The sequence below is a fragment of the Carica papaya genome, chromosome 9 (genome assembly GCF_054855325.1).
Source record: "Carica papaya isolate Zhongbai chromosome 9, ASM5485532v1, whole genome shotgun sequence".
Taxonomy (NCBI): domain Eukaryota; kingdom Viridiplantae; phylum Streptophyta; class Magnoliopsida; order Brassicales; family Caricaceae; genus Carica; species Carica papaya.
The window spans coordinates 10,321,701-10,393,789 of NC_142317.1; the positions used below are offsets into that span (position 1 = coordinate 10,321,701).

Consider the following 72,089-nt stretch of genomic DNA (forward strand, 5'->3'; position numbering starts at 1 on the left):
GAACAGTTGTACCTCTATATGAAGCATTATGTGGAAAACAGTTAAAGAGAGCATTCATATTTCTTATATTAGCATAAACTAAGATTAATGAGTTATTTTTAAATCTAAGACAACTAGAAGAAAGTTCATTTTGCCTTTTGATTCTCTAAGTACATAAATTTCTATCGATTTAACAGGCAAAACAATTGTGAATAATACAAGTTTTGGGCAGTCAAGAACCTCCAAAGTGTATGGTAACCATAACTGGAAATACTCCGAAAGCACTCTCCTTTGGGTTAAACTGCTTGCAGGAGTAAATAAATATCTTTTTACAGAGAAACAAAGGGCAGATACTTAGAAGACAGAACCCAATCCATTCAAGCACTTCTTCAACTAACATCGGTTGCCCCAAAGAAAGCATCATGCACAATTAAAAAGACATGAGCTAACTTTCAAAGGGTTTTATTCACCTTTTTTACAAGATTTCATAAGCTATATAAGCTCTCCAATAGCATATAAAGTGATATTGTTTTCGTAAATAAGATACTGAAATGCTTAGGTAACACAAGCTTGTAAGTATTTCCGTGTTTAGTAAAGATGTGATTTATAAGCTATCAATTATATCCAAGCGACAGAAAAAGACCCTTTAAAAAGAGAAAAGAGACAGATTGTCTATAATACTACTTTAAAAACTATTAACAATTAGTTTTAGTCTTTTATTTGATCAACAACAACCTATTTTTTCCATGCATTAACAGCTTTCTAAAACATTGTTTCAAGAGCTTATAAGTTGTATTTATCAAACAAATTTGAAATGATATGGGAGAATTTATAAGCTCATGTTAACAAAAAATAAGCTGAGCCAAATATGCTCTTATTACCTGCTCCAGTTTTGTTGCATAGTTCCTTCTGATTGTAGAAACAGCCTGAAGAACTTCAGAGGTTTTGGCCAGTGAGCAACCATTATCCCCTAGCTCAGTGTCCTTTGTTTTTGCCATAGCCTGCAAATTGCAAGAAATATCAACAGCAGCAAATTTTTAATGCTAAGACAGAGCATCTACCAAGGCTTTTAAATATTGATAAAACAGAGTATGCACCAAGCCTTTTAAATGTAGGGAAACAAAAAATGCAAATTCCCAAAGATTAAATTACGAACTTGCTCAAGTTCCATCTTGATTTTTTCGACAGCATATCTAACTTCTTTCCGCATTGCTTCATACAAACCACCGTTAATATTATCTCCAGCAGGGTGCTCGGACTAAAGGGAAACAAACAGGAACAAAAACTCAATAAGAGGATGTATCAAGAATCAAGATGATGTTGATTGCATAACAGTCATTCTTATTGCAAGACAATCAAACCTTCTTCTGCGTGTAAACAGCTCGAATTGTTTTCTCAATCCCATTTTTACTGGCATTTATATCCTTCACTTCATCATCAGTCAGGGATGAAGACTGGCTCTGGAGGATATGGATACAGTGAAGAAACAAACTTTCATTATTAAAAATGATCTTAAAAGAGATATAAGCCAAAAATCTAATCCATCCACCAACTTCCTCCATTTTAATTAGAAGTACTAGTTTCATCAACTAAATATCTATAAATAATAGTTCTAAAGAAGCTATCTAAAAGAATGATAATGCTTACAGAGTAGCCATCATGGCATTTTAAGTCCTTTTGGCTGAAAGACCTTCGTAATGCTGGTCTATGATTTGAAGCTGCTCTCGAATATGATAAGGACATTTGACTGTTTCCAATAATGGAACTCCTCCGATTACCATAGTTGGTCAGATTCTGTGAATGAACTAGATCACTCTGCCATTTCCAAGAACATTCAATGCATATGCATTAATTGCCAACATTAGGAAGTGCAACAAAGTACAACTCAGGAAACCATCAATTGCTCGAGAAAATTTCCAACCTAGTTATCCCTTAATTTCAAAGTAGAAATATCTGATGTTAAAATATGCCAAACATAAAATAGAAGGAAAATTTTGAATATCCGGTCTTTTTAACAGGCACCATATGTGCATTCATTACTTATTTTTGAAATATAAATTTGTATTCATAATTCAACTGATCTCTCAATCTAATTTGGCCCAAAAGAAGCAAGATGAACAATGGAACAGTACATGTAAGACCAGATACAAAATAGCATGCAAAATGATCCTAATTAAAGTAAAATGTCCTTAGCAAGCAGTAAAAGAGACAAGAGTTTAGAACACCTGGAAGCTACAGGGAAAATGAACTCTAGAAGATTCAAACAAGATTTGTCGTTCATTAGACTGATCAAGTCATTAGAAAAGAATTATTTTTTTTAAAAAAAAAAGTTATTAGGAAAGAAGTCTCCGAATAAAATGGATACAACATCATCATTAGCACTTAAGTGTCTCCGCTAAACCAAAGCCTATCTTGTACTCACATGCAATTGGGTATATACAATCAATAATATGATACTTGCCTACAACGTAGCGCGCTTTCTGATTGAAAACATATCTACTTTTATAATAGTAAAATTTAGAGTGAAATACCCATTAGCCAGCTAATCAATGCAAAGACTGTGAATCAATGGACAGAATAACTAACAAATATTTCTTAACTGAATGATACCATACTCATAGGAAAGCTAGTATCACCCAAAAAAAAAAAAGGAAAACAACAAAACCAAGATGCTTCACCTCAGAATCGCTAATCTGACATCGCGCCACAGAAACCGATCGTCGCCTCCTCGAATTACTACTTTCGGAATGTACCTTCCCACCACCACTATCATTACCAAGACCCCCTCTCGAGCCTTGCCTAGAAACTGACCGCCCCCTCCTCTGCGACGCAGTCACACCACCTTCAATACCGCCGGGGCTGACACTGGACTTCCTGAAAGCCTCGCGGCCCCGGTCTCCGCCGCCAGAGAACGAGTCAAATAGCTCAATAGCGAGGTCATCGAGGCTGATCTCCGGGAATCCTGACCCCCTCATCGTGTTTACGAACCTTCCCCTCGGCGCCGGTGTCTCGTCTGAGAAGCCATCTGCATCCTGCCCGGGTAACGGGCGGGAGAAGCGGCTCAGGCTCCGAGAACGGCGGTGAGTGGAGTTGCGATTGGAGGACGACGAATCACCAACGCAAGTAGACGACTTCCCGATTGTCGTTCTCCTTGTCGTCGATCTAAAAGCCGATGTTGCCATTTCAAACTTGACTGAAGGATGAAAGTAGCTCTACTGGTATAAATTTCTCATTTCCTCAATTAGGGATTTAGATATTGGAGATGGCGCATTTAATTGGAATCGGATAACATTAATTGGTTGTGTTGGAGAGAGAGAGAGAGAGAAGGTTTAAGAAAAGAAAAAACACAGGAGAGCTTCTTGCACTCGACAGAGCAGAGACAGAGAGGTCAAATTTTGAAGTTGAAGACGAAGATTGGCGGAGTGATCGAAAATTTACGAAATTTGAAAAAAAAAAAAAACAACGCAAAAATGGAAGTAGTTTTGATAAAATACGAAGGGTAATAACGGGAAACGACAAAAAGATTAAATAAATATTTTAAATAGTTAAAAAAATTTACTTTATGAACATTAAATTACATTTCGAGGTATATTAATTAGATGCAAGAAATAATTGATTGATAATCATTCAGGTAGTATTTGTTAGTTGAATTGTAAATTTTACCGTTTTGAATTTTAAATTGCATTGCCAACAAATCTAATGGAAACTCCGTTCATTTTTCATTATAAATATCAAAATTCAGAAAAAAAAATTTATGTTCACAATTAAAGGCTGGATTCGTAAGCTTTATTATTGGCTTTTTTTTCGGGTGACAAATAGAAGTATAAAAAGAAAAATATCAATATTAAATATAATTCAAATTTATTTTATGATCATGACAATTAAAATTTTATTTATTATGATTGCAATTGCTAATTGATTTAATTAAAATTAACAATAAAATGGGTTTAATTATAATTCATTTTTGTACATTATTAAGTACAACTTACTTTTATTATTTATTTATAAATAGTTTTAAGTACATTATTAAGGTGTTTAATTATATAGTAATGATCGATAAATAATTATTTATTAAATAGAATTAAATATTTAACTTATTAATATATGAGTGAAATTATGATTATCAAATAAGTTAAGTATTTAAGAGATTATTATGTATATAAGCGAAAACATCATTCTATAACTGTAGCAGCCCCGAAAATTTAAAATGGAAATTATATTATAAATATCAAATGCGGAAGCGAAGTCAAAATTTGAATAACATCCCTTACACTAAAACCAAAAACGTGCTCACAAAATATAAAAGATTAAACTACCTAAATGAGAAACTTGAAAGTAAAAAAAACTACGAATGTGACTAGGGAGTCTTTAGGCGTCCCCTTCGTCGTCCTCCTACGGAACCGGCTCGGGAACGATGTCATCTTGATATGAAATGATTAAATAAGGAATGAGCTACACTAGTCCAGTAAAAACATCACGATATCTCACCGTCACGGAGGTAAAGGTGGGTAGAAAACACAAAAAGACCAATGGAGCATAATTTACAACAAATCCTTTTATTAATAATAAAATCTTTACCATTCACTTACCTCGGTGAAATTCATAAAACAATGTACGAAAGCAATAACATCATCATCATCATGAAAACATATATATGAACTGTATAACATAATACCTATCAAACTTTTCGTAATTCAATCATTACACAACATATTTTCCTGATTCACCAGCCTACTAGTATCCATGGGGATCCATAGGGGTCCCGCTACCCGTTAATCCTTAACACTTGAAATCCATTCCAGGGCCGTCCCCATACCCCGTCCGGTATGGGCGCCAAACCATAGACCTCATTACCCCGTCCGGTATGAGGGTGAAACGGGCCGTCTCCATACCCCGTTCGGTATGAGCGCCAAACCATAGACCTCATTACCCCGTCCGGTATGAGGGTGAAACGGGTCGTCCCCATACCCCGTCCGGTATGGGCGCCAAAACATAGACCTCATTACCCCGTCCGGTATGAGGGTGAAACGGGCCGTCCCCATACCCCGTCCGGTATGGGCGCCAAAACACATAAGATCTCCATACCCCGTCCGGTATGAGAGACCACAATCCCGGTAGGGTTCCCTACGGACCCGGTCCGTCCACCATCTCCCAAGATATCTAGTCAAGCTGACCACATTATACCATTACCCATTTACATAATTTTTCATTATCTTTTTCCTCAGTCAGCATCATTAATCCACATACAAGCAAGCAAATAGTAATTTATGCTAAACAGACAACATACAGCATCAATATCCCGGTCATTTAATCCATATTCAATAAAACAGTAAAATATGCACACGAAACTATAAAATGAAAACATCGAATCTCATGCTGCATTTAAAACTGTAAAACAGGCCAAATAACAGTTAACCGACAAATACACTAGACTTGGGCTCCATTAGCGACCTTAAGCAATTTCACACATTCGTTGATTCATGAAATACCGTTTTATCATTTATTGAACTTTAAAACCGTGATAGGAAATAAGGTGAGGGGTCCTTACACGTTTCAGGGTCCGAACACGGCTTCACAGTGCGCCTACAGGCTGTCCCTAATTTTCCCTGAATTTTTTTCGGGGAACTGAAACGCACTACTGGTACCTGCACGTGTTCCAAAAAATCCCAAATTAGGCCCAGGGCCCCTTTCGGCCAATATCGCAACTCTGGCACGGCGGCTCCGCCGTGCTTCGGTGACGGCACCGCCACTGGCGGCGGCGATTCGCCTCGGGTTGGCTGTTTTCGGCCGTTTCTGGCCGAATTCGGCCACACTTGCATCGGTCCCTGCGAGAAAACAACCCTAGGGCCCTCGGGGGGCCAAAAAATTACGGAAAAACAGAGCTTACCAGCGGCGGCGCTCTCGGGTGCGGCGGCTCTCCAGCGAGGTTCGTGTTTTGGTGATTCGGCTCCGGTCAACCTGTAGAGAAAAGAATGGTGATCACGGTGATATAAAAATTGCATCAAACGGAGGCCGGGAAGGGCCTCATCGGAGGCAAAAATCGAGAAGGGGCGCGGCGGCGCCGCTGGGCTTCGGCCGTGTATTCCGGCCGTTTGGCCGTGATTTTGGCTCCAATTTGGCCATAGGAGGAATCAGCGTGGAAAAACGAGTCGGGGGTACGAAATTTACCTCGATCGGCGGTCGAAAATTTCCCCGGTGCGGCGGCGGGTGGCGGCGTCCGGCTTCTGGTTCGTCTTCTCCGGCGAGCGGCAGCGGGTTTGTGGTCTGGTGTGGGGGTTCTATTTATAACCCTTTGCCTTTTGATCTCAACCGTCCATTTTGTTTTAATCTGGGCCGTCCGTTTTTGATTGAATCTGGGCCGTCCGTGCGATTGCATCTGGGCCGTCCGATCGCACGCTTGATCTGGGCCGTCCGATCGCGCCTACGCAGATTGCCAACGTGGCCCGTTCCAGAACGACGTGGTCTTGCCACGTGGCAGGTCCCGGTTGGCCGGGACTGCTGACCGGGCCTGCTGACGTGACTGCCGACGTGGCTTTTTTTTTTTTTTTTTTTCGGCCCCTTTTCGGGCGCTACAATAACGATTAATTTTTTTTTTTTATAATTAAAGTAGTCACAACGAAACAAAATTTTAATTTAATCTTTTTTTTAAAACAAAATCTTAACGATAATAGGACCATTATTAATTTATCGAACTCATTTTATGTTGAGATAGAATATCCTATATTGTAAAGTCTTGAATATTCTACTAAAGTATTATGCGCATGTTCATCAACTTCACCATTATAAATCCCACACTCCTTCATTAGTCAGCCATTTTATGCTCTTTCATTATTAACTCACTTACCTAGTCAACAATGCAAGTTAAATTTCTACCCAATATGTTATATTAGTTGTAAAAGAAAACAATGAAGAAATATCATAGATTTTTTGTTGAAAGATAATTTAATTAATGTGAAATAAGTTTCTTTTAAAATTATATAGTAAGTTCTTCATACTATCTAAAAATTTTATAAATGAGTATTTTTTTTAATAAATTTTAATATCAAAATATATTTTTATATATTTTTAACATAAAACATATAGAAAGAATAAAATACTATAAGAATATAACTGATTTTAAAATATTATAAGTTACATTTTGAAGATATATATTTTTTCATAATTTTTTAATGCTAGATGTGTAATCTTTCTTTACATAAAAATCAAGTGTAATTATTCTCTTATTATATTTTTATAAAACCAAAGCAAATATAATCGTCAATAAAATAGGCAAGCTTTTAGACATCGATTTTGCTAATGAAATAATAAATCTATTGATTGCAACATGAGATAACTATTATAAGCATCAACACCTAATGGTCTAATGAACATAGTTCACAAATCTATTTCCCTTTCAAGTCTTCCTCCAAATAGGACTGTAAAGGTCCGGAACCTTAAAGAAAATGAATTTATAATTTAAATGTAGAAGCAAATAATAGAGTTAGAGTTTACATTCCTCATACAATAATTTAGAATGTCCAATAGAGATACGAGAATATCATTTCTAAAAGACAAACTGTAATTAAAGAAAAAACGAATAAATAAACATCCTAAGACAACCTTCAGTAGCAATTGAAGAGAGTTCGGGTGGGAACTACTCACAACCCTCTTATTGATTGAGATTTGGATCTTAGTCTTCTTAATCTGAAATATTTCATGAAATGGTTAGTTATACTAGTCCAGTAAGAATATCACACTAATCACAGATACGAAAGATTGAAGATTGGTAAAACTCAGAAAAATAACTAATGGAATCCTTACTTTAATTAAATACGTTTAACATAAAGACGTTTGTTTGATATATACCGTTATAAATTTTTCAAAAACAACTTATGAAGACCCATATCCATACTACTTTTTAATTTCACACATAAAAGAATAAATGACGATAATTTTCCTTTCTTACTTGCTTACTGGTGCCCTTGGTGGTCCATAAAGATGTCCCCCTACTCGTGAACCTCAATATCCAATTTTAACAATTAACCGGCTCCTCCATACCCCGTCCAGTAATGGGTGCCAAACATTTCATCGGTTCGATACTCCGTCCGGTATGAGGGTGAAATATATCTCCCAAATCTTTCCAGTATAAGACTTCCCAGCTCCGTCCGACTGAGGTGACGTTTAGGTAGGGTTCCTTATGTACCAGACTCGTTTGCCCTTTTCCTGGGTACCTAGTTAGTCTTTCACATAAAAATTTTCATCAAGTAAAATAACCAACAAACGCATATCAATATCACATATTATATTTACAGATCAATTAGACTACATTTATGCAAACGATGTAGCTTATCATAACAGGGGATCGAGAAACTAGATAACCGAATAAACTAGATAACCAATAAGATCTTTGAAACTATAAATTAAGAACATGCACAATACAATAATAAGTAAGTAGGACAGTACAGAAAAATAAACAAAAAATCAAGACAATTGTGAACTAACTGGTTCTGACTTCACTAATGACTTATAATTATTTTAAGAATTTTTTAAATTTTTATAAAACATAAAATTATACATCATTTAAGCCTCAATTTATTGTAACGGAGAATAGAGTGAGGTATCCTTACCCGGATTAGTATTTCGAGAAGTCGCGCTGTCTACCATGTCTCTATAACGGGTATCGAGTTTCCTGAATTTTTTCTGTGGAATCCAAAATATTTATCACGTACCTAAAAATACTCCAAAAATCTAAAATCGGTATTTAAAACTCTTTTCGGCCAATTTTAGGGTTCTTGCATGGCGGTGCCGCCGTACTCCGACATTGGCTCCGCCGCCCACAGTAGCGGTTCGCCTTGGCTTGACTTGTTTTGGCTAGTTTTACATGTATTTCTACAGAAAAATACGTTTGAGGGCCTCAGTTAGTCAAAAAATCACAAAAAATCGAACCTATCTGTGGGGGGCGGGTCTCTAGGTGCAGGGCTCCGTCGGTCCTCCTTCACGGTTGGGGTTCCTTCTTCGGCTAACCTGCATAAAAAAATGGTGAATACAATAATCAAAAAATTGCGTGAAACGGGAAGGGGGAAGGCACTCATCGGATGAATTTTTGGGTTTCGGCCGCGACAGCTTCGTTAGGCTTTGCTCGCAGTTTTCGGCTCACCCGCCGTCCCGCTTGCTTCAATTTGGCCATAGGGATGCTCGAAATCAAATTTCTACCTGGTAGGAGAAAATTTCACCTTTTTTTTGCAGTTAGCGGTGGCTCTAATGCGCCGGTGGTCGGCAGTCAGCTTTCTTCTCCGACGGGGGTTGGTGGCTAGGGTTTGGGTTTCCATGCGCCCCACATCAATCTGTATCATTCATCATGATTGATCTCATCCATCCGATCACGTCTAAGGAGAAACGAATTTGAACCGTTCATCGTGATTGATCTCGTCCATCCAATCGCGCCTAAGGAGGGAACGAATCTGAGTCGTTCATGTGCGCAAGATCAAACATGGGTCGTTAGATCGCTGGGCACGCGGATCGCTTGCGTGGCCTCCCACGTGGCGTCGACATCAGTATGTTTTGACACGTAGCGTGCTCCAGTTCGTCGGGGCTACTGACTAGGCCGTCTCACGTGATCATTTTTTTTTTGCACTTTAACCCCCTGTTTTTAATTTGTTTTTCAAAAATACCCCTCAAACTCGTATTTTCACTAATTTTTTCTAAAATTATTTTCAATTTCATCCTTAATTCATTTTTTCTCAAAATATCAATTAAAAAAAATAAATTAAATTAAATAATTTAATAATAAAAAATTATTATGGGCCGCTTTTCGAGTACAAGTATTAAAAAATTATCATAGGCCACTTTTCGAGTATAAGTATTACAATTCTCCCATCCTTAAGAAAATTTGGTCACTCAAATTTCTCATTCTCTCACTCAGTCGAACAGCTGGGGGGTACTGGGCCCTGAAATTTGATTCCAATTCCCAAGTAGCCTCTTCTTGCGCACGGTTCTGCCATAGGATCTTGATGAAGGGAATTTTTTAGTTGCGAAGTACTCTACTCTTTCAGCATACAATGCCTACCGGCACCTCCTTATAAGATAGATCCTCTTGGAGTGAAATGAGCTCGTAGGACAGGATGTGTGAGGGGTCCGAGTTGTATTTGCATAGCATAGATACGTGGAACACATTATGAACTCTGGATAACTTTGGAGGTAATGCTAGTCTGTAGGCGGTCGTACCAATCCAGTCTAAGATCTCAAATGGCTCGATGAATCGGGAATTTAATTTTTCCCCTCTTGTAAAAACTACTGATTCCCTTAAAATGAGTGACCTTAAGAAATACTCGATCACCTTTTTCAAATTTTAAATCCCTCATTTGGATGTCTGCATAACTCTTCTACTTGCTTTGAGTTGTTTGAATGTTCTTCCTGATCTTAACTACATTGGTTATAGTCTTCTCCACAAGATCTGTTCCGAATAATTTTCTATCACCCACCTCTTCCCATTAGATCAGCGACCTGTAAGGATGGCCATACAATGTCTCATACGGGGCCATGCCGATACTTGCTTGGTAGCTGTTATTGTAAGCGAACTCTATCAAAGGTAGATGATAATCCTAATATACCCTGAAGTCTATAACACAATCTAGGAGAATATCCTCTAGTGTATTAATCATCCTATTTGATTGTCCATCGGTTTGAATGTGGAATGCGGTATTAAAGGACAGTTTCATTCCCATGGCTTGCTGAAAACTAGATTAAAATCGAGAAGTGAACCTAGAGTCTCTGTCAAATATCACTGTCAATATAACTCCATATAACTTGACCATCTCTCGAATATATATTTTTGCTAACTTGTCCAAGGGGTCGATCATCTTGATAGTCAAGAAGTATGAAGACTTGCTGAGCTGGTCGACAATTACCCAAATGGCATCATGTCCTAAGCGTACCTTAGACAACCCTGTCATGAAATCTATTGTGATATGTTCTTACTTCCACTCTAGGATTGGTAAAGACTGAAGTAACCTGTTTGAGCGTTGATGCTCTGCCTTAACCTGTTAACATACTAGACGCTTGGAAATAAAGTCGGCTACCTCTCTTTTCATCATACTCTACCAAAAACTGGGCTTGTATACTTTGATATATTTTAGTACTTCCGGAATGCATGACGAACTTTGAGATAAGAGCCTCTATCATGATGTCCTTTTTCAGTTTACTGTCACCTGGAACACACACCATTTAATAAAATTTGAGCAACCTATCGGCAGAGACTCGAAATTCTGAATTTACTCCATATTCTGCATCCTTTTTGAGAGCTGCTAGATAGGAATTGGTGGATTGGGCTTCATTTATTCTCTACATAAATTCGGGTTGAGCAATCAGGTGGCCAAACATGTAACTCTCTTCAAGTATTGAAGTCATATCTGTTGTGCGGCCCCTATTACCCTACATTCAGAAATCATTAGGTGAACTAACATGCTTGCACTTTTTCTACTGAGCGCGTCGGCTATCACATTGCCCTTACCTGGATGATACAAAATATTACAATTATAGCCTTTAAGAAGCTTTATCTAATGCCTCTGATGTATGTTGAGATCCTTCTGAGTGAATATGTGCTTCAAACGCTTATGATCGGTATAAATATTAAAAGTCTCCCCATATAGGTAGTGACACCAGGTTTTTAAGGCGTGGATGATGGCAGCAAGTTCTAAGTCGTGGGTGAGATAGTTTTTCTCATGACTCTTTAACTACCTGGACCCATAGACTATGACCTTTTTATGTAGCATCAAGACATAACTCAACCCCAAGTATGAGGTATCACTATAAATTGTATATTTACCTATGCCACTTGGTAAAGCCAACACAGGTGCAGTAGTCAACCATGTCTTAAGTTCTATAAAACTTCTTTCGCAGTCCTCATTGCATTCAAACTTAAAGTTCTTCTTTGTGAGTCGGGTCAAAGGAGCAGCTAGGCTAGAAAATCATTCTACAAACCTATAGTAATAACCTGACATTCCCAAAAAGTTATGAATGTCCTTGACTAAGATCAATTTCTCCTAACCAAGCATTGCCTCAACTTTTTTGGGGTTCACTGATACTCCCTCATTTGATATGATGTGCCCTAGGAAGGTAATCTACTTGAGGTAGAATCCACACTTACTCAATTTTGCATACAACTTTTTCTCATTGAGAACCTGCAAAATCCGAGTCAGGTAGTGAACGTGTTCCTCTTTGCATTTTGAAAGACCAGGATATCATCGATAAACATAATGACGAACTGATCTAGGAATTATCTAAAAACCTTATTCATGAAGTCCATAAAAATGGCTGGTGCATTAGTTTGTACAAATAGCATGATCAAGAACTAATAGTGTCCGTACCTGGTTCTGAAGGTCGTCTTGAGAATATCCTCTGTTTTGATCTTTACCTGATAGTAACTCAAACGCAAGTCTATTTTGGGGAAGACCTGGGCACCCTGCAACTAGTCAAAAAGGTCATCGATCTGGGGGAGGGGTACCTGTTCTTGATTCGGACCCTGTTCAATCCCTTGCAGTCAATGCATAATCTTAACATCCTATTCCATTTTTTTTGTAAATGTGACTCCAGCACCCTAAGGAGACACACTATGTCAGATGAATCCACTATTCTGCAATTCATTGATCTGTTTTCTCAGTTCTTCCACCTCTATACGGCTCATACGGCAAGGGGCGACTGAGCTTAGCTAGGTGCCGGGTTGAAGATCTATGGCAAATTTAACTTTCCTATCCACCGGCAATCCTGAGACTTATCTGTGCATTTAAAACGCTCTTCCACAGATTTTAGAAATTCTGAGGCTATCTTAGTTTGAAAGAGGCAAGTTTTGATGTTAGTGGCAATAATCATTCTCACAAACATAAGATTGAGTTTGTTTAACCTTGTCCAAGCTTTTAATTGTTCCATCTGCTTTAGAGTACTGTCATCAGTAGCTTTAGGAGGCTTTTCAATTAATAAAGTCAGGTCATGATCCCATAAACCAGTGAAAATTGACATTTTCATACCATTCCACAAATTTCGACTCATCAAAAGTTGTCATTCTAGATGTAAAAGAATACAATGAAGTGGGAATTGTAAAAATAGAACAATACTCATAGTAAGGCATCAAGTATATCTATAATATAAAATTTATAAACGATGAACTATTGATATCACTGTAGTTTTTTCTTTGGGCAAAACATTAAGATATCTAATGTTCACTCAAAGGAACTTAAAATAATTAATATTTTGTGTTATTTATATGTTATCTTTGGGTATTTATTTAAATAACATAAAATAAACTATCAATTCATAATTAATAGAAAATGACTCTCCTTTGGGTTAGTCTCAATCTTACAATTATAAAAATATATATGTTATTCCTTTATAAGTCTCCTTTAATTCTTTAATATAGCTTAACTAACACAAAACTCATCAACTTGGGTTACTTTGGTAATTTATTATATTAATAAATCTTAAGTCATAAAACTACTAAATCATAATTGTATAAAATATACATATATATTTACATTTATGAAGTTAAATGAAATTTTAAAAAAATATATATACATATATATAAATTATTAAAGTAATAATATATACTTATATAAGCTGTTAGTGTAATAGTATATATATATATAAACTGTTAATATAATAATATATATACATATATAAACTATTAATGAATTAATATATATATAAACTATTAGTGTAGTAATATATATATATATATATATATATAAACTGCTAGAGTAAAATTATGTATATATATAAACTGTTAATGTAAAATTATATATATATATATAAACTGTTAGTATAATAATATATATAAACTCTTAGTACAATAATATATATTTATAAACTATTAGTGTCATAATATATATATATATAAACTATTAATGTAATAATATATATAAGTAGTTAATGTAATAATATATATAAACTGTTATTATAATAATATATATATAAAATTTTAGTGTAATAATATATATACATATATATATATATATATATATAATGTTAGTGCAATAACATATATATAATGATAGTATAGTAATATATATATAAACGGTTAGTGTAATAGTATATATATAAACATATATATAAATTGTTAGTTTAATAATATATATATATATATATATATAAATTGTTAGTTTAATTTTAAAATATGTGAATTCAATCTTGCTCTGATACTAAAATCTAAGAAAATTTGATGTAGAAATCATTTTTATTGAATTTAAGAATCTTAAAGAAAAGAAAGAAATAACATAAAATTAAAACTACATATCATTCGAATATGATGCAGCCATAATTGAGAGATTGTAACATCCAAAAAAAAAATTTATTTTATTTTTTATTTTTATTGGAATATCGTTAATTTTATTTTATTTTAATAATTTATTTATAAAGTTTTAATTTAATTTAATTTAATTTAATAGAAATAATAATAATAATAATAATAATAAAATGAGGTAAAATTATTTTTTAGATTTAATTGAAATTGATTTTGGGAAAAAGGGGTGAAAATTTGAATTCTGGGGGTGTTTTTGAAAAGAAAATCGAAAATCGGAGGTCAAAACACAATTTAGAAAAATAACGCTACGTCAGCAGCCACGTTAGCAGCCCGGTCAGCAGTCCCGGCCAACCTGGACACGCCGCATGGCAGGGACGCTGACGCTGGAAGCCACGCAGGACGGAGACGTGGGCGATCTGAATGCGCGCGATCGGATGGCCCAGATCCGTTCCCGCGCGCACGGACGACCTAGATCAAAAGCGAGCTTGGACGGCCCAGATTTCACGCGTGCGGACGACCCAGATTTGATCACGCACGGATAGCCCAGATCGCATCACGATGGACGGCCCAGATTTATTTCTAATTTAATTGTGATCGGACGGTCCAGATTAAATCATGATGGACAGCTTAGATTAAAAGGCGAAGGTTATAAATAATCGTATCCACACCCAACCCCAAACCCTAGCCGCCAGAACCCTCGCCGGAGAAGACAACCCAACCACCGGAGGAACCGGCCGTCGCCACTCGCCGCCGCACCGGAGGATTTTCTGGTCGCTAAACGAGGTAAAATTTCTCTCCTTGGCTCGTTTTTTGATGCTGAACCTCCCTGTGGTCAAATCGGAGCCAAACCACTGACCAATTGGTCAGAAAACACCACCGAAGTCCAGCGGCGCCGCCGCGGATTTCCTCAATTTTTGCCTCCGATGAGGCCCTTCCTGGTTTCCGTTCGATGAAATTTTTATACCACTGTGACCACCGTCCTTTTCTCTACAGGTTGACTGGAGCTAAACACCAAATCGCAACTCGTGCCGGAGGAGCCACCGCACTCGAGAGCTTCGACCCCGGTAAGTCTCAGTTTTCTGGAATTTTTTGGCCCACTAAGGGCCCTAGGGGTGTTTTATCTTAGGAACCAATGCAAGTTTGGCCGAATACAGCCGAAAACGGCTGGAAATGGCCAAGCCGAGGCGGATCGCCGTCGTGCCAAAATTCTAAAATTGGCCGAAAGGGCCCTGGGTCTGATTTGGAGTTTTTTGGGGACATGTGCAGGTACCGGAAGTGTGTTTCAGTTTCCAGAGAAAAATTTAGGGAATCTAGGGACTGTCCGTAGGCGCAGTGAGAACCCGATTTCAGACTCCGAAACAAGTAAGGATCCCTCACCCTATTTCCTATCACAGCAATTAAAGCTTAATAAATGATAAAACGATATTTTATGAATTAATAGATATGTATAATTAATTAAGATTGCTAATGGAGTCCAAAACTGATGTATTTTTCGGTCAGGTGTTGTTTGATTTATTTTACAATTTTGAATATAGTATGGTTCCTGATGTGTTTATTATATGGTTTCGTATGCATGAATCACGGTTTCATTTATTATAGTTTGAATTATTGTGAACCCGATGTTGTGTTGCCTTGTTTGGTGTCCATTACTGGTTTACGTATTTATGTTTGATTGGATAATTGAAATTAAGAAAAATAAAAAAAGGTATGTGAATTGATAAATGAATAATATCGACAATCTAACTAGATATCCTGGGAGATGGTAGACGGATCGGGTCCATAGAGAACCGTACTGAAAACGTAGTCTCTCATATCGGACGGGGTATGGAGACTTTATGTGTTTTGGCGTCCATACGGGACGGGGTATGGGGACGACCCGTTTCACCCTCATACCGGACGGGGTATTGAGGTTTATGATTTTGGCGCCCATATCGGACGGGGTATGGGAATGACCCTAGAATTAAGTTATTAATGTGAATGGTTTACGTGTAGCGGAGATCCCCTATGGATACTAGTATGCTGATAAAAGAGGAAATTTATTGCCTGATGATTGAAATACAAAAGTGTGACATGTACTATGATACATATTATGTATGAATTTATGATGTTATTATTTCTTATAAGTTGTTTTCATGAATCTCACTGAGATAAGTGGACAGTCAGGGTTTTTATTATTGATAAATGAGTTTGTTATAAATTATGTTCCATTGGTCGTTTTTGTTTTCTACCAACCTTTACTTCTATGACAGTGAGATAGTGTGATGTCTTTACTGGGCTAGTGTAGCTCATTCCTTACTTAACCATTTCAGATCAGGAGAACTTGGTTCCTGAACCCGTTCTGCAAGAAGACGGCGAGTAGAAGCATAAGAATTTATTAGTTTTCCTTATAGTATTCATTCATAGTATTTTCTTTAGTTAGTTTATTCTTTCATACGTTTAATTCATTTTGGTTATTGTGTAAGGGATGTTAATCATAATCTATTTTATTTCGCTTCCGCACTTAGAATAAATTTATACATTTTCTTTTAATTTCCGGGGCTGTTACAGAGACTCATTAAAAAAATCATTAATTCTCTGATTCTTTCTTCTCTCTATCTAACTATTATGTATAAGAATTTTAAAACTTTAGTTGATGGAAGATTCAAATGAGAGAATAATTTGTGCTCTTTTTATAGATGAGAGAAGAGATCAAAGTACATTCATGATAATTGAATTTGTTGATAACCGTTTATATTATTATAGTTTAATTATCATAAAATACAATAATTTTATAATTTATTGTAAGGTTATCCACTCCATCAAAATAAATTTTTCTTTATGACAATTATATATTATTTTGAGTGTCATTTCATTTAGTTTCAACCATTGTGAATGGATTAAAAAAATAAAATATTAAATTAGTGGGTCATCCATTTAATTACTAGAATTAATAGAAAAAACCCATACAAATTTTAGCAAAATAGAAAATTTTCTTAATGCCCTAATTCAAAATAACTCTTTTCATAACTTGTTATTTACTGGAATCGATTACACTTTTTCTCTTTTTCAATTTTGGAATAATTAGGTGGAGATTGTTTTGAATTATAATTTTTAAATAGAAAATTAAGTTGTGAATCAAATATCCAATTTTCTGAATAAGAATCCAAGTAGAATCAAATATTAAGATTCAAAACATATTTCATTAATTAAAATTTATTGTTTTCTATGGTAATTTTTAAAGAAAAAAATTGAAATTAAGATATTTATTTTTTTTTTGATATTATGGACAATTAAAATTAATTATTTTTAAAAAATCGTATAGATGTTATTCTTATAATGTACTTTATAATTAAATAAAAATAAATTATCTAAGTATTTTATAGGATTTAATTTTATTTAAACTCAAGTGAGTCTCTAAAACTGTAATTTAATTTTATTTAGATTCAAGTGAATCTCTAAAATTAAAGTGAATCAAGCGATTTACAATTAAATTTATAATTTGCTTAAGATTCATGATATATTGTGATAAATTTAAATTATTTTATTACTTAATAAAATTGAGTTGTAAGATTTGAATCTTAAACTATAAGATTGATACTCAAGTAAAATTATAAGCATTCAAACATGAGTATTTAGGTCTTGTTTAATTTTGAATTCATGACTTACATAAGACAATTTAATAGTCGCAGGAGTCAAATTTTTCATGTAATCATAATTTATTTTTATACACTTCTATATAATAATAAAAATACGAAGATTATAGTCCAGATTAATTCAATTTAGAGTTATTTAACTATTTAATTCAATAAATATCTTGAGTTATTTGTTTAGTAAGGAAGTAATTTTGACTTTTGAAGTCATGACATTCGCATATATTTTATTTTATTTTAATATCTAATCTATATGACATTAGCATTCCACTTTCACTGTTTTCTTTTTTGGTTCATTTACAAATTCATTTAATAATTTTAGTTAAATAATTTAGTAAATCTTGTCGTTTATATTCCATCCAACACGTTTTTTGACTGAATTCAAACTATGCTTTTTTCAAAGGACAAAAGAAATCAAACAATTTCTAATAACATTTCAAACTATAAAATTTTCTTATATATTCGGTGTCAAGAATCCATTCACCTCAAATTTAGGAGCTTCTATAGAAAGATTTTCTCAATCATCAATGGTAGCTACCACTGCAATTGCTCAGGGAACTCCATCCCTTTCAATCTCAAGATGTGCCTATCATGTGTTTTTGAGCTTTAGGGGTGAAGACACACGCCACAAATTCACAGATCACCTCTATACAGCTTTGATGCAGGCAGGTATCCACACTTTCAAGGATGACAATGGGATTGAGAGGGGTGAGGATATCGAGGCTGAGCTCCAAACTGCAATTCAAAAGTCAAAAATATCCATTGTCATGCTCTCAAAAAACTACGCTTCCTCCCAGTGGTGCCTTGATGAGCTCGTAACCATCATGGAGCGAAGAAGATCAAGTACTTCAGAGCATTTTGTAATACCTGTATTCCATTATGTGGATCCATCTGAAGTCAGGAAACAAAAGAGGAATTTTGCCGACGCTTTTGCTAAACATGAAGAGTGCTTTAAAGAGGATATGGAAAAGGTGAAGAGGTGGAGGGCAGCTCTTAGAGAAGTTGCAGATTTAGGCGGAATGGTTCTGCTACAGAATAGGTGATTAACTTTCTTTTATTTCTTGTTTCTTGCTAAACTACATATTTAAAGAAGATTTCGAATTATAAGAAGTTGAAAAATGAAAAGTATTATTTTGTTCCTATAAAAAATTAATGTAAAAGTTTAAATATAGACAAGGTATTCAAGGCTTCAGTTTTCAATAACTTGTGTTATTGGTGGACGCCAATTATTGCCAAGCCTTTTAGGCAAGTTTAGCGTCCATGAGTTTCGATGTTTTTATAAAATTATTAACTATGAAAAAGCATAATTATGTCATTGATGGGCTGAATATCCGAAATTGTATGCATAAATCTACTAGATCTTACAAAGGGAGCCCATGGGAAATACCAATTATGATAATCTTGCAAGTGATCTATGGTGGAAATTTCATACTTTCAACTTTTTTAAGAAAATCAGAAGCTAAAATGGATCAATATGTTTAAGTTCCAGGTTTCACTATATCAATCTAGGAAAGATGATCTTATTAACTTCTCTTCATCTCGCTCTCTCTATATATATGTATATAACAGATGTAAAAAAATAATTTTGGGGTGATTCTTCTTGATTAGATCAATTTTTTATTTATAGCTTACGAGGGATTAGGATGTAGAAACCTAATGATACAAAAATACAAGAGTAGTAGTACACATGGATTAAATAAAATCCAATTAAAGGCTAAGTGTTGATGGATGTTGAATCCACTAAAAATAAAATTCTGGTTATCTAATAAAATAAATCTATAATTGTGGTAAGTAGAGTCGAATTCATAAGAAATTGGAAACTAAATATCTCCCTTGACCAACGAATGAAAAGCAACAAGGAGTTTTTGTAGGATTAAATATCATTTGTAAAATGTAAAATATAAAATAAGAATGGAATAGAATAATTAACAAAACTTGTGTCTGAAAGTTAGAAAGCAAATCAATTATAAGAAAGATTTTTAGTTAACAAAATAGCTAAACTCTAGTTATATAGTTGATCATAGATGGAAAGATTAATTTCATTAAAAAATACGGCAAACCAGTTATAGTTATTGGAAACGTTCTGCTAACCAATCATTTCTTATTCCTTAACCAACCAAAAAACATTCGTTAGCTGGCTTTTTGCTGAGCAAATAGTCTTGGAACATCTACAGGATTTAATCTGCTAATGATCTTGAGAGTTAAAAGAACCTGGTTCAAGTTGTTGAATTTATCCGCATGAACTAGTCAACTATATTATTTACCTTCTCAATGTTGCACTGATCGTCACTAAATGCCGGAACCACTCAAACAATTACGAATTTGAGTAGTTCAGCCAGATACTTGTTGTTTCGTCTCACATCCGACGTGCTTTATTCAAATCGATTCAAAGACAACAATATATGTAGGTGCATAAAGTAAATAAATACCAAGATTCAAATAAAACTTAAGTTACTCAATTCGATCTCATAATACATCGCTGGAGTTTGTTAAATTTGACAACTAGGAAAAGAAAGCAATCCGCCACTCATGGCAAACTTTTTACACAAAATGAGTTTCTTAGAATAAAGAGAAGAAAGAAGATGAAGGGAAGATGCGGCGGCAGTGGATGTTGCTGTGAATGGTAGTGGGATAAAGAGAGATGTCCTTTCTACTTGATAACCCTAATTTTTATAACCAAATGAGGCCAAGGTTTCTTTTTTTTTCTTGATTGAATTTTTTCCCAAAGATTTCAGTTTATCCTCAACTTCCCAAAATAATCTTCCCTTGATTTTTGGTCCTCAAATCTTGACTGCAATGGGATCTTTTATATTCAAAAAATGTGCCTTTTCTTCAAGTAGGCTATTATTCGTGACACAAGCCTTGGGTAAGGCTTATTTCGATTACGCGCAGAGCCTATGAACTTATATACTGCCTTAGCCTTGGTCAAGTCTTGCTCAAGTATAATCCTGGCTTCTTTTTGCTGCCTTGATTACTAGCCATGCCCAAGGGTGTGTTGTGCATATCCTTTTTTTGTTGAGATGTAAGCCTTGGGCAAGGCTTATTTGGGCATATCCGAGATTTGTGATCCTACTAATGCCTTAATCTTGCTCGAGGCTTGAATATGTGGACCAAAGCCTGCTGATGCTACAGGGTCTAAGCCTTACCTAAGGCTTAAATCATGATAGATAGTTGTATTGCAGTTCTTTCTCCTTTTTTTGCTATTTTTCTAGATTTTGGACTCCATCTCCTATCCTATGTTAGAAGGGACAAAATAACTTAAATTAGATCGTAAGCAATTCAATCAAGCACACCAAAATAGATGATGAAGATGTTGTTTTTTCAGACTATCAAACTCCCCCACACTTATCTTATCGTTGCCCTTAAACACCATACAGTACACACTACCATTCCTCATCTCTTCACCTTTAACTCACCTAATCCCCGTCATTCCATCATAACTTGTACGTTACATCTCAACCCTCAAGTTGCAAAGACAATTATCAACTATTAGTTTACAGGTTTGAGTTTCAGGGAACCACACCAATGAATAACCATTTTGACTAATATCCAAATACGACGTGAGAGGAATTTATAAATTTTAGTAGACAAAAAGTTTTATTGAGAGGAACAACCAATACCTAGTAGAACAACCACCAAGCCTATCTAGATATAAGGATTTCATATAATTGGTCCATGCTAAAAATAGAAAATCTATTTATCGTAAATCTTTTTACTTGAAATATCACGAACCTTTTAACACGAGGATAAACATTTGTGATGAATGCACCCGATTACTCAGTTAGTAGAAATTTTAGGTGACTAGAAGAATAATTTATTTATTTTTACTATTTTTTGTACTCTATTTTTTATAATTTCGTTCATTATGAGTGTGTTTTACGCTTCATCTCACACTTTTACTCCAAACATGTTTTTGATAATAAATGCATTGTACACTCCATCTCACCCATCACATGCTAGCCAATTTTTTCATCCAAACCTTAGCTTTTTTTTCCAAATATGCAATCCTAGACATGAACCATAAAATTATAAGCACGCAAATATGGACAAGTTATAGTAGAGTTCTTTTTAAGTATTGACATTCACTTAAATATAAGAGAAACACAATCCCTAAACAAGTATGCTTAAAATACATGATCAAATATAACTATTTAAGGTGTTAAAAGATGAAAAAAAAGCTGCAGTTCCTAGAAGATAATTATAAGTGAAATTCAATTTTCAAAATATCCAATTTGAGTTGTTTAAAAATAATAGAGATAGGTGAGAAGATTGGAGCAAAAAATTATTGGAGGCATATGTATGGTGATCCGTATGGGAGTGATAGAACTTGACAACTCTTTAACATATATTAATTGAAAATAGAGGGAATATTTATCTTTAAAGAATATAAGATAACTTTCACTCTTCTCTGCTTAATTCTTACAGTGAAATCCTATTGAGGAGGTTACAAAAATAGTAAAGAAACTAAAATAAGTAAATCCTAAAAATAACATATAAATTAATGTCATTTCATATTTTTAGTAAATCAATTAAAATTGTAAATCTATTTTTAATTAGATAAAAATAGATTATGATAAAAATAAAAATAATAAAATAATTAAAATAATAATGATAATAAAAGATCACCCTTGATCATTACTTCCTTTTCTTTTAGAGGAATCCAACTCTTGTTGGATCTTAAAATTTGAGATTGGGAAACATTGACTCTCTCATTTCTCTAGTGAACCACTTTGATGCATTAGATTTTTATCCTTTCTTTCTAACATGAAATGTTTCTCATGCTCTCCTACGGGTTTCTGTGATCTTCCTTTCAAGACAGTATATTCCAGTAACGGGTAACTAGGTAACTCTAGTTGACATGCATTATCACCAATATTTTTAAGGATCTTAAAAGGACCATAACGAATAGGCTTCAAATTCTTGCCTTCTCCTTTTAACCTCTCTTTTCCCAAATGTCGATCATGTCTAACTTTATATTTTTGCTGAGTTTTCTGCAATTGCTTTTCTACTTCACCATGGACCTGTCAAATACATTCTAAGAACTTTTGTGCTTTCTCTGAACCGTTCTTATCCTGCACTTCTTTTAATGTTGACTCAAGTGTAAAGTCAATGTCAAATGGGCTTTATGGTAAGTAGCCAAAACAAACTTCAAATGATGAGTTATTAGTAAAGTTATGAATAGCTGAGTTAAATGTAAATTGCAGATATGGTAAGTTCTCATCCCAAGTTTTTGGATGTCAAACATTATAACCTCGTATAAGATGTACGATGGTCCGGTTGATAACTTCAGTTTGACAATTAGTTTGAGGATGAAAAACTGTACTTTTGTTCAACTTCGTATCTATCATAGACCACAAAGATCTCTAGAAACTTCTTAAAAAATGACTATCACGATCTAAAACAATAGAGCTTGGTAACCCAAAATGTGTTCAGACATGTTTGAAGAAAAGTTTTAATGTTTCTTCTCCCGTGATGGTCTTTTTGCATGGTATTGATATTATCATCTTGGAAAATCTACCTACTACTATATATAGGTAGTTATATCCCCGTTTAGTAGTTGGTAGAACTCCCATAAAATCCATAGAAATACTTTCCCATGGTCTACTTGGAACTGGTAATGGTGTGTAAAGTCCAATCTTTCTAGTTGATGGCTTTAAAGTGCTACATAGCACACATGCTTAATAAAACGTGTTACATCTTATTGCATCCAGGGCCTGTAGACATAACATTGAAGATATTTTACAGTCTTATTTACTCTAAAGTGTTCTACTACTTTTGAAATATGAGTTTCCCACATCCATTGTATACGATTTTCTTTTCTTGGAACATATAGTTGTGATCCTTTGTAGGGTAATCTATCTCGCAAGGTAAACTCAGACGGTTTTTTTATTTTCACCATAGTCACTATATCAGAAAATCTTGATCATGGTCTTCCCTGTTTTTCATATTCATCATGTACACTTGGTTGAATCTCCAATATAATAGATAAATAAAGTGTTGTTATCGGTGGCCAAGATAGCATATAAGCCAATTTACTTTGAACTTCCTTTTTGTACTTGATGACCAAGTTAAATTGTTGAAGATAGGTCATCCATTTCATGTGACGAGCTTGTTGTAATTTAGAATGTGTTTGAAAATATTGAAGGGGTTGATGATAAGTGTAAACTATCGTTTCTTTATCCAAAAAATACACACGCTAATGTTTTATGGCTTGGTGTAGGGCAAACAACTCTTTATCATAAGTTGGGTAGTTCTTTTGAGACCCTTGAAACAATTTAAAGTAGTAAGCAATAACTCTTCCTTCTTGCATAAGAACAACACCCATCGTATATCCAGATGCATCAGCTTTGAGTTCAAAAGGCTTTTGTAGATTTGGTAGAACTAAAACAAACACCTCACATATCTTTTTTCAAAAGATAAAATGTGTATTCATGTTTCTGAGTCCACTCGAATGGTCGATTTGCCTTTGTTAGCTCATGTAAGGAAGCAACTATCATAGAAAAATTTTGAATAAATTTTTTAACATATTGACAAGCTCCCATAAAACTTCAAACTTCAGTAACATTTGTTGGTCGATGCCACTCTTTAATAGCCTTCACTTTTTCTGGGTCGATTTACAATTCACCATTACCCACAATAAATTCAAGGTATAATAATGATCTTTGCCCAAACTCACACTTCTTCTTATTTAGGCAGAGGTCATATTTTTGTAGTAATTCAAATACTTTTCTCAAATGATCTAGGTGTTACTCCCAAGTACGGTTGTAGATGAGAATGTCATCAAGATACACAATGAAAAATTGATCAATAAAAGGTCGCAAGACATCATTCATCAACCGTATAAATATAGCAGGAGCATTAGAAAATCCAAATGGCATGACTAGCCACCCGAATAAACCCTGCCTTGTCTTAAAAGCCGTCTTCCAAGAATCTTCTTCTTGGATTCGTACTTATGGTAACCAGATTTTAAATCCAACTTTGTGAAATAATAGGCATGCTTCAATTGATCCAGAAGATCATCTATTATGGGAAGAGGATATCGATTCTTCATTGTGATTTTGTTCAAGGCACGGTACTCAATACACATACGCCAACCACCATCCTTTTTAGGAACAAGAACCATTGGTGATCTACAAGGTGAATTGTTTGGTTTTATAACACCACTCTCAAGCAAATCAGACACTTGCTTTTTTATTTCTTCATTCTCTACTATAAAATACTGATACATGCTTAAATTTATAACTGATGAATCTGAGATGAGTTGGATCTCATGTTCCACTTCTCAGTTTGGTGGTAAACATCATTCTTCATAAAATAGGTCAAGAAATTCTCCGCATAATTTTTATCTCATTTTTCTCTTTATTTTGAGATGACTTAGTGATAGCCATGTGAGTTGGATTAACAATATTGATTACCCCTATGCGTCCCTCATCTTTAGAAGGTCGTATAAATAGTAATACAAACTTATGGATGAGTTAATCATCTGCTTGGCTTGAAATGCAATGATCAAATCAACAGTTTGTTTCTTTTTTCACCAAAAAAGAGATATTTCCTTTCTTTTTTAGTAAACTGAATTCTTTGAGCTCGCCGATAATAAATGGCATATCGGTACCATAAATAAGGACTTCCAAGTATTACTTGGCATATAATAAGGGGGACTACATCATAGGTTACTTCATCGATAAAAACTGACTAGTAACAACAAATTGAAAAGTACGTTGTCGATTAACTTAAAGCCCTACATCTTTGTGAATCCAACCTAATGGGTATGTCTTAGGGTGAGGGCTTGTGGACAATCCTAACTTTTGCATCAATTGCTTAGAAATGAGATTTATTTGGCTTCCATTATCCACCATGGCAATAATCACCTCTTGCTTTACTTGAATTTTTAGGACAAACAACTCCTCTTGTTCGTCATGCTTGGTGAGTGACTCTGAGTCCATAACTTTTGGCATTGCCATTAGAGATAAGTTTGGATATGCTCTTTGACCTTGATAAACTACTATAGGTTCATTATCACAGGTTGTTGTTACCATAGTCTTACCCTCTAGTCTTTTCTTTGGGTGCAACTCTGGGTGTAACTTCCAACATTTCTCCTTTGTATGACCATCCATCTTACAGTGGTCACAGTACCTTCTAGCACTTGACTTTAATGATGAAGACGATAAGGCTGAAGTAGCCTTCTTAAACTTTTTCTATTTTGAGGAGCTTGATCTTGAGCCTTCAAAGGATTGCTCGTTACGACTATTTTTCTTTTCAATGGTCATAGCTATCGTACTTGCGCTAGACACGTCGTTTGGTTTATAAAGTGAGATCTCAGTACTTATATGTGACAATAGTCCTGAGGTGTATTTCATGAATATCTCAGGTGAATCCATCAAAACTCCTAACGCTACAGTTAGATGTCTAAATTTAGTAGTATATTCTTGCACTGATTAGTCTCGCTTTTGGCGTAGGTTGTGTCATCACCTCTATCGATCTTCTTGGTAGCCCATTGGATAAAATTCTTTTATGATTAGATCTAGAAAATTATCCCAAGTAATTTCTTCACCCTCATGGGTTTGTATATATGAATTCCACCATGCTAAAACATGACTTGTCATTTTTAGTCTTGCCAATGAGACCTTGTTTTCACTACTATACCTATATAAGATAAAGTAAGTCTCCAACTGGTTGATCCAAGAATCTAACTTCTCAGCATCAACTAAACCGTTATATGATGGAATGTCTATTTTTGCCTCTATCTTAAAAAGTCTTGGTACCCTCTTATCTTCCTCTGCTTGAGAAGAATGATTTTTTTTTCCTTAAACTCAGACTGGGACTTTTAATTATTTCTGTGGAGTTTTTATCAGAATCATCATGGGATTGATCCTTCATCCAAGACATAACTTTTTCCATATGTTTAGAGAGACTAGCAATTTGCTTGGCTAAATTGACGACGGTAGAGTCTTGTGCTATTATAACAGACTCAATACTTGTGGTTCTTCTTAAAGGTCTTCGGTGAATGTTGAGAATATAAAACAATTCTCCGATCTTCTTGTAACAACTTCTAGTCTTAACCATATATAGGTAGGATCAAAATACTTTGATACCAATATTATCAGTATAGGAGTGATAGAACTTGACAACTCTCAAACATATATTAATTAAAAATAGAGGGAAAGTTTATCTTTGAAGAATATAAGATAACTTTCATTCTTCTCTGCTTAATTCTTACAATGAAATCCTCTTATATAGCTTTGAGGAGGTTACAAAAATAGTAAAGAAACTAAAATAAGTAAATCCTAAAAATAACATATAAATTAATATCCTCTCGTATTTTTAGTAAATTGATTAAAACCATTAATCAATTTTTAATTAGATAAAAATAGACTATGATAAAAATAAAAATAATTAAATAATTAAAAAATAATAATAATAATAAAAGATCACCCTTGATTAGTGTGGTGTGGTAAAAATTAGGTAAGGTCAAAATACCTAGAATGAAATGCTAAAAAAAAAAACCTAACTAGCTACGATGCAGAATGAATGCAGAATGTCTTTTCCCCATGCTTAAACTACACATTGTCCTTAATGTGATGCAAGTTGAGTAATATGCAATGAAGAAAACATAAAACAAAAATAAATAGCAAAATAACAGTAAGAATAAAGTAAAAATAAAGTAAAAAGAGAAGGACTAGGAGACTCCTCTAGTGTTCATCTGTTGCAAAGTGGTGCGATTATACGCCTAGTTTGGGTTATCAACTGTGTCAGGGCCTTAAGTTTCTCATTTAATTCTAAAAAAGAATGCTCAATGGAGTGTTGGTTGTCATTAATCATTCGTATATGCAACAGGGTGTGGTCTATGAATTCCTGAAAGTTGGGTGGCAGGGTACTTGGGGTGGCTTGTGTTTGTCGTTCATGTTGTTTGCCATATACTTTTATATCTCACGACACCAATGACCCAGGTGGTGCAAAGCAGGGGAGGCCATTTTTGATTTCTAGAAGGCCCATATCATCTAGGGACCGAAGATCCAAAGGTGCTTGTGGACATGCAAGTTACAAGTCTATCTCATCTACATCAATTCAGGTAGTGAAGATAACAATTATGATGATGATCGAGCCCAAGATTAACGATCAATAGAATGAGAGGATGTTGACAAATTGCAATGCAAACCAATACCCCAAGTTCACCCGATGTTTCTATAATATGCACCATAGAAAGTACAGCTCGGTTTTAGATATGATGCTCGGTGCATTCCTATGGCTTGAAAAGGAATAGGCTAAAAAACAAGGGTCACACAGGTAGAGGTCATTGGACTTGCTAGGGTCATATGCAGCTAGGAGGCTGTCACAAAGTTCATCATAAATCATGACAAGCCTGAAATCTTCACAGAAATCACAATATTGATGTTCAGCTCCTGCTTAGAAAATCCCAAGGCATAATTGAACTATGTAATGGAAAAATAGAAACGTCTGCCCTGGAGACAATAGGAGATGAGAATTAGGGTGTGAAGGTTAAACTGAGTGGGTTTGTGAAACTGGAAGGTGGTGTAAAACTTCCTAACTAGTTCCATGTAAGTGGGCATGTTGACAGCAAAAATATTGTCTCAGTTGATGGCGTATATTAGCTTCAAAACTCCTATTTTGATGTGGAGAGTTTTGAGAGTGAAATAATGAACAGATTTACCTAGGACAATCGATAGCTCATAGATTTCTTTGTATTGTTCCTTCTCTAAGTTGTCTTCAAATATGAGCTGCCCACAAAGTTCAGATTTAGTGGGTTAGTGGATGGGTTGGCCCCTTTGGACTCAGGCTTTCTTTGGTGCTCTTTCTATTGTTTCTTCTTCCTCAGTGGCTTCACTGATAGTAGATGATGAAGGGTGTTGGGTTTCGGTCATCCGACTCATTTTGACTTCGTGAGGGGTAGTGCTGTGCAAAAGGGAGTTAGAAATATTGATAACGGGGCTTTGAATGGCTGAACTGGAGGTCATGAACATGTTCGTGTCAGTTGGTGGAGGTCGTGCCACTGCCTTTATGGTGCGGTGATGCACGAAGGGCCGAAGACCACTTGTCTTCTACACAGATCTCTTGTGCCTCATTTGCAGGTGGTCTAGGGATGCTGGATTTGCGAATTTGGTGTAGAAGAGGAAAAAATAGAAGTTATGGATTGAACAAGGGAGAATCGAGAGTTAAAAGATGAGAAGGGAAGTTAGGGTTTTCTTTTGGATTTTGTTTTTGAATTTTAAACTAGCCATTAGGGTTACTTGGGGGTTCCTTCCATTTTTTTCTTTTTATTTACACAATAACCTTGGGCATGGCTTATGCATATCTTGTTGTTTGAAGGGTAAACTTAGGGCAAGGTTTATGGACAACATAGGGTTTAGGCGTAGATCATAAACCTTGAGCAAGGCTTACATGGTTGACTGACAGTGCACCCCTTTTGACTTCTTATTTTAACTTTGAGTAAGGCTTGTGTGCGACTAAGGTGGAAGCCTTGGGCAAGGCTTACTCAGTAATTATCATATCACTATTTTGACTTCAGAGCCCCTCACAATATTTGGGTAAGGGTTGTGTGAGGTTTTTGGGTAAACTGTTATGGGCTCAGCACAAGCCTTAGGCAAAGCTTGTTCGAGGGTTCTAGTGTTTAGCTATTATGACTCCTCCACCTGAATTTCCTATTCATGTTCCATAATCATCAAAGAAACTCTGGTTAACTCAATAAAAATGCTATAAATTTATTGAAAGTACTAAAATTAAAAAAAAAGAAAGAAAAATAGATAGGTTACCTCCTATCAAGCACTTGTGTTTATTGTCCAAGGTCGGACTGTCTTATTTACTATTAGGTATGTTCCTTAGGTGGGTCTAAAGTGATTTTTTCAATGTTCTGTGTGAAAAATTCCTCGTAGAAAGGTTTAAATTGGTGTTTGTTCATTTGAAGATTTTGTGAGTGTCGAGGTTTTCGATTTTAACAGCACCATAAAGGAAGATGTTGGTGATGATGAATAGGCCTATCCATCTTGACCTTAGCTTCCCAGGGAACAACTTAAGCCGAGAATCATAGAGAATGAATTTTTGCCCAATTGACAATTATTTCTTGGAAAGTATTTGGTCATGGAATGCTTTTGTCTTCTTTTTGTAAATTCTAGAATTTCTGTAGGCCTCATTTTGTATTTTTTTAAGCTCTTGCATTTGCAACTTTTAGTGCTCACCGTCTTCTTCCAACTTCATGTTATAACTTTTAATGGGCCAATATGCTTTATGTTCCAGCTCAATGGGTAAGTGACATGTTATTCTGAAAATAAGTCGTTATGGGGACATCCCAACTAGTGTCTTGAATGTTGTTTGGTATGTCCCTAGAGTCTTGTCTAATCTTAGGCTTAAAATCTTTCTTATTTGGTTTAGCCATTTTCTCTAGAATGGATTTGATTTCTCGGTTAGAAACTTTTTCCTTTCCACTAGTTTGTGGTGGTAGGCAGTAGACATACGGTGAGTAACATGATATTTTTTAAAAAGAGCTTCCACTATCTTATTATAGAAGTGTGTTCCATGATCACTTATCACAACCTTAAGAAATCCAAACTTCACAAAAATTTGTGTTTTTAAAAAGTTTATGGCGATTTTAGCATCATCGACTCTGTTAGCCTTCGCTTCAACCCATTTGGAGAAATAATCCACTATTAAAATATAGAAAATTATCTAAAGAATATGGGAATAGCCCTATGAAGTTGATGCCCCACACGTTGAAGAATTCACATACTAGGATGGGTGTTAACTGCATATGATCTTTACGATTAATACTTCTGGTGTGTTGGCAATTTATACATGCTTTGCAGTAAGTGTATGCATCATGGAATAAAGAGGGCCAGAACAAGCCACACTTCAGCATTTGTCAGGCTGTTCTCTTGGGTTCAAAGTGTCCCCCATAGGCATGTGAGTGGCAAAACTTAAGGACAAAGGGCACTTCCGTTCTGAAATGGATCACCTAATTATTTAGTCTGCACAATGTTTCCATAAGTACAAGTCATCCCATGTGCACTGTCTTACTTATTTCTTGTTTTTTCCTTTTTTACCCTTGGTAACTCAGCTGGTAGTATACAGGTAACCAGGTAATTGATGATGATCGCATACCAGGGGGCTTCTTGCTTAATTGAGAATAGATGCTCATCTAGAAACTCATCATTCAATGGTAAAGGCTCCCCACTTAATAGTAGTCGACTAAGTTGATTTGCTACTAAGTTTTCCATTCACTTTTTATCCCTTATTTTGAGATCAAACTCTTGTAGGAGAATTATCCATCTTATCAATCTCGATTTTGTTTCTTTTTTCTTGAGCAAATACTTCAATGTTGTGTGATCCGAGAACACAATTAACTTTGTTTCCACCAAGTACGAATGAAAATTTTTTAAAGTAAACACAACAACTCGCAATTCCTTTTTAGTGGTTGAATAATTCATTTGGGCATTGTCAAGGGTTCAGAAAACGTAATAGATAACATGCGGATCTTTTTCCATTCTTTATTCGAGAACCGCTCCCACTACCTGGGAGTTGTTGTTTTTGACGCAAGCCTTGAGCAAGGCTTATTTCAGTTATGCTCAAGGCTAGTGAACTTATATGTTGCCTTAGCCTTGATCAAGGCTTGGTAAAGTGTAATCCTATCTTCCTTTTGCTGCCTTGGCTGCTCATTGTGCCCAAGGCTTGATTGAAAACAAAAGAAATGTTAGGGTGAGTAAAAGATATTGCAAATTCTCATTAATACTATTATAAGAAGTGTTGAGGAAATTAATCCTTAAATCGCACACAACTACAATAAAGTAAAAATAAAAAGAGAACAACACAAGATTTAATGTGGTTAGACAATATGTCTACATCCACCAGGTAAGACTGACAAGAAACATTTCCACTATGATAAAAAAGAATACATAACTAATAGGCTAGTAGACTAATATATAGAGAAACTATGAGATTTTTTATGCAGAACCCAAGATCAACTAATATGATCAAGAACTCACAATTTCATTTAAGACACCAAAGGAATTTAATCATATGAAAAGCCTTCCTACTTAACAGTCTATCAAGAATGATAGGAATTAAGATCACTAAAAAATGGAAGATTAAAAAAAGAATAGAAAAAATGCCACAAAGAATTATGTTGATAAATAGATCTTCTTTTTACTCAACAAGAAGGATAAAGACACATCTCTTGAATAAGACACACAATATTATTAATTTCAATCTTGAATATTTATAATGAAGACTTGATGACTTATTTATAGAGTAGGCTATGTGAATAAAAAAGATAATAAAAATCTCTTAATTTAAAATTACAATTATGTAAGAAATTAATTAAAATTAAAGTCTAAATTCCTAACTAGGAGAGATATGGTCTTCTCCCTTTATTAGAAAATATTATGAATGATTTAGGAGGAAGATTTATGGTAATTTAAGGTTGTCTATGAAGGCTTCGTTGATAGTTGCTCACAATTTCCTCTTTTCCCTTTTCTTGGCCGATTGCTTCATTTTCTTTCTCATTTCCATCATGTGCTTGAAGCAATTTGATAAGACCATTATGCTCTTGGGTTAATTGGTTGGGTAGCTTCTTTCTTTGGACTTCTTTAGTAGATCCAAACCCATTTTCCTCATTAATCCAAGCTTGGATGAGTTGGAGAGCTTGTTGTAATCTTTTGGTTTGACTCCTTATTATAGGCCTACTTAGCATGATGGTGTCTCGTCCAAATGGCATAAGGTGATTCATGCTCACATCATCTCGCTCCTCTTTAAGAGGATCCGTCCTCAAATCTGGACCTGCATTAAAAACAAAAAGGTCACCAACATTAAAGGTTGTGGAAACGCCATACGTATATAGGAGGTTTATATTGTAGGCATTGTCATTGATGCACTTTAAGATCTGGAATGGGCCAATTCCCTTGGGGTCCAGTTTTGACTTCCTTTGTTTAAAAAATCTTTTCTCCTGCATATGAATCCATACCTAATCTTCAAGTTGAAATGTGACTTGTTTTCTCCCTTTATTGGCTTTGTGGGTATTCGTTCTTTTTCTCTAAGTGTTCCCATGTCTTTTTGCGTATATTTTTTACTAATTCTACTATTTATTGTCCATCCAGAATAGCAAGTTCCTACAAAGGTAAAGGAGTTACATCAAATAGCGTTAGTGGATTAAACTCATAATACAATCTCAAAAGGAGATAAACTGGCAGAAAAGTGAATAGTTCTGTTATAAGCAAACTTCACTAAAGGTATACACTCTTCCCATGTTTTTAAATTTTTTTCAACTATTGCCCTTAATAGGGCTCCAAGAGTCCTATGAACTACTTATGTTTGTCCATTTATCTGGTGGTGATATGCAATGGAAAATAACAGTTTATTCCCCAATTTAGGTCACAAGACTCTCCAAAAATAACTTAGGAATTTGACATCCCTAATACTAACTATGGTTATGGGGACACAATTTAGTCGCACGACATCACTAAAAAATAGGTTGGCTATATTTATTGGATCATCTATTTTATGACACTATAAAGTGTGATATTTTAGTAAACCTGTCCACTACAACAAATATACTATTACTTGTCTAGTCCTCGGTAGTCTTAACACAAAATCCATAGAAACATCCATCCATGGTGCTAACGGAATAGATAACAGAGTTTATAGTCTGTGTGGTAACGACCTACACTTAGCCCGTTTATATGTAATACACTTTTCACACATTCACTCTACATCCTTGCGTATGTTAGGCCAATGGAAGTATTCCTGTAGGATATTTAGAGTCTTAGCTACCCCAAAATTTTTCATGAGTCCCCCACAGTGTGACTCATGTACTAACAGTTCCTGTTGGGAGCATACAGGTATATACAATTTTCCATCCTTAAATAGAAACTCGTCGTGCCTATAGAACTTCTCGAAGGCATGTTTTTGACATGCTGCATAAAAATTAACAAAGTCACTATCATTAGGATATAATTCCTTAATATACTCAAATTATACTAATTTAGAACTAAGAGTTGTAAGTAATACATACCTCCGTGATAATGCATCTGCTATTACCTTTCTTGTACTTGATGATGTAAGGAAAGGTTTAAATGAATTCCACCCACTTACTAGGTTGGTGGTTGAGCTTGCCTTGCCCTTTTAGATATTTTAATGATTCATGATCTGTGTGGATCATGAACTCCCTAGGCAGGAGATAATATTGCCATACCCCTAGTGCTATCACTAGTGTATACATTTCTTTATCGTAGGTGGAGTAATTAAGGGGTGCATCGTTGAACTTTTCACTAAAATAAATAATGTGGTGTCCTTCCTGTAGCAGTATTGCTCCTAAACTGATACCTAAAGCATCACATTCAAACTCAAATGTTTTGTCAAAATTCAGTAATTCTAGAATAGACACAGTACACAAATTTTGTTTAAATAAAGTAAAAGTACTTTTCTATTTATCAGTCTATACAAATTTTATATAATTTTTAATAAGTTTATTTAAAGGTGCAGCTATGGAACTAAAATCTTTCATAAACTGTTAGTAGAAATTGGCTAGCCCATGGAAATTCCTCACCTCACTTGCAATCTTAGGCGTGGGCCAATCTCTAATGGCTTTTAAGGAAAACTCTTTAAATACCAAATCTCGCAGAAGAGGAAAAAACTTGGGAAAGAGGAAAATATCTTGGTGGAATTTCTTCTCCTAAATCAGCCACAATTAATTAAGATATTCCCTATTCAAAAAATTTTCCTTATAAGGAAATTATTATATCATATTTTAGTTGTAACTTTCTTAATTTTTCCTAGTTTTTCATTTTAGTTTAGATTTAATTTTCTATGTAATTTCTACCATTAACTAGGAGATTATTGTTTTCTCTTATTATTCGCATAACCTATACTATAAATAGATTAATAAGAGTTATAATTCAATTCAGAATTTTCAGCTTATAAAATTCAGGTATTCTTATTTTAAGCTTTAAGTTTGCAAGAGTGAGTGAGTGGGTCTTCGACTGACTTGTTGTGCTAGGAATTGGGATTACTTATCGAGGTAAGTCTCGTGACATCTTTTTAATTCTAGTTCTTTATTTCTTTCCCAGTTATCTTGGGTTTCACTCATCTGTTGAGTACAGGTCAAGTAGGGAGAGTTTACTTAGGGTTTTGAGTTTCTGATTGTTGATGTATATGCGGGATTTTGGATTCCGTTGTTGATCCCAAGTTCTGCATCATTTTACCTTTTCTTCATCTACTTTTATGCTGTTGTGATGTGAACTCACCTAGCAAGTGCACTAGTTCGAAGACAATTATTAGAATCTCAACTAATCGATATTATTTGGCCAATAACTAAGAGAATGAGTATAAATTAAAGCTTAACAAAAAAATGATGAATTAAGACTAATTAACAATCAAGATATAATGACGGTTAAGATCTTAGAATCCACTTTATGTTCAACTATGAATTTTCCTAATTCAATCTATAACCAAAACTTTCACCCAATTTCATTCAATCATGTAGTAATATATTTCTTAAGATCAATTACCCTATCTACTTCATAATAACACACATATCTCTATGAATCAGTATGAATTGGAGCATTAACATTCAATCTTCAAATATATAGATCATGTTAAGTATCTCTACTCACATTCAATCTATTGTGCTAACTTGATATTCTAATGAACAATTAATCTCTCAATTCAATCATTCATCATAAATCAATAAATAGGTGATCAATCTATTTATACATTAAGCCACAAGATAACAAATAGGGATTGGGGAAAAAAACTTTCATATATTGAAGAAGAAAATCACAAAGTATCCCTTAGGGTTTCATCAAAGATCCCAACAGAAAAGTTTAGTTGTACATTTTAAAGAAAATTGGAAGAATCAAATCTAAAGGAAATATGAAATGATTAAGAATAACCCATTAAAATAAGCTCTTAATGTTTACAGCCATATTCTCTTTTCTCCTCCTCTGATCTGTCTTTCTTTTTTGAGATAATCCCTCTTTTATATAATTCAAGGCTTAATACTTTGACAAAGTCTAAATCTGACTTAGCACGTCCCACGGCCGTGTCGAATTGGCACACGACTGTGTCTTCCTTAGAATTACGTCGATTTTCAGATTGTAGACATGACACGACCGTGTCTCTGAGGCACACGACCGTGTCTCTCTCACTAAACGAAACAGAAACGTTGGCTTCTTAACACATGGCCGTGCGTTAACTCGGTTTTAGGGAACACGACCGTGTCTTCCAGGAACATGTCCGTGTCTCATTCCTCCTTGGAAACATAAACGCTAGCTCCTTAATACATGGCTGTGTGTTATGGCCATGTCTCTGATATCTTCATGTTTTAACTCTTTTCTGCCCAAATCTTACACCAATCCACTCTAATTTGCTTCTAAGTATGAGAATTCATTCCTGAAAAGTGCCAAAGACAATCCAACAATATGTGGTAAAAATCAATCCTAATTAACTCAAATGAAATAGAAAAATATCTATAAAATTCTATTACATCAACTCCCGCACGTTTGAGTTTTTGCTTGTCCTCAAGCAATCTTAAATTCATTCCACAGCAAAACCATAAATGAAATCCTCCTCATCAAGACTAAATTACCTCATGATAACACAAAATAATATGTACATAGGCACAATCATCTATGGAAGACAATTCAGTAACATTCTATGAGTACATCCGAAATATTCTATGAGTCATTCAATCATTCGTAATATCCAAGCTTTATAACCCAAAACATAATCAAGCTGAATTGGCAAAATAGTAGGCATACATGTAACTTTATTTTTACACACCTTATTAGTTTGTCTGAAATGTCAGTCAAATTTTTTATGTGAATGCAGAAATTGGTGATGTCGGCCCCTGGTTACTCAATTGGTCACTCTTCCAAATGGCTACTAGCTCTACTCATAATCACCATTTTATTTTTCGAGCCAAATTGGTCCACTAAGGCAGCTATGTTCTCATGGCTCAAACTTGAGACCTTTGGCTAAGCTAGCATAGCGCCGAACCGCTAAGCTATGCCCAGTGGTGGTGTAAAATTGAGTGATCAACGGAGTAAGATTTTTTTTTTCTTTTGGCTACTAGTTCAACTCATAACTACCATTTTATTTTTCGAGCCAATTTAATCCACTAAAGAGTAAGCTCTCCCTACCAAAGGTAGCTATGTTCCCAGGACTCAAACTTGAGACCTCTGGTTAAGCTAACATAGCACCGAACCACTAAGCTAAGCCCATTAGTGGTGTAAAATTGAGTGATCAGCGGAGTATTTTATTTTTATTTATTTTTTACATGCATATATATCTAATTCTATTCCAAAATATGCTTTATTTTGTAAAGAATTATTTAGTTTAGACAAAGAAACGAATTTCATGACTCAAAGGATATAGAGGATTCTAAACTTTTAAAACTCGAATAAACTAAATAAGGTCAAATAGTTCCATTACTAAACTATTTTCTCAAACAATCTTATCCTAGTACATATAAATTTAATGCCATAATTATCATTATAGGTAGTCATGACACAACAGGACACATCAAGATCAAATTATGGAACTTCATTAAGATTTAGACAATAACAACAATTATAAAGAATTAGAATACCACTCCCCCATACTTAAATGTGACTATGTCCCAATAATTCGCAAAGTAAAAAAATAAAAGACAATGACAACAAATAAATGAAACTTCCCTGAAATTTAGATGGAGTAGCATCCACTACAACCTTGGTAAAGTTTGCAAAAAACCTAAAAACATACGGACAAACACTAAAGGAAAACAAAGCAAACAAGTTAGTGGTAAAGTAGAGAAGGCAAGTAAAAGATATAAAAGGTAAAGATAGACTGAAAAACAAACATAACAAAATTAAAATAAAAATAAAATAAGATAAAATAAAAATAAAAGTGAGACTAACTGTCTGACGGTGGGTAGAGTGGGGGCTGAAATCTTATATGCTGAAAGTACGCCATCATATAATGCTCCATTAGCCTTTGGCGTTCTTTAATCCTTTCTTGTCTCCTATTAAGCTACTCTAATCTCTCATCTATAATGGAACTTGAAATAGAACCTACTTCTATATAAGCTTGGGGAGAGTTAGGCCCACCCCCATCCATGCAATCATCGACCACTATATTCCCGTCCTCTAAAACCCAAGTATTTCCTCTCCTCTTAACCATTCCCATTCTTTGAAGACATGTTATGTACAGGGGTTCCACATCACAAGCCTTTGTTAAGCTCTATGTTGCTTCGTCGAAAAACACCTAAGTTCTCTGTTAGCATTATGACATAGGCCCTTATAACAATAGCGCCCTTTTTCTTATGTGTAATGCTTCTTATTTGGTAAGCAAACCATGCACCCAAATTTATCTTTTTATTCGTCACCATGCACTATAAATGGAATAAGTCAGTTTTAATAACTACCCCAGTAGTCTCCTTTTTACATAAAACACTACATGCAATGTACCTATGGAGATACTTCTATGTGTAGCTATTAAGAAGAGTGCTATTGGTGCTACTTGGGTTGTAATGAAGATCTACACGACGAATTTTTGACCAAAATGCAACTGGGATGAATGAATTAGGGAAATCAACATAACTGTTTCTATATGCAACACTATTCATATAGTCAGAAGTATAAAAGCCACAATGCACTACAAAAGTAGAAAAATGCATGCTAAAGTGACGCATGAGGGTATGGGAAGGATCAAATCAACTCCTGAAACTCATTCAACGTATGCAATACCAAAACAATAACCACCTTGAATTAAACCCTTCCCTCTAATTAAATCTACAATCCTAAAGGAAAGTAAAAACAAAGACTAGGAAAAATAAATAAGGAAAGAAAAAATGTAATGGACTTACTGATAAGTTGATCCCCACTCCTTACCTCAACAAGACTTTTGAAGACTCTCGCTTCCTAAAGAATTTGAAGAAGTTATTTTTAGCAAAAAAGTTAAAAGAAAAAAAGTAGAAACTCTCAAGAATACTCTCAAATTTATTATCAAAGGTTTGTTTTTACATCCTAGGAGCAAGGGCCTATTTATAGCCTTTTCCGGATAATTTAGATGAGTACAAAATCTTGAGATAATTAATAAACCAATAACCTAGATAAAATTCTATCTTAATCTAGGATAATTACATAATAAAATATTTATTCTATTCCAAATAAATTAATTAAAAAATCCTAAGTGATGGACTTATATTAAAATAATAATTAATTTAAATCCATATTTATCCCATGTGAAATCCATTTAAAACACATGTGGAAATTAATTTTAACATATGGCTATTTTGAAAAGTGGGTCCGAAGCATTTTTAGTAGATTTTAAAATAACAAAATAAATAAATATTAAGTAATTTAAATATTTTAAAAAGGAAAAAAGAGGGGCCGATTGGTTTGGGCCACCCAGATGGGTTGGGCCGACCGGTCTGCGCGGGTTGCATAAGAAAAGGCTAGCGGGAGTCGCGGATTGGTGGGCTTGGGTGTCTGCGGGCCCGTTTGTGGGGGGTTCGAGTGTTTGGCTCCTTGGGTCTATGCACACGCAGTCAGTTTCGTGCGTGCCCAGAGGGCCGCGTGCATGGGGTCTCCCAAGCGCTCGTGCGTGTGGTCCGTGCGGCACGTGTGCGTGTTTGTGGGCCGTGCGGGCTGGGCCGCATGTCTGGCACACGTATGGGCCTCTTCTTCGAGTGTGGGCTTTCCTATAATTCTTTAAGCCCATTAATCGTACTTGAGCTTTAAGCCTTCTTGCTTAGACAAACTTGGCCAATCTATTGGAATAATCTCAATTAGGAAAGCGTTTAGGGATGAAATTACTCTCATGTTCTAGGCATTCCTCATTGATGCAAGGTTGCATCTTTGGAACTAATTCTAGGCTTTCTAGGATCACATCATCCCCTCTTCTTAAAAAAGATTCGTCCTCAAATCTTGTCATTCATCAAAAGGATAATGGTTAGTGATAACAATAGAAAACACACCATACTTCACCGGTATGTTTACTTTGTTGATGCATGTCATGACTTGATTTGTAATTCCTTTAGAATCTGGATCAAATCTTCGTAGCCCACTTGCCATGGTAATTATTTGTAAGAGGAAAACAATATGACTTTGAAAGAGTGGTTAAGGCCAAAATGAATCTCCCTGTATGTAAGTACAATCAAACTTTCCTTTTCATAAGAGATATTCCTCAATATTCGGTCCCGGTCATCAAGACACTCCCTTATTTTCTTGCTCTATTTTTCTCAAAATTGGCCATTTTTAGCTGTTTGTTAGGCATCTTTTATGCTTAATGGGCCATTGACTTTCTTTGCGACCTTCTTTCTCTCTTCTACCCTTCTTGAGTGACTGACATGTATACCTTCTTTCTTGACTTTCTTGAGTATTCATCAAAGGATCATTTAATTTTGACATGATCTTCATGTGCCTCTTTTGGTGATAAATGTATAAAGACATGATTCAAACCATCCATTCGCAATGAATATCGATTGGTGCAGTTGTAATGTTGTACCTATCAATTAAACTACCAATGTCTCCCAAGTATCAAGTGACTGACATGTATAAGTACGATATCACAATATACCTCGTCATGATATTTTCTAATGGAGAATAATACTATGACTTGTTCGATAACTTGGACTTCACCACACTCATTCAACTACCATAATCGGTAGGGATTTGGATGTTTAGTGCATGTCAACCCTGCTCTTTCTACGAGTAGAGTGCTTGCTACATTAGCACAACTACCACCGTAAATGATCATTCCACATACCTTACTGTTGACAAGGCATCGCGTGTGGAATATGTTCGCCCTCTACTCGTTGCCTTCACTCCTAACATGTACGTTGAGAGTTCTTCAGACAACAAGGACGTTACTCCCAAGTGGAGCATCTTTGATAGACTGAGACATATTGTAGTACCTATAAGAAAGGTTAGTGAAAAGAATACATTTTATCCCTCACTTTCCGTCGTGTTTACCTCACATCCCTAAATCAACAACTTCATCTATTGAGTTGAGGGTTCATAATCAAAATTGCTTGAATCGGGTCTTCACATTAGTCCTTGTGACACAATAAGGAACCCTAAAGAATTCTGATTTCTACTGAAACTCAAAAACAAGCACACAGAAAAGAAAGTGTACCTCTTGTGTGTTAAGCGACTAGTAACAATTAGTCACTTAATTATGTAATGGAATAAATGTATAATAAAGAATAAGACATATATCACAAAGAATGACAATTTGGATGGATGCGTAGGGATCCGATCAATCCCAATGGATATAATCAACAGGTGTATCTTCCTATACTACCCCTAATTTATCGACTACACTCTAGGACTGGTCAATTTTCTTTATGCGATGTTGATACGGATTATAGAAATTCAATTCGAAAATTAAATGTGGATAGTGTGCAGAATGAAACAAAAGTTTTTACTCACACTAGTTAGACAATGTACTTTGCATTCTATTTCTGAAAGGATTTATGGTCACCAATTAGGCGGCTATTATGCTTTTGTGATGCAAAATACAAACAATGTGTCAATTACCTTATGAGTTGTAACTAGGTATTTTTTTTTATTTTTGATATATATGATTTTTTTTAAAACAATAACACGAACTACTTGAATTGAATGGATAGATATAAATTCAAGCAAGATGCAATACGAATTAACAATTAAATAGATTTGAATGTGCTAAAGCAAATAAAGATAGATTTAGGTTTCTAAAAGCCAAAGCTCTGATACCAGATGATGCAGAAAGATATGGGATGATCGAATCAACTCCTAAAATTCACTCAACTTATGCAATACCAAAACAATAACCACTTAGAATTAAACCCATCTCTATAATTGAATCTACAATCCTAAAGGAAAGTAAAAACAAACACTAGCAAAAATAAACTAGGAAAGAAAAAACGCCACGAACTTATCGATAAGTTAATCCTCGCTCCTTGGCTCAACAAGACTTTTGAAGACTTCCACTTCCCAAAGAACTTGAAGAAGTTAATTTTAGCAAAAATATTAAAAGAAAAAAAACCGAAGCTCTCAAGAATACTCTCAAATTTATTATCAAAGATTTTTTTTTACATCATGGGCAAATGCCTATTTATAGCATTTCCTGGACGATCTAGATGAGTATACAATCTTGAGGTAATTAATAAAATAATAACCTACATAAAATTCTATCTTAATCTAGGATAATTACATAATAAAATATTTATTTTATCCCAAATAAATTAATTAAATAATACTAAGAGATAAATTTATATTAAAAGAATAATTAATTTAAATCTATATTTATCCTATGTGAAATCCATTTAAAACACGTGGAAATTAATTTTATCGCATGGGTATTTTGAAAAGTGGGTCCCAAGCCTTTTTAATAGATTTTAAAATGATAAAATAAATAAATATTAACTAATTTAAATATTTTAAAAAGAGAAAAAGGGAGACGGCCGATTTGGGTTACCTGGATGGGCCGGGCTGGCCAATCCATGCAGGTCGCACGAGAAAAGGCCCGCAGGAGTCGCAGGCTGGTGGATTTGGGCCGTTCGCGGGCCTGTTCGTGTGGGGTGCAGGCGTTCGGCCCCTTAAGTTTGTGTGTGCACAGTCAGTTCCACGCAGGCCTAGAGGGCCACGTGCGTGGGCGCTCTCGGGTGCTCATACGCATGGTCCGTGTGGCCACGTGTGCATGTTCGTGGGCTGTGCGGGTTGGGCTGCATATCCGGCGCACATGTGAGCCTCCTCCTCGGGCATGGGCTTTCTTACAGTTCTTCAAGCCCATTAATCATATTTGGGCCTTAAGCCTTCTAGCTTGGACAAACTTGGCCAATTTCTTGGAATAATCCCAATTAGGAAAGTGTTTAGGGATGAAATTACTCTTTTGTTCTAGGCGTTCCTCATTGATGCAAGGTTACATCATTGGAACTAATTTTAGGTTGCCTAGGATCACATCATAAAGTCCCTATTCATGAGATGAAACTGGATTGCATCCTCATTTTCTAAACTATCATTAGAAAGTATAAAAATGGTTAAGAATTCATAGGTTAATTCGTTATAGGATGGCCTATGGATGTTCAAAAGATGTTCCCAACCTACATCGAAGATCAACCCCATAACTTCATCCTGCAATCCCAATTTTTCCAAATCAGAAAAATAAATATACCTGTGGGGTTTGATTTCGCGCTTCCTGATTTATTGAAATCTTTCTTGATGTGTTTTATTGTCGAAGGTAAGCGATCGGTCAATCACTGCCTCTAGTGGTGTAGCAATACTCCTTCAAGCAGATGTCTTCGATCACTTTTTGCCAGTAGCCATTTTCCTATAATTAAAAGAAAACTATTCAGAATAGGGCATAATAGAACAATGAGGCTAGAAAGTATACCCATAAGAATCATGTTATTGTTTCTTAAAACAAATGAAAAAAAAAGATTAACATTAGGTATTTTGCATATAAAAACAATTCTAAAGAACCTAATAGGATTAATCCAACTTCATCAATTAGTTCCATAAACTTAACATGATTAAAAATGTTGAGAGACATCAAGCAGGGGCACCCATTATGTACAACACTAACCAATTCGGGTTCAAGAGCAATTATACAACTTAGAACCTTGAATTTGAATTCATGGCATAATTGGGGCAAAATTAAACATCAATAACATAGCCAAGTAGAACCCATATCGCTCCACCAATAATTCACATCAAGATTACCCAAACTGAGAATTTAAAATTGAAAAGTGAACCTTAAAGTTGAAAAATAAACATGAAAAATGGGAAGAAGCTTACCTTATGATATGAATTCCTCGATAAAGTGCAGGGAGATTGAGTGAGTTTTGAAAAAGAGGGATTTTATTTGTGATGCAGTGAAGAACAATGAGAGAGGGTTTTATAATGACACGGGCACGTGTAAAACCACACGGGTGTGCGTTAGAACAACAGGGCATGTGTACAACAACACGAACATGTGTTGTATCCAAGAATTATGGAAATGACAATGGCTTAACCCACCGCCATGTCTTGTTCGTATGGGAGATACACGGGCGTGTACATTTGACACATGGTCGTGTGATAAGTACTGTATGTGCTGAAACTTTGTTTTTCCTATCAGAAGTAATTTTAAATTTACTACCTAAAAATAATTCCTAAATATCTGAAGTTTGGAAAAAAAAAACATAAATATACATATCTTGGTTGCCTCCCAGTTAGCGCTTGTTTTTCCTCCTTAGCTTAACGTAGCAAGTGTCTTCAAGAGTTGTCAAGAGGGATAATAACAGTCATGAGCTCATCTCCTGCTTTATATGGTTTTAATTGTTGATCATTAACCTTAAAAGTACCTTTCTCTGGGTGAGTTACTTCAATTGCTCCACCTGGCCACATCTGAGTAATTATGAATGGACCCGACCACTTTGATTGTAACTTGCCCGAAAACAATTGAAGTGGAGGGTTGAAGAGGAGCACATGTTTCCTAAACTTGAAGTTTTGTTGTAATATGTGTTGATCATTCCACATTTTTATCTATTCCTTGTAGATCTTTACATTCTCATATGCATTGAGATGCAACTCGTCTAGCTCATTGAACTGAAGGGCTTGATGTTTACCTACAGCTTTTAAATCGAAGTTTACAAATTTTAATGCCCAATATACTTTATGCTCTAACTCTACTGGTAAATGACATGGCTTCTCAAAACCAATCCTATATGGAGACATACCAATAGGGGTTTTAAATGTAGCCCACTAAGCCCATAAAACATCATTAAGTTTCAATGCTCAATCTTTTTAATGCGTGTAATAGTTTTCTCAAGGATCCTTTTTAATTCTCTATTCGAGATTTCCACTTGGCCACTAGTTTGAGGGTGATAGAGCATAGCTAATTTATGCTTCGCACCATATTTAGCTAGAAGCTTTTCCAATTTTGTGTTGCAAAAATGTGTACCCCTATCACTAATTAAAGCTCTTGGTGAACCAAACCCAGTGAAAATATTTTTCAAGAACTTGCAAACTATCCTAGCATCATTAGTAGGAGAAGCAGAAGCTTCGACCCATTTAGACACATAATCTACAGCAACTAGGATATACTTATTACCATAAGAACTGGGAAAGGGTCCCATGAAATCTATTTCCCACACATTAAAAATCTCACAAACAAGTATGTCGTTCAAAGGTAACTCATGTTTTCTAGAAAATTACCTGTTCTTTGGCATTCATCACATGACTGAACATATCTATGGACATCTTTAAACACATTAAGCTAATAGAAAATTGATTGGAGGACCTTTGCTACATTCCTTGTGGCTCCAAAACTTTAGCTTCCTTAGTGTGACATAATTTAAGGATCTCTTCAATGTCATGGTCAGGGATGCATCTCCTTATCACTTCATTTGCATATATCTTATACAAGAATGGATCCTCCCAAAGTAATTATTAATATCAAAAAAGAATTTCTTCTTTTGCTGGTAGGAAAAATCACTTGGGATAATATTAGTAATAAGGTAATTAGCAAAATCCGCATACTAAGGAGAGTTACTTACCTCAACCATGCATAGTTGCTCATTTGAAAAATTATCGTTGAATGCATCTTTATGAATTATTTTGTCTTCTAGATTCTCTAAATGAGAGAGATGGTCTGCTACCAAGTTTTCAACCCCCTTCTTGTTCTTGATCTCCAAATCAAATCTTGAAGAAGTAGGATTCATCTAATCAATCTCGGTTTTAGATCTTGTTTAGCTAGGAGATGTCTCAATGCTGAATGGTCTATAAAAAGAGTTACTTTATATAAAATAAGATAAGATCTAAAATTTATCAAAAGCAAAAGCAACAGCTAACAACTCTTTTTCAGTTGTTGTGTAATTCTGTTGGGTGTCCATTAGAGTCTTACTAGCATAGTAGATAGGTTGGAAGTATTTGTTGATTTGTTGTCCCAAAATAACCCCAATTGCATAATCACTCATGTCAAACATGATTTCAAATGGGAGGTCCCAATTTGGTGCCGCTATGATGGGCACACTGATCAATTTTTTCTTGAGAGTCTCGAATGCCTTCATACATTGCTCGGAGAAGTGGAAGGGCGCCTCTTTCTGCAGAAGGTTGGTTAATGGTTGTGCTAATTTGGAGAAGTCTTTTATGAACCTCTAGTAAAACCATGCATGGCCTAAAAACTCCTCACTGCTTTGACTGAAACTGGTGGTGGCAGTTTCTCAATTGCCTCTTTCTTAGCCTTGTCCACCTCAATCCCCTTGTGCGACACTGATCACCAAATTGGTCTCCTCACATCTCCTTAATACATGCTTAAGATTGCCCAAACATACATCAAATGAAGTACCAAAAACAAAAAAATCATCCATGAATACCTCAATAGTTTTCTCCACTTGCGGTGGCGATTCACCTCGGGTTGGCCGTTTTTGGCCGTTTTCGGTCGAATTCGGCCACACTTGCATCGGTCCCTGCGATAAAACAACCCTAGGGCCCTCGGTGGGCCAAAAAATCACGAAAAAATGAAACTTACCAGCGGCGGTGCTCTCGGGTGCGGCGGCTCCTCCGGCGTGAGTCACGTTTTGATGTTTGGCTCCGATCAACCTGTAGAGAAAAGAACGGTGATCACAATGGTATAAAATTTTCATCGAACGGAGGCCGGGAAGGGCCTCATCGGAGGCAAAAACAGAGGGGGGACGCGGCGGCACCGCTGGACTACGGCTGGGTTTTCCGGCCGTTTGGCCAGTGGTTTGGCTTCGGTTTGGCCATAGGCGGACTCAGCATCAAAAAAAGAGCCAGGAGGAGAAAATTTACCTTGATCGACGGTCGAAAACTTCCCCGGTGCGGCAGCGGGTGGCAGCGGCCGGCTCTTCCGGCGTCTGGTTCTTCTTCTCTGGCGAGGCACTGGCAGCTAGGGTTTTGTGGTCAAGTGTGGGTGGGGTTATTTATACCCTTTTCCTTTTGATCTCAACCGTCCATCAAGATTAGATCTGGGCCGTTCGATTGCGATTTAATTGGGATTAAATCTAGGCCGTCCATCGCGATGCAATCTGGGCCGTCCGTACGCGTGAATCTGGGCCATCCGTCCGCACATTTGATCTGGGCCGTCCGTGCGCGTGGGAACGGATCTTGGTCGTCCGATCGCGCGCACGCGGATCGCCCACGTGGCCCGTCCCGTGGTCAGCGTTTCCTTGCCACGCGACATGTCCTAGTTGGCCGGGAGTTTCTGACCGGGCCGCTAACGTGGCTGCTGACGTGGGTGTTGACATTGCACAACTTTTCTAAATTACGTTTTGACCCCTGATTTCCGATTTTCTTTTCAAAAATACCCCCAGAATCCAAATTTTCACCCCTTTTTCCTAAAATCAATTTCAATTAAATCCAAATAATATTTTTACCCAATTTTATCATTATTATTATTTTTATTTTCATTAAATTAAATTAAATTAAATCAAATTAAATTAATTAAAAATCTAAAAAATTCAAATACAAAAAAAGGAAAGTAGAAAAAAAAAATAATAATAAGAATAAAATTAAAACACTTGGGTGTTACAACAATAAACACCATAAAATTAACGTCTAATCCTCATTATCAATCTTGATATCTATATTACTTATATCCTTAATAATAAAATTAAGTTCATCAAGATGGTGTTTAATGAACATACCTTTAATCATCCTTAAATTGTAAAGCATTTTCTTCAAATAAGGCAATTCATCAGTGATTTTGCGAAGTATAACTCTTCTAATTTCTTCCATATAGCTAAAGCCTAAATTTCTCTAGCAATTTCTTGCAAAACATTATCAATTATACTCATAAAAATCACACGTAAGACTCTCTTACATATATGTCTTATCTGACTTTCTCAGATCCTCAGGGAATTTTTCTTCAATTGCCCTCCATAAATCTTGTAAAACTAGGGACGATTTCATTTTAATTTTCACATGCTGAAACTTGTAACAATATTAAACTTCTAAATCTCATACTTTGCGGATGTCATCTAAAATTTTTAAAGTGTGCACTAAAACAAATAAAGAGAAATACCACTGTTAGAAACAAATAATGACTCATAGAGAAACACCACTATGCAAAAGATTATTGCGTGTAACCACCAAAGTACTCCACATACTGCCACGTATGGGCGCACACACTGCCATGGTACCGCACGCATCGTTGAATGTGCCATCACTGGGACCACCACACACTGCCTCTAACTGATTGGAAATCACCACATAATTGTGGATGCTCTCATATTCGGCACATATCCCATGGAATAAATGCCTAAAAAAGATGTGAATTTGGCTTCACACAGTCGGTTAATGCCTTCATCTTCCACATGCAAAAAGACTACACCACTTTGTCGATCATACAAATTTAAATAGATCACCCTCTATGTGATCTCTTTTCAGCTTGCCGCGACTCTATCTTCATCAAGCACACTGTGCACCATTCACATTGCTTCCTCCATCGCGATCTCCTTCAGTTTCTACGGAGCTGCACAGATTGTTTTGTATAGATTGGGGCTGTTGCGCCAATCGTTTCACCAGGAACATACATTCTTCTGGCGTCACGCCACATCTGGTCACCATTCATAAATCTAGTTGTTGCTGGTAAAGATGTCACACCACCGTGCCTAGTTTTTCCTTCAGGTGGCAGTCGGGAATGAACTACCAAATCTATTTTATCTTGGCTTTCTCTTTTTTTCTCTCTCTCTCTATAACCGAGGCTCTAATACCACTTGTTTAAGAAATTAATTCCTAAATCGCACACGATCATAACAAAGTAAAAGTAAAAAAAAAAAAAACATAAGATTTAGCATGGTTCGACAGTGTGCCTACATCTGTAGATAAGACCGACAAGAAACTTTTACACTATGATCCAAAGAGAGTACATCCTTAGTAAGTTAGTAGACCAATATATAGAGACACTATGAGAGTTTACTCCCACATAACTCTTTAGGATATATATATATATAAAATAATCCCTAGGAAAATTGTAAAGTGTCCCCCTCTAATAGATACAAATCCTCAAGATAAATATGAAATATCTCTATGATCATATATGAAATTCCCATAATCAAGCTACATCAACAGGAAGTAACATGAATGAGCAAGGAACTAGTACCGTTACCAATTTGACTAGGAGATTGAACAGGAGTTGAAACCAGTTTCTAATCATTTATATCAAACCACTAAATAAATCTTTAGCATTGGTTAAAGAAAAGGCCTTCACTATTATGAGAAACTTACATACCCATAAATAATGAAGAATGGTAAAATCAATCATCAAGAACTCCACTAGAAAAAATCTTGTAAGAAGAGACTATAGTAAATCATGAGAAGAAGAAGATAGAATGATATCAACAACATGCAATAGAATTATAGTTACATGAAAATCATGCTTGTAGATAAATATAAAATGTTTGCTCTATTTAAGGTGAAATCTTGAGTAGAAAAAAAGGATATAAAACATTGAAAGCAAGCTCAGGGGGAATTGTTTAAGAGTATAATATTGAGTTCACAGACATGTAAAGGATAATTAGAGTTATCAAATATATGAGGCGCTTTATGAAAATGTCTTCTTTAAGAATGCCATGGAAGAATACAATCTTTACATCAATTTGGTGAATAGGCCAATGGTGGGAGATTGCAATTAATAAAATAATATAAATGATAGATGACTTGATATTCTAATAGAATTGTAAATTCTAGGGTATGACATTTATACGATGAAGGATTTTTGGAAAAGTTATTGATATTCTAACACAACTATAAATTCTTTATATACTTGTCATACGTCGTTAGTATCTTATGAATATCATTTTTTACACTTTCTATTTCAAAAAAAGAATAGATGACTTGATAGTAGAACTATATGCTTCATCATATCAATATCACGTCGTTGCCAAAACCTTTGAAAAACTAAACTAGCTTTACAACACTCTAGAGAGCTATCAACCTTCTTTTTAACCTTGTATACCCAATGACATCCAACAATCTTAGCTCCTAGTAATAGTGAAACCCGTTGCCAAGTGTTATTGCCAAGAACATCAAACTGATTGTCATGGCTTGCCTCTATTAAGAGAATTAATAGCTACATAGGATTTGCATTAATCAAGCAAATCAGAGGCAGTGATGGCAACAAGAAATGTATTCTTGAATTTCGGTCTAAGATATCTTATGTAACTTTGAGTGAGTAGGTATGAGGATTTATCATAAGAGGAAATGAATAAGGATTAAAAGTTGTAGAGATTGGTGGAGGTTGAGGGACAATTTTATATTACAAAAAGTTAGTGATAGATAGGTTTTGCTTGATGAGGTAGTGAAGTATTGTGTTTATAGTAGATAATTATATATTTAAGATGGTCTTAGGGAATAAAGAAGTCTTAGAAGTGATTAGTGAATCAAAGACATTATCTGATGGTGAGGGAAAAAGTGCAATTAAGTACATAGCATAATGAAAACTATTGTTTACAAAAAATCACATGTTAAAAAACAATAACCTTTTGAGTAGCAATATTGTTGCAAGACTACATAATATATTACAAAATATTCATGTGTATGTTAATGTAATCATTAGTTAATTTTTTATATATAAGAGGATAATTTTAGGCAACAAATTAATATGGTGATTTATGTTGTTACCATATATAGATCCCTCTTTTGTGTATATATATCCCTAACCAATTAGAATAAAAGATAAGAAATATTTTAACTATTTTTATGTTATTTTACATGGTACTAGAGCTAGGGTATGAGAGAGAGCCATATTAGATCATACCAGAAGATTAAACCATTCCTAACACTAGCAGTAGTTGACAGAGCCAATTCCAAACGAGCTTTAGCAACCAGACATGGAGAAGGTGAATAACGTGACTGACAAAGCCGACTCCATACGAGTTTTGGAGGCTAAACATGCAGAAACGTGAGTCGTGGTTGAGTCTACTAGTGAGTAGCACAACGGCCTAAAAAAAATACAGATCGGCAGAATGAGGTAGATCAGCATGAAACATAGTTACGCGATGATCTCCACATGCATGTCTAGAACCAGAGGTGTTATATGACTGGATCTGCGCATGAAACCAGAAAGCCAGAGACGAGGAAGTAGAGGCAACAACCAAATCGCACAAAAACCATATTCTAACAGGTTTTCGACGCGATTTTATTAGATATATTTTGGATTTAGGCATGTCGTGGCTCTATGGTGATTTTCAATCAAAGAGACAACACAAGGTTTTCTAGTGGTGGCACGTATGGCGAAGTGTGGTTTTCCAATAGTGGCACATGCAATGGCGTGTGATTTTTTGGTGGTGGTCGTGAGCTTTTGGTGATGGCATATGGGTCTAAGTACTCTGTCTACATCTTAATTTCTAGTGTTTTTTTTTATTATCTATATTTGGTTTCTATTTTCATGGGTGTTTTGGGAGACATTGTTTAGTTAAGGGAGCCCATTGATGATCGCTGATCGAAAATTATTGAACCTAAATTGAATGACATTAATTTTTTGGAATGGAGTAAGACTATTAAGGTTTATCTATTCAATATTAATAAAGATGATCACTTTGTTTAAGACCCTCCTACTGATGGAACTAAACAAGTATGACTAAGAGATGATGCATAATTGTTCCTTTAATTGAGCAAACAGGTGATGGTGAACCTCTAGCTCAAGAACAACTGTCATTTATTCGTGTTTATTTTAGAAGACCACATGCTAATGATAAATGTCTCGCACTAGTTTCTACATTATCTGATCCTGCCCCACATGACCTTGATCTTCCCATTAGTCTTTGCAAAGGTAAACACCAGTGCAGCCTCTCTAACTCTACTTATCTCATTGTTAATTATATTTCATATGATCATTTATCTTCTTTAGATGCCTCTTTACTTGCCTATATAGATTCAATTTCATACCTGAGATAGTTAAGGAGGCTCTGAACCACCATGTTTGAAACAGTGCAATGCTTGAGGAGATAAATAGAAAATCATATTTTAGGATTTGGTGGATTTACCCAAAGGTAAAATGGTTGTGGGATACAAATTGGTCTTTTTAGTTAAAGGGGATTTAGATGACTCTGTGGTAAGACTTAAAGCTAAAGTGGTAGGAAAAGACTATGCTTATACTTATGGGGTAGACTATTCTGATACATTCTCTCTAGTGACCAAACTTATATTTATATGATTATTCATCTCTATTACGGTATCTCGAAACTAGCCCTTACATCAACTAAAGTATTAAGAATACATTTCTTCATGGTGATCTCTTACAAAAAGTATATATGAAATAACCACTTGGGTTTGTTGTTCAGGGGGAGCATGGGAAGGTTTGTCATTTGAAGAAATCCTTATATAGTTTGAAGTAGAGTCCCAATATGTGGTTTGACAAGTGTAGTGAAATAGTTTTAGAAATTGGATTGAAGAAAAGCAAGTGTGATCACTTGATATTCTATAGATAATTAATAGCTAATATTATATTTATTATTATTTATGTTGATGATATTGTCGGTATGAGAGGTAATTATGTAGGACTATCTTCTCTCAAGTCATTCTTGCATATCAAGTTTCATACTAAAGACTTGAGTTAGTTAAAATATTTCTTAAGAATAAAAATAACAAGAAATAATAAAAGATTTTCTTATCTCAAAGGAAGTATGTACTTGATCTATTTGTAAAAACAAGAAATTTGGTAGTTAAGTCATGCAATACATTAATGGCACCAAATGTATGTCTTACAAAAGAAAATGGCGAACCCCTTAATGATCCGAAAAAGTATAAGTGCCTAGTTGGGAGATTGAACTACCTCACAGTGACTTGTCTAGATATTGCATATCATGTTAGTGTTATTAGGCAGTTTATGTGTACATATACAGTCAAACATTGGGAGGATTTGAAATAGATTTTGTATTACTTAAAAGATACTCCAAGATTTACCATATTGTTTAGCAATCATGGGCATACTCATATTGAATGCTTTGCAAATGCTAACTGAGTTGGATCTAAAATTTATAAACGACCCACTACAGACTATTGTGTTTTTGTTGGTGGGAACCTGGTATCATAGAGAAGTAAGTAGCAAACCATTGTGTCCATGCCTAGTGTAAAGTCAGAATATAGAGGTATAGTCCAGTTCACATGTGAAGTCTTATAAATATAATACATTTTAGTTGAAGTCGGTTTGAAGCCCATATCACCGGCAAAGCTCTAATGTGATAATCAGAGTGCCTTTCATATTGCCCCTAATATAGTATACCATGAAATAAACATACATATCAAAATTGATTATTACTTTATCCGTGAGAATATTTAAGAAAATTTGATCTCTACAAATTATATGAAGACATGGGAATAAGTAGGTGATATATTCACAAAGTCTTTAAATAAAACTCGGACCGAATATTTTCGTAATAAGGTAAACATGATTAATATATATACTTGAGCTTGAAGAGAAGTGTTATAAGACTACATAATCTATTATAAAATATGTTTGTATATATTAATGTAATCATTAGTTGTTTTTTCATATATATTAGCCTAATTATAGGCGATAAATTGATTTATGTTGTTGTCATATATAGATCCATCTTTAGTATAATTATATCCCTAACCCATTGAAATAAAAAGATAAGAAATATTTTACCTATTTTTTTTGTTATTTTACAAATATTAAAAAGTAAATCTTATAATTGTCCAAGTATCCAATAAAAACATATTTAATAGTCCGAGGACTAAACTTATCATTAGTATGAGAATGGTAAATTGGGATAACCAAACACCCACATATAATAATGAGTAGCTTTTTTTGGTAGAAAAGCTCAGATGAAGTAAAAGTCTGTTAATGACGTGGACAAACGTCTTCAAAGCGCTTTAACAGAAAAAAAAGGGTACTGAGGCTTGAAGAGGTAGTTTGTGAACTATATATATATATATGATGGTTTTGCTATTAAGTATAAGGACAAGATAATTTCATATAGCAAAAGTCTTAACTGTCTTGACAAATATATCACCACCATCACATTAAAATTGATTAATTTTGAACCCAAATTGAGTTAACAAAAAATCATAAAAATTGAGCAAAGTATCATAACCATGAGATATTTGTTAAATGAAAATATTCAGTGTAGAAAAAGATAAAAAAGTATCAACGACCAGAGAAGAAGAGAGTTGAAGGAGGTCCAAACATAAAAATGTGTATTGGGAAATGATTCATGAACATGAACTAATGATTAAGAAAAGAAAGCCTAGTGCCTTTTTCTGTCAAGCTAAACCCACAATGAAAAAAATTGACTTTAGATATCGGAGAAAGGTCAGAAGGCCCCATTTAATTACAGATATTACAAAAGAATTGCAATACCCTAAAAGACTATGGCAAAAATCAAGGACCGTCGAGGAGAATCAGTATGTGTCCAGGACAGCATGGACACCTGCCTGAACAGTGAATTACATTCTCTGGCAGTGTGGTTGTAGCCCAAACAGAACTGACGCCGAAGAGATTTAGTTTTTTTTTTTTTTTTTTTTTTTTTTAATGATAAACTTGTGCTCTGGTAGTGTGAAAAAGTATTCTTGGGTGGTTCTTATTGATTAGCAATTTATAGCTTACAAGGGATTAGGTTGTAGAAAACTAATGGTACAAAAATACCACGGTAGAAGTATACATGGACTATATAGCATTCTAATAACAGATCAAATAATAAGAACACACACACACACACAGTTATATAACCAGAGTTGCAAATATCAAAATTTTCACATGGCTATGCTCGTACTTTTGTCATTTACCATGATGAATACCTATTCCACTTAAATAACTCCAAACTTCCCATTCCTCAGATGATTTCTGCAATATGCTACTTGTGATGTTCCTATCATTTATTGTGTTGCATAATCTGCAGGTCTGAGTCGCAGTTTATTCAGAAAATTGTTGAACAGGTTCAGAGAAAACTGAATCGAGTTGTATTGAATGTTCCCTCCTACATAGTTGGAACAGATCATATTGTAAATAAAATTAATTCATGGCTACGAGATGGAGCAAATGATGTTGCCTTGGCTGGTATCACAGGAATTGGGGGAATTGGGAAGACAACCATTGCCACAATTATTTATAACCAAAACTTCGGCAGGTTCCAAGCTAGTAGTTTTCTTGCTAATATCAGAGAAAATTCAGCAGAACCTGAAGGTTTGATTCACTTACAAAGCCAATTTCTTTCAGATTTGCTGAAGGGTCAAAAGATCTATGTACCCAATGTCTATGAAGGACTCTCCAAGATTAAGGATGTTCTATGTTGTAGAAAAGTTCTTGTTGTTCTTGATGATATAGATGACAAGGACCAAGTAAATGCGATAATAGGAATGAGTGAATGGTGTTATCCAGGAAGTAAAATCATCATAACAACTAGATATGAACATCTGCTACAGTTTGATGAGATATATAAGGAATTCAGGGTTGGAGAATTGCAGGATAATGAAGCACTTCAGCTCCTCAGTTGGCATGCCTTTGGGCAGGACAATCCCATTGAATCTTACAATGAGTGCTCAAGAAATATCATGAAGCACTGCCATGGACTTCCATTAGCTCTTAAAGTTTTGGGTTCTTCTCTCAGAGGCAAGAGAATGGATGTGTGGAAAAGTCAGTTGCGTAAATTAGAAGTAGTTCCCAATGACAAAATTCAGAAAGTTCTTAGAATCAGCTATGACTCGCTCCAAGATGATCTTGATAAAAATTTATTTCTTGATATTGCTTGTTTCTTTGTTGGAAAAAACAAAGATTACGTGGCTACAATCCTGGAGAACTGTGGGTTTATAACAACTGTTGGAATTGAAAATCTGATTGATAGGAATCTCTTATCAGTTGATGCGTCCAACAAACTAAGGATGCATCAGTTGATTAAAGAAATGGGTAAGGAAATTGTCCGCGAAGAATCTCCTAAGAATCCTGGAAAACGTAGCAGACTATGGCATGATGAGGATGCATTTAATGTATTAAAAGAGAAAATGGTAAGTAGTGTTTATAGACTTACAAGCTTATGTTTATCCACGCTTCTCAGTTAATGATGTCAGTTTGCAACTAATTCACTTTTACTATGGGTGTCTGTTGTAATTAGGGCACAGAAAATATAGAGAGCCTGACCCTTGACCTACATAGGTTAAAGGAAATCAACCATGGAAAGACGGTTACAACTGTAAACTGCAAAAAGAGATATCGTGATGAAGATTCTACATTAGTTCAAGATATGAATTCTACAAAACGGTGTTGTTTTAGCCTTTTCACCTGGAAACCAATGAATAAAACGACAAGAAGCTCATTTCCTGCATTGCATGAGCTAGACTTGGAAACCGATGCATTCAGAAATATGAATAGATTAAAACTTCTCCAGCTTAACTATGTGAAGTTTATTGGAGGTTATGAAAAATTTCCTAAAGGTTTAGTATGGCTGTGCTGGCATGGTTTTCCATTGGAATCCTTACCTGAAGAGTTTTATTTGAAGAAGCTAGCAGTTCTTGACATCCGCAATGGTAAGCTCAATCGTGACTGGAAAAGGGGCAAGGTATGATGGCAATCACTCTTCCTCCTTTTCTCTATCTTTTTCTTGTGTAAAAACTAATTATCATTTTTGTATAGCCTCTAGAAAAGTTGAAAATCCTCAATCTCAGTCATTGCCAGAAGCTTGTCCGGAGCCCTGATCTTGAAGGACTCCCCAATCTTGAGAAATTGAAATTGAAGTACTGCACAAATTTGATTGAGATTGATGACTCAATTAAATACCTGAAAGGACTTCTATTCTTAAACCTTAAAGGCTGCAAAAATCTCCAGAAACTTTCAAGTAAAATTGGCATGTTGACATCTCTTGAAGTAGTCATTCTGAATGGTTGTTCAAGACTTGAAAAGTTGCCTTCAAATTTAGACAAAATGGAATCACTGAAAGTACTTCTTGCAGATGGAACTGCCATAAATCGCTCAATATATTCCTCTCAATCATGGCTTTCAACTATCAAGCCCTCTTGGCTATTTCCAAAAAGAATTCCACGATCTCCTAGTTTTCCATGGGTCTCTTTGCCACGTTCTCTTGTAAGGTTGAGTCTTGCAAACTGCAATTTATCAGATGATGCTATTCCTAATGATCTTAGTTGCCTATCTTGCTTGCAAGACTTAAATCTTGCAGGAAACCCAATCCGCAGGCTTCCAGAAAGTATCAGCAACATCAATACCCTTGTTTCTCTTTATTTAAAAAGGTGTACAAAGCTCCAATTTCTTCCAGAACTTCCATTGAGTCTGAAAATGTTGGATGTAAGCTGGTGCACATCCTTGAAAAGGATTGTTAATCTACCAAAAAGTTCCATGGATAGCAGAATTGATTTGTTTGGTTGTACAAAACTAATTGAGATTCAAGACTCGTTCAAGTTAGAGCCAGTGACAGAGACAGACATCGATTTGATCATGAAATTGGCCTTGTTCAATCCAGAAACCATCCACAGCATTGAAGTTGATATGTACAGTATTCTTACACTTAAAACAAGAAAAGCTCCAGTCCAGGTTTCCTATCACATCTTTAAGTTCATAATACCTTCTTCTTGTTATCATATTTTATTTTTTTAGAAATTTTTGTCATTCCATCTTGGAACAGGTATTGCACGAACATGGTATATCTAGCATTTTCCTGGAAGGGAAGGAAGTTCCTAGTTGGTACAACCATCTTAATACGGGATCTTCTGTTTCCTTTGATCTATGTCCGCTTATTGGTCAAAAGTTCAGTGGCTTAAACATTTGCATTGTATATGGACGCAAGAATACACTAGATCGTCAATTTCCCAATTATTGGGAACTCAGGGTTGAAACTAAAAGTGCTAAGTGGTGCTATGGCCCAAGCTCTTGTGGAATTCCTAGACTGAATGAGAATATGTTATGGTTAAGCCATTGGAAGTTCGGGGACAAGTTGAAAGCTGGGGATCAAGTAACTGTTTCAGTAGAAATGAGTCCATTTGAGGCAACCAAGTGTGGCATCCATCTCCTATATGAATCAGATAATAAGGGCACTGAAAAGATGGCACAAAACACCTGCTATTGGCACCGGGCTCTTAATTTCAAGCACAGAGGTTTATGTAACATGAAAGAAAAGTGGGAGGCAGGGTTAGGGGAGGAGTCATACATTTACTACAGCGGTAAGTACGCAAGTTCATCAATTCATCCATCCCTGTGCATTGTATTATGCTTTGAGGAATTATTATTTGGTTAGGCAACCTCTTGCACTCTATGTTTTAGATCTCATTAAGAAAAGCTGCATCAATTAATTTAGTATTAGATTTTTTTAATGAAGTTTTCACAAGTCACAAAACTTAAGGTTTTAGATTTTGACAAGTAGTGGTTTTTTGACAATGTTTTAGAGATCTGTTGATCTGATACCATGAGAGAAGAAGGTCAAAAGCACTGAATCAAGAAGTTTGAGTCCTTCAGTTCCTTTCTTGATCTGCTTCTGATTCTGTCTTACACTTTGCCCTTTTCAGGTATCCATGTTGCGCTGTTTGTAGCATGTTTGACAGGGGGTTACAAGGCAATAGGTATATAATAGAATGGAAATTTTTATGTGACGCCACAGCAATTAAACCGTGGAGTTTGCAAGGCAATGGAGGTGATTGTTTTACGGCTTTAAGTTTAATGGAGCATAGTAATTATAATTATATGTCAAAAATAGACATGACTGCCCATGTCTAAAAATTTACATATTTTTTAATTAAAAACTGATTTTAAACAAATAAAATACTGTAACACTTGAAGAAGTAAAACGTTATCACTTGTTTTTTTTTTTTTTTTTATTACGTTAATTATAATAAAAGTTTGATTAAATCAATATAATGAGCGTCAACATTAGTTTAGTTATAATTTATTTTTGTACATTATTAAGTATAATTTCCTTTTATTATTTATTTACAAATAATTTTTAAGTATATTATTAAATTGTTTAATGATATAGTAGTGGTCAACATATAACTATTAATTGAGTAAAATCAAATACATAAATTATTAATATATTGATTAGATTATAAATGTCAAATGAATTAAGTCTTAATGAGATTATTATATACATAAGTGAAATTAATATTCTATAATAATTAGGTTTCCTTAAATTATAGTATTCATAACAGAACAAAAATTTAATTTAATCTTTTTTTTTAAAAAAAAAAAAAATTGCTTAATGATAATAAAACCATTATTAATTTGTCAAACTCATTTTCTCTTGAGTTAGACTTTTACTCCCACTTGAGTATTATGAACATGTTAATCAAATATATCCCACACTCTAGTCAATCATGTGATTCTCTTTTATTATTAACTTATTTACCTAGTCAATAATGCAAGTTAAATATCTACCCTAAATGTTATATTAATTGTAAAAGAATGCAATGATGAAATAACATAGATTTCTTGCTGAAATTTAATTTAATTAATGTGAAATGAGTTTCTTTTAAAATCATGTAGTAACTTCTTTATATTATCTAAATGTCTTACAAACAATTTTGTTTTTTAAAAAAATTCAATATCAACATATATTTTTATGTAATTTTTAACATAGAGCATGTAAAAAGAATAAAATATTACAAAAATATAACTGATTTTAAAATATTATAAACTACATGTAAAAGCTCCAAACCTTAAAAGGAAATGAATTTATAATTATAATGCAAAAACGAATAATAGAGTTAGGGTTTACATTTTATACACAATAATTTAGAATGTCCAATATGGATACGAGAATGTCCATTCTAAAAGTCAAACGATAATTAAAAAAAAATGAATAAATAAGCATTTTAGGACAACCTTCACTAACACTTAAAGGGACTGCGGATGGTGAACTACTCACAATCATTTTACTGATTGGGATCAAGATATTGGTTTTCTTGATTTAAAATAGTTAATAAAAGGGTATGCTACAGTAACCTAGTAAGAATATCACACTAATCATGTAATACCCGAGCTCGAAATTTAGTTCGGGATTAATTTTAACATTAAAAAATATATAAAAATTAATTTTTGAAATTAAAAAATTTCAATTTAATGTGAAATTATGAAAAAAATAGGCTGATGATGAAATTGAAAATAATTTTGGGAAAAATATGTGAAAATTTAGATTCGGATGATATTTTTAAAAGAAAAATCAGAAATTAGGAGTCAAAACGTAATTAAAAAAATTTTACCACGTAAGACTACCCAATCAGCAGTTTCGACGAATCGGAGCGCTCTGCGTGGTAAGGCACGTTGACTCGGTGCTATGCAGGAGGCCACGCTGGCAATCCACATTCCCTGCGATCGGACGACCTAGAAGCATTCCCGCGCGCATGGACAGTCCGGATCCGTTCTCTCCTCAGACACGATCGGACGGTCGCGATCAAATATAATAAATGGTCCATATTCGTTCTCTCTTTAAATGCGATCAGACAGTTGATATCAAATCGCGATGAACGGTCCAGATTGATTTCTTCTTTAAATGCAATCGAATGGTCGAGATCAAACGTGATGAACAATCTAAATTAATGTGAGACGGGTATAAATATTTCGTATTACACTGAACCCAAAACCTACTCATCAGCCTCCTGCAGGAGAAGAAGAACCAGTCACCGGAGAAGAGAGACGACCATCGACCGGCCCCGCATCGGAGCCACATTCGACTGTAAAAAAAAGTAAAAATTCTCCTATTAGCTCGGAATTTGATTATGAGCACCCCCATGGACAAATCGGAGCAAAAAGAATGGCGGGTGAGCTAAAAATCGCAGTCAAAACTCAACGGAGCCATCGCAGACAAAACTCGCAATCGCCTCCGATGAGCCCCATCCTGTTTCTTGTTTCGTACAATTTTTTTACCGTTGTGTTTACCATTCTATTTTCTACAAGCTGACTAAAGAAAAACTCCCAGCCGCGAAGGTGTGCTGGTAGAGCCACTGCACTTAGAAAATCCCACCGTTGGTAGGTTTTTGTTTTCTGATTTTCTTCAGCCAACTGAGGCCCCTTAATGTGTTTTCTTGCAAGGATGGGTATAAAACCGACCGAAATCGGCCAAAACTGGCCAAAAACAGCTAGACCGAGGAAAACCATCACTGTAGGCAGCGGTGCTGTCGTTGAGCAGTGTCGCTGTGCCAGAACTCTAAAACTGGCAGAGAAAGTATTTTTAACAACAATTTTGGGTTTTTGAGATATTTTTAGGTATGTGAAGCGTGTTTTAATCTCCGTAGGAAAATTCAGAAACTTCGGGAACCTCTAATAGGCGCACCAGAAAATTCAGTATTTCGAATATCGATTCGGGTAAGAATCTTTCACCTTATTTTCTATTATAGAATTGAAGCTTAATAATCGATAATATAGTATTTGTATAATTTAGAGAACTTTAAGAATAATTACAAGTTACTAATTGAGACAGAACCAGTTAGTTATTTATTTATTTGTCCTGTGTAACTGATTGTTTACTTTTACAGCTTCAAATACATGAGAAATACTGGAATGGTTAAATGATTCAGTTGTGCTTCCTTGATGTATATTTATTGATTATCTTACATGATTTACGGTTAATTTATGATACTAAAAATTAATATGCAAACAAAAAATTGCTTGGTCATGTGAATTAATTCATGGTAGTCTTGCTAGATATCTTGAGAGATGGTAGATGGACCGGGTACATGGAGAACCCTACCATGAACGTTGCCTCATATCGGATGAGGTATCAAGGAATAATATTTTTGGCGTTCATACCAGACGGGGTATGGGAACAACCCGATTCATCCTTATACTAGACGGAGTATGGGGACGGCCGGTTAGTTGACAATGTTGGGTATTGGTTCACGCGTAGTGGGACATCCCTATAGATCTTCAAGGATACCAGTAGGCAACTAAAAAGGGAAAGTTATTGTTCTTGCTCACTTGAATAAGATATTAGAATATTATGTAAGTTATTGTCTCTATAGGTCGATTTTGAAAATATTACAACGGTAAATATATGCAATAAATTGTTTTCCTTATGATAAATGAATTTACTTAAATCAAGAGCTCTATTAGTTATTTTTATGATTTTTACCAAGCTTCAGTTTATGTATTGGTGAATAGTGTGATATTCTTATTAGGCTAATGTAGCTCACATTTTCATTAATTGTTTCAGATCAAGAGAACCAAAATCTAGATCCCGATCAACAAGAGGGTTGTGAATAGTTCACCACCCGAATTCCCTTCAAAAGCTAGTGAAGGTTGTCCTAGAACGCTCCATATATTTCCTTTTATTTATTTCTTTAATTTTTGTTTGTTCTTTTAGAATGAACATTTTCATAGTCCTATTGGGCATTCTAAATTATTGTGTAAGAAATGTAAACCCTAAACTCTATTATTTTACTTCTGCATTTAATTTATGACTTTATTTCCTTTTAAGTTCCGAACCTTTACAAATCACAGATGCGAAAAACTAAAAATTGGTAAAAATCATAAAAAAAACTAATGGAGCCCTTACTTTAATTAAATACATTTAACATAAAGTGTTACAAGTTTTTCAAAAACAACGTATGAAGACCCATATCCATACCACTAAATATTTTCACGCATAAGAGAATAAGAGACGACAATTTTCTTTTCTTTTACTTGTTTACTGGTACTCTTGGGGGTCCATAGCGATGTCCTATTACTTGTGAATCCAATATCTAATTTTAACAATTAACCAGCCATCCCCATACTTCGTTCGATAATGAGCGCCAAACATTCAATCGCCTCGATACCCCGTTCGATATTAGGGTGAATTATATCTTCGAAACATTTCTCGTATTAAACTTTTCAATACGGCTAAGGTGACATTCACTGTAGGGTTTCCTATCTACCGGGCTCGTTCGCCCTTTTCCTGGGTACCCAGTAAGTCTTTCACAGAAAGATTTTCATAAAGCAAAATAACCAACAAACGCATACCAATATCTCATATTATATTTACAGATCAATTAGACTACATTTATGTAGATAATGTAGCTTATCATACCAGGGGATCAAGAAACCAGATAACCGATAAGACCATTGAAACTATAAATTAAGAACATGAACAATACGATAACAAGCAAGTAGGATAGTACAGAAAAATAAACAAAAAATCAGTACAATTGTGAACTAACCAGTTTTGACTCTACTAGTGACTTGTAATTGTTTTTAAAATTTTCTAATTTTTCACAAAATACAAAATTATACATCGTTAAGCCTCAATTTATGATAACAAAGAATAGAGTGAGGCATCCTTACCCAAATCAGTGTTCTGAGACGTCGCACTGTCTACCACGCCTCCTAACGGGTACCGAATTTCCTAAATTTTTCTTGTAAAATTTAAAACACTCATTACGTACCTAAAAATACTCCAAAAATCTAAAATCAATGTCCAAAACTCTTTCCGATAAATTTGGGGTTCCGACATGATGGCCACGGCCTAGCTAGTTTTGGCCGGGTTTGGCTAGTTTTATACCTATCCCTATGGAAAAAGACGTTAGGGGACCTTGGTTAGTCGAAAAATCACAGAAAAGCCGAACCTACCGGCGTAGGGGTCTCTAGGTGCGACGGCTCTATCGGTCTTCCTTCGTGACTGGGGTTCCTTCTTCAGCTAACTTGCACAAAAAAGGACGGTGAACACAATGATCAAAAAATTGCGTAAAACAAGAAGCGAAAAGGGACTCATCGAAGAGATTTTTGGGTTTTGGATATGGTAACTTCGTCGGACTTTGCTCATGGTTTTCGCTCACCCGCAATCCTCTTGCTCTAATTTGGCCACGAGGATGCTCAAAATCAAATTCTGAGTGGGTATGGAGAAAATTTTACCTTTTTTGGTGGTCGGCAGTAGCTCCGGTGCGGCGGTGGTTGACAGTCGGCCTCCTTCTCCAGTGCCTGGTTCTTCTCCGATGGAGGCTGGCGACTAGGGTTTAAGTTCCCCTACGATGTGAGGTATTTATACCTATCCTGCATTGATCTGGACCGTTCACGCGATTGATCTCGTCTGTTCGATCGCATATAAGGAGAAAACGAATCTAGACCATTCATCGCGATTGATCTCGTCTGTCCGATTGTGCCTAAGGAGGGAACGAATCTAAGTCATTCACGCGCGCAGGATTGAACCTGGACCGTCGGATCGCTGGGCACGCGGATCGCCCGCGTGATGCCGACGTCAGCGTGTTTTGACATGCGGCGTGCTCTGATTCATCGGGGCTGTTGATTGAGTCATCCTATGTGATCGAATTTTCTCTTTTGTATTTTGACCCCCTATTTCAAATTTTTCTTTGAAAAACACCTACCGAACTCAAATTTTTACATTTTTTTAAAAAAATTATTTTTAATCTCGTTCCTAATTTATTTTTTCTCAAAATTTTAATTAAATAAAAAAACAAAATAAAAAATTATTTTAATAAAATCTTTTAATAAGAAAAAATTATCTTGGGCTGCTTTTCGGATTCGGATATTACAACTCTCCCCCCTAAAAAAATTTTGTCCCTCAAATTGGTCAATTTCTTACTCAGTCGAATAGTTGGGGGTATTGGGTCCTGAAGCTTGATTCCAGTTCCCAAATGGCCTCTTCCTATGTATGGTTTTGCCATAGGACCTTGACGAATGTAATTTCTCGGTTGTGAAGCACTCTACTTTTTCAGTCTACAATGTCTAGCGGTACCTCCTCATATGATAGATCCTCGTAAAGTGAAAGGGGCTCATGGGACAAGATGTGTGAGGGGTCCGGGTTATACTTGCGTAGCATGGATATGTAAAATACATTATGAACCCTGTATAGCTCTGGAGGTAGTGCCAGTCTGTAGGCGATCGTACCAATCTTGTTTAAGATCTCAAATGACTCGATGAACTGGGTTTTTAATTTTTTCCTCTTACAAAACCTATTGATCTCCTTGAAAGGAGTGATCTTAAGAAATACTCGATCACCATTTTCAAATTTTAAATCCCTCCTTCAGGTGTCTGCCTAACTCTTCTGCATGCTCTGAGCTGTCTGGATGTTCTTTCTGATCTTAACTATCTTGGCTATAGTCTCCTTTACAAGATTTGAGATGAATAATTTTCTGTCACCCACCTCTTCCCAACAGATCAGCGACTTGCAGGGATGACCATACAATGCCTCGTAAGGGACTATGCTGATACTTGCCTGGTAGCTATTATTGTAGGCAAACTCTATTAAAGATAGATGATCATTCTAATGGCTCCCGAAATCTATAATGCAAGCTCAAAGCATATCCTTCAGTGTGTGAATCATCTTCTCTGGTTGTCCATCGGTTTGAAGGTGAAATGCGGTACTAAGGGATAATTTCGTTCCCATGGCTTGCTGAAAACTAAACTAAAATCGAGAAGTGAACTTGGAGTCTCTATCGGATATCACTGTCATTGAAACTCCATGTAACCTAACTATCTCCTAGACATACATTCTTACTATCTTGTTTAATGGGTCGATCATCTTAATAGCCAAGAAATGAGAAGACTTGGTGAGCCAGTCGACAATTACCTAAATAGCATCATGTCCTGAGCGTGCCTTGGGCAATCCTATCATGAAATCTATTATGATATGTTCCCACTTCCACTCCAAGATCGGTAATGGCTGAAATAGCCTGTGTGAATGTTGATGTTCTGTCTTAACCTGTTGACATACTAGATACTTGGAAATAAATTCGGCTAACTCTCTTTTCATCCCGCTCTATCAAAACTGAAGTCCAATACTTTGATACATTTTAGTACTTCCGAGATGCATGGCGAACTTTAAGCTATGATCCTCTGTCATGATATCCCTTTTTAGTTCACTATCACTTGAAACACACACCTTGTCCTAAAATCTGAACAACCCATCAGCAAAGACTCATAATTATGAATTCACTCCCTGTTCTGCATCCTTCCTAAGAGCTACTAAGGTGGAATCGATGGATTGAGCTTCCTTTATTCTTTAGATCAATTCAGGTTGAACAGTCAGGTGGACTAAACATGTAACTCTCTTCAAGTCCTGGAATCGTATGTGTTGTGTGGCCCCTATCACCCTGCATTTAGAAACTTTTAGGTGAGCTAACATACTTATACTTTTTCTACTGAGCGCGTCGGCTACCACGTTGCCCTTGTCCGGGTGATACAAAATATTGCAATCGTAGTACTTGAGGAGCTCTATCTAACTTCTCTGACACATGTTAAGATCTTTATGAGTGAATATGTGTTTTAAGCTCTTACTGTTGGTTTAAATCTCAAAAATCTTCCCATATAATTAGTGGCACCAGATCTCTAAAGCGTGGATAATAGCAGCAAATTCTAAGTCATTAGTGGGGTAGTTTTTCTCATGACTCTTCAACTACTTGGACCCATAAACTATGTATGACCTTCCATGCTACATCAGAACATAATCAAACCCCAGGTAGGAGGTATCACTATAAATTGTATATTCATCTATCCTACTCAGTAAAGCTAACACGGGTGTACTAGCCAACTGCTTATTGAGTCTGTAAAGCTTCTTTCACAGTCCTCCTTCCACTCAAACTTAATGTTCTTTTTTGTGAGCTAGGTCAAAGGAGTAGGTAGGCTAGAAAATCCTTCCACAAATCTGCAGTAATAACATACCATTCACAGAAAACTACGAATCTCCTTGACTGAGGTTAATTTCTCCCAACGAAGTACTGTCTCAACTTTTTTAGGGTTCACTGATACTTTATCCCTTGATATGATGTGCCCTAAAAAGGTAGTCTACTCAAGCTAGAACTATACTTGCTCAATTTTACATATAACGTTTTCTCCCTAAGAACCTGCAAAACTTGAGTCAAGTGGTGAGCGTGTTCCTCTCTATTTTTTGAATAGATCAGGATATCATCGATAAATACAATAACAAACTGATCTAAAAATTGTCTAAAAACCTTATTCATTGAATCCATAAAAATGGCTGGTGTGTTGATTAGTCCAAATGGCAAGACCAGGAACTCATAGTGTCCGTACCTGGTTCTAAAGATTATTTTGGGAATGTCTTCTACCCTGATCTTTACTTGATGATAACCCGAATGCAAGTCTATTTTGGAGAAGACCTAGGCACCTTACAACTTGTCAAAAAGGTCATCAATCCTGGGGAGGGGTTACTTGTTCTTGATCGTGATCCTGTTCAATCCTCTGTAGTCAATACATAATCTTAATGTCTCATCCATTTTTCTTGCAAATGTGACTCCAGCACCCCAAAGGGACATATTATGTTGAATGAACTCACTATCCTACAATTCATTTATCTACTTTCTCAACTCTTCTATCTTAACATGACTTATGCGGTAAGGGGCAACCGAGATAGGCTGGGTGTCAGGCTGAAGATCTATGGTGAACTCAACTTCTTTGTCCACTAGCAGTTCGGGTAGTTCATCAGAAAATACATTCGGGAAGTCTCAGACTACCAGGATCTCTTGAATGCAAATTTTTTTCTTAGGTTTGCCTAATATAGAGAAAACAACCAAGTTAAAATACTTTGTAATAAGGAAATTGCCATGAGGGAATAATATTTAAAATTTTTATTAACATATAAAAGACTCTTCATTAGGAGGGTTGAATACAAGTTTTTTATGAAAACAATCTACGGTAGTGTGATACACCGTTAACTAGTTCATTTATAGAATTACATCAAAATCTCCTATGGTTAAATCTCTATTAAGTCCACACTCAATTTTCTATCTGCTATATCTATAATACAGACTTTGTATATAACCTCCCCTAGTAGTGTCCTACTCCCAAGAGTAGACACAAACAATACCTAATCAAGTCTTTCAGGTAATACATTCAAGTTTAGTGTAAAAGCATGTGAGACAAATGAATGTGAAGCACCAGTATCAATCAAAATATGTACAAGGTGATTACAGATAGTGTACATACCCTCTATCAGATTTCAGAATTTCGAGTATCTGCTGATGGGTTGCTCAGATTTCAAGACATGGTGTGTGTTTTAGGTGATAGTGAACTAAAAAGGGACATCATGACAGAGGCTCATATCTCAAAGTTCGTCATGCATCCCGGAAGTACTAAAATGTATCAAAGTATGCGACTCCAGTTTTGGTGGAGCGGGATGAAAAAAGAGATAGCCAACTTTATTTCCAAGTGTTTCGTATGTCAATAGGTTAAAGCAGAGCATTAACGACCATGCGGGCTACCTCAGTCATTATCGATCCTAGAGTGGAAGTGGGAACATATCACAATGGATTTCATGACAGAGTTATCTAAGGCACGCTCAAAACATGATGCCATTTGGGTAATTGTTGACCGGCTCACCAAGTCTTCTCACTTATTGACTATTAAGATGACCGACTCCTTGGATAAACTAGAAAGAATGTATATCCGAGAGATAGTCAGAATGTGGAGTTCTGGTGACAGTGGTATTCAACAGAGACCCCATATTAACTTCTTAGTTTTGGTCTGATTTTCAGCAAGCTATGAAAACGAAACTGCCTTTTAGTACAGCATTCTACCCTCAAACCGATGGACAATCAGAGAGGATGATTCGCACATTAGAGGATATGTTCCTAGCTTGTGTTCTAGACTTCGAGGGCCATTGGGAAGATCATCTACCTTTGATAGAATTCGCAGCTACCATGCAAGTATCGACATGGCCCCGTACGAGGGATTGTATGGCCACCATTGCAACTCATCGATCTATTAGGAAGAAGTAGGTGATAGAAAATTATTCAGCTTAGATCTTGTGGAGGAGACTACAGTCAAGGTAGTTAAAATCATAAAGAACATCCAGACAACTCAGAGCAGACAAAAGAGCTATGCAAACACCCGGATGAGAGATTTGAAATTTAAAAAATGTGATCGAGTGTTTCTTAAGGTCACCAATTTCAAGGGGATCAGTAGGTTTGGTAAGAAAGAGAAATTAAAACCCCAGTTCATCGGGCCATTTGAGATCCTAAACCGGATTAGTACGATCGCCTACAGACTGACACTACCTCTAGAGCTATCCAAGATTCATAATGTGTTCCACGTATCCATGTTATGCAAGTACAACCCGAACTACTCATATATCATGTCCCACAAGCCCCTTTCACTCCAGGAGGATCGCCCCAGTACCCCTAGATTTGTTTCGTTCAAAAAAAGACGGTGAACATAATGATCGAAAAATAGTGTGACGAGTGTTTTGGTGAAGACAATACACTTATTTTTTTATCATTGTGTTCATCGTCCTTTTTTGTGCAGGGTAACCGAAGAAGGAACCCCAGCTCCGAAGGAGGACCGGCATAGTTGCTGCACTCGAAGACTCCCGCGCTGGTAGGTTCAATTTTTTCTGTGATTTTTTGGCCAAGTGAAGCTCCCTAATGTATTTTTTCACAGGAATACATGTAAAACCAATAAAAATTGGCCAAAACCGACCAAACCAAGGTAAATCACCGTCGTGGGCACTGGAGCCAATGTTGGAGCACAGCGGTGCCACCATGTTGGAACCCCAAAATTGGTCAGAAAGAGTTTTAGACACCGATTTTGAATTTCTGAGATATTTTTAGGTACGTGATGAGTGTTTTAGATTCCGCATGAAAATTTAAGAAATTCGGTACCCATTAAGAGGCGTGGTAGATAGTGTAACGTCTCGAAGCACCAATCCAGGTGAGGATCCCTCACCCTATTCTCCGTTACGGTAAACTGAAGCTTAAACGATGTATAATTTTGTGTTTTATAAAAATTTAAAAAATCCTAAAAATAATTACAAGTCACTAATGGAGGTAAAACCAGTTAATTTATAATTATCTTAATTTCTTATTTATTTTCTTGTACTATCCTACTTGCTTGTTATCGTATTGTACATGTTCTTAATTTATAGTTTCAATGGTCTTATCGGTTATCTAGTTTATTCAGTTATCTGGTTACTCGATTCCTTATTATGATAAGCTACATCGTCTGCATAAATGTAGTTTAATTGATCTATAGATATAATATGAGATATTGATATGCATTTGTTGGTTATTTGCTTGATGAGAGTCTTTATGTGAAAGACTTACTGGGTACCTAGAAAAAGGGTGGACGAGCCCGATACATAGGGAACCCTACTGTGAAAGTCACCTCAGTCGGACGAGGCTAAAAAGTTCCATATAGAAAAAGTTGGGAGATATGGTTCATCCTCATACTAGATGGGGTATCGATGCGATGGAATGTTTGGCGCCTATTACCGAACGGGGTATGGGTACGGTTGGTTAGTTGTTAAAATTAGATATTGGGTTTACGAATAGAGAGACATCCCTATGGATCCTCACGGGTACCAGTAAGCAAGTAACAAAAAAAAAGAAAAATTGTCATCTGTTGTTCTCTTATGCATGAAAATGTCTAGTAGTATGGATATGGGTCTTCATAGGTTATTTTTGAAAAACTCGTAACGGTATGTATTAAACAAACGTCTTTATGTTAAATGTATTTAATTAAAGTAAGAGCTCTACTAGTTGGTTTTTTTATTTTTATCAATCTTCAGTTTTCCGTGTCTATGATTAGTGTGATATTCTTACTGGACTAGTGTAGCTCACCCTTTCTTTAATTATTTCAGATTAAGAAGACCAAGATCCAAATTCTGATCAGTAAGAGGGTTGTGAGTAGTTCACCACTCGAACTCCCTTCAAGTGCTGGTGAAGGTTATTTTAAGATGCTTATTTATTGATTTTTTTTAAATTACCGTTTGACTTTTAGAAGAGACATTCCAGTAACCCTATTGAGCATTCTAAATTATTGTGTAATGAATGTAAACTCTAACTCTATTATTCGCTTTTGTAAATAAATTATAAATTCATTTTCTTTAAGGTTCTGGTCCTTTACATTAGGTCTTGTGATAGTTAAATATAATAAGCTCCCAACAAGTTGTCGAAAAAGTGTTGTGTCTTCTAATAGTTTTCCTTCTTCTTTGGTTAACTTTGGTCCAGGATCCATAGGAGTAGTCATAATTTTTGACTCCCCCATACAAAAGTGATTTAGTAAACTTGCTGCATATCTTTTATGAGAAACAAAATAGCCATTTAAATTTTCAACTTCCAATCCAAGAAAACAAGTAGCTTCACCTAAGCTCTTCATTTTAAAACGGATAGACAAGTCATCTTGAAGATGATTTATTTCATTACTATTGTCACCAGTAATGATAATGTCGTCCACATAAAGAAGCAACATAGTGCATATTAGAGAAGTAGTCTTCTTAATAAATAAACTTGGATCTGCACTGAAAGACTTAAAACCACAAAAATCAAGATATTAAGCAATCTTACTAAACCAAGCACAAAGCACAAAGCGCTTATTTTAGACCATATAACGCCTTCTTGAGTTGGCACACATTATTTGGAAACTACTTTGAGGTAAAACCTTGTGGTTGTTCCATAAAAATATCACGATCTAACTCCCCATAAAGAAATGCATTTTTCACATCTAACAGCTAAAGAAATGAGTATTCGAATCGTCACCATTTTAGCCACTGGATTGAGTGTATCTTCATAATCTAAGTCATATTGTTGAGAAAAATCATGAGCAACCAAACGAGCTTTATACCTATCAATACTGTCATAAACTCTTTTCTTTAACTTGTAAACCCATTTACAGGTTACTAATTCAGCATCTTTTGGCTTTGGAACCAGCTCCCATGTGCATTTTTGTTTAATGCTGATATTTCTTCCTTCATTGCTTCTTCCCATTCAAGAACACTTTTAGCTTCTACTTATGATCTTGGTTCTTCTTCATAAAAATTTGTTATAGCAAAGTAAAACAAAATAGATGAATGATTCAGCTGCACTTCATAATCAGTTAACTATTCAGGTTGTCTTCTTTGCTTAGATGACTTCTAAATTACAACTTCTCTCGTCTCTCCTTGTTGAGTGTCTTCCCTTGAAGTAGAAATATTATATTCCCTTTCACTAGACATCATATCACCAAAAAAAGGTGCAAGATCTATTATATTGTTGTCAGCATTTGAATAAATATAATAGGATGACACTTCATCAAACACGACATTGCGGGAAACAAAAACCTTCTTTGTTTGTGGATCCATGCATCTCCATCCTTTCCTGTGAGAATCATAACCAACAAAAATGCGTTTTCTTGTCTTTGGATCAAGTTTAATTTGTTTATTTTTTGATATATGAACATAACAAACTGAACCAAAAATTCAAAAGTAACTCATATTGGGTTTGTGATGATATAAAGCTTCAAAAAGTGATGATTTTATGTCTGGCCATAGAGGTAAATGGTTCATGACATGACTTGCAGTCTGAACAGCTGCTGCTCACGGCTCTCTTGGAAGATTCTTTGCATATAGCCATGACAAACTC

General features: G+C 35.4%; 2 protein-coding genes across 3 annotated transcripts in view; one reads left to right on the forward strand and one right to left on the reverse strand.

Moving 5' to 3' along the window:
• LOC110823052 (uncharacterized) overlaps positions 1 to 3,426 on the reverse strand; it is a 4,732-nt gene extending 1,306 nt beyond the window's left edge. The window contains exons 1-5 of one of the 2 annotated variants that reach the window (XM_022053326.2): positions 2,658 to 3,426; positions 1,627 to 1,773; positions 1,341 to 1,439; positions 1,136 to 1,237; positions 861 to 980 (exon numbers count right to left, since the gene is read on the reverse strand). In XM_022053326.2, the coding sequence (XP_021909018.1) occupies positions 861 to 980; positions 1,136 to 1,237; positions 1,341 to 1,439; positions 1,627 to 1,773; positions 2,658 to 3,161 (972 nt within the window). In that variant the 5' untranslated portion in view covers positions 3,162 to 3,426. Of the gene's footprint in view, positions 1 to 860; positions 981 to 1,135; positions 1,238 to 1,340; positions 1,440 to 1,626; positions 1,795 to 2,657 lie in introns of both variants that reach the window. The other variant, XM_022053325.2, reaches the window with a different exon arrangement.
• Positions 3,427 to 18,267: 14,841 nt separating this feature from the next.
• LOC110822921 (disease resistance protein RPV1-like) lies at positions 18,268 to 58,532 on the forward strand. Its single transcript, XM_022053143.2, has 6 exons — positions 18,268 to 18,916; positions 54,713 to 55,814; positions 55,922 to 56,365; positions 56,440 to 57,351; positions 57,443 to 57,977; positions 58,320 to 58,532. Exons 1-6 carry the CDS (start codon positions 18,405 to 18,407, stop codon positions 58,379 to 58,381), a joined length of 3,567 nt encoding a protein of 1,188 aa, XP_021908835.1. The 5' UTR covers positions 18,268 to 18,404; the 3' UTR covers positions 58,382 to 58,532.
• The last annotated feature ends 13,557 nt before the right edge of the window (positions 58,533 to 72,089 follow it).

What these genes read in the sequence shown, in the direction of transcription:
- LOC110822921 (XM_022053143.2), top strand. Translation starts at nt 18,405, where the DNA reads ATGGTAGCTACCACTGCAATTGCTCAGGGAACTCCATCCCTTTCAATC. An exon ending in CAAGAAAAGCTCCAGTCCAG is followed by an intron (nt 57,352 to 57,442) that starts GTTTCCTATCAC and finishes ATCTTGGAACAG; the next exon opens with GTATTGCACGAACATGGTAT. An exon ending in GTCATACATTTACTACAGCG is followed by an intron (nt 57,978 to 58,319) that starts GTAAGTACGCAA and finishes TGCCCTTTTCAG; the next exon opens with GTATCCATGTTGCGCTGTTT.